This window comes from Microtus pennsylvanicus, chromosome X (assembly GCF_037038515.1).
Source record: "Microtus pennsylvanicus isolate mMicPen1 chromosome X, mMicPen1.hap1, whole genome shotgun sequence".
NCBI lineage: Eukaryota > Metazoa > Chordata > Mammalia > Rodentia > Cricetidae > Microtus > Microtus pennsylvanicus.
Genome location: NC_134601.1, coordinates 126272965 through 126345053, shown reverse-complemented (window position 1 = coordinate 126345053; position 72089 = coordinate 126272965). Strand labels below are relative to the sequence as shown.

Sequence of the window (72089 nt, the reverse complement as noted above, 5' to 3'; positions counted from 1 at the left end):
TCGAAAATGAGGTGATCATAGGTTTGTGGGTTAAAATCCGGGTCTGCTGTACGATTCCATTGGTCGACTTCTCTGTTGTTATGCCAGTACCACACTGTTTTCATTACTGTAGCGCTGTAATAGAGTTTGAAGTCAGGGTTGGTAATGCCTCCAGAAGATCCTTTATTGTATAGGATTGTTTTGGCTATCCTGGGTTTTTTGTTTTTCCATATAAAGTTGATTATTGTCCTCTCAAGATCTGTGAAGAATTCTGATGGGAACTTGATGGGGATTGCATTGAATCTATAAATGCCTTTGGTAGAATTGCCATTTTTACTATGTTGATCCTCCCAATCCAAGAGCAGGGGAGGTCCTTCCATTTTCTGGTATCCTCTTCAATTTCTTTCTTCAATGCCTTAAAGTTCTTGTCAAATAGATCTTTTACTTCCTTGGTTAGAGTTACCCCAAGATATTTTATGCTGTTTGTGGCTATCGTGAAAGGTGAAGCTTCTCTGATTTTCCTCTCTGCTTCCATATCCTTTGTGTATAAGAGGGCGACTGATTTTTTGGAGTTGATCTTGTATCCTGCCACATTACTAAAGCTGTTTATCAGCTTTAGGAGTTCTTTGGTGGAGTTTTGGGGGTCACTTATGTAGACTATCATATCATCTGCAAATAACGAACGTTTCACTCCTTCCTTTCCAATTCGAATCCCCTTGATCCCCTTATGTTGTCTTACTGCTATTGCTAGAACTTCAAGCACTATATTGAATAGGTATGGTGAGAGTGGACAGCCTTGTCATGTTCCTGAGTTTAGTGGGATGGCTTTGAGTTTCTCTCCGTTTAATTTGATGTTAGCTGTCGGCTTGCTGTATATAGCTTTTATTATATTTAGGTATGACCCTTGTATCCCTAATCTCTCCAATACTTTTATCATAAAGGGATGTTGAATTTTGTCAAATGGTTTTTCAGCATCTAATGAAATGATCATATGGTTTTTTTCTTTCAGTTTATTTATATGATGGATTACATTGATAGATTTTCATATGTTGAACCAGCCCTGCATCTCTGGGATGAAGCCTACTTGATCATAATGGATAATTTTCCTAATGTGTTCTTGGATACGGTTTGCAAGTATTTTGTTGAGGATTTTTGTGTCGATATTCATGAGTGAGATTGGCCTGTAATTCTCTTTCTTGATTGAGTCTTTGTGCAGTTTTGGTATCAGAGTGACTCTAGCTTCATAAAAGGAATTTGTCAATGACTCTTCTGTTTCTATATTGTGAAATACATTAAGGAGTATATGTATTAGGTCTTCTTGGAAGTTCTGGGAGAAGTCCGCATTGAAACCATCTGGTCCTGGGCTTTTTTTGGTAGGGTGGTTTTTGATAACAGCTTCTAAATCTTTGCGACTAACAGGTCTATTTAGGTCGTTCACCTGGTCCTGGTTTAACTTTGGTATATGGTATTTATCTAAAAAAGTGTCCATTTCCTTTACATTTTCCAGTTTTGTGGCATACAGGCTTTTGTAGTAAGATCTAACGATTCTCTGAATTTCCTCTGTGTCTGTGGTTATGTCCCCCTTTTCATTTCTGATTTTATTAATTTGCATATTCTCTCTCTGCTGTTTGATTAGTTTGGATAGGGGTTTATCAATCTTGTTGATTTTCTCCAGGAACCAGCTTTTTGTTTCATTGATTGTTTGTATTGTTTTCTGTGTTTCTATTTTGTTGATTTTAGCCCTCAGTTTGATTATTTCCAGTCTTCTTCTCCCCCTAGGTGAGTCTGCTTATTTTTTTTTCTAGAACTTTCAGGTAGGCTGTTAAGTCTCCAATGTGTGCTTTTTCTGTTTTCTTTAAATGGGCACTTAGTGCTATGAACTTTCCTCTCAGGACTGCTTTCATGGTGTCCCATAAATTTGAGTAGGTTGTTTCTTTATTTTCATTGAATTCAAGGAAGACTTTAATTTCTTTCTTTATTTCTTCCTTGATCCAGGTGTGGTTCAGTAGTTGACTGTTCAGTTTCCATTAGTTTGTAGGCTTTCTGGGGGTAGCATTGTTGTTGAATTCTAACTTTAATCCATGGTGATCTGGTAAGACACAGGAGGTTATGAATATTTTTTTGTAACAGTGGAAGTTTGCTTTGTTACCCAGTATGTGATCAATTTTCGAGAAGGTTCCATGAGCTGCAGAGAAGAACGTATATTCTTTCCTATTTGGGTGGAATGTTCTATAGATGTCTGTTAAGTACATTTTATTCATTACCTTCATTAATTCTCGTATTTCTCTGTTAGGTTTCTGTCTGATTGACCTGTCCATTGGTGAGAGAGGAGTGTTGAAGTCTCCTACTATTAGTGTGTGCGGTTTGATGGCAGCCTTGAGTTTTAATAATGTTTCTTTTACGTACGTGGGTGCTTTTATATTAGGGGCATAGATATTCAGGATTGAGACTTCATCCTGATGAATTTTTCCTGTTATGAGTATAAAATGTCCCTCTCCATCTCTTCTAATTGATTTGAGTTTGAAGTCAACTTTGTTAGAAATTAGTATGGCCACACCTGCTTGTTTCTTAGGTCCATTTGCTTGATAAGCCTTTTCCCAGCCCTTTACTCTGAGTAGATGCCTGTCTTTGTGGTTGAGATGAGTTTCTTGCAAACAGCAGAATGTTGGATCCTGTTTTCGTATCCAATCTCTTAGCCTGTGCCGTTTTATAGGTGAATTGAGACCATTAATATTAAGTGTTATTAATGACCAGTGGTTATTAATTCCGGTCACTTTTTTAGTAATAGAGTTTGTGTGTTTCCTTTCTTTGAGTTGTGCTGGTGAAGGGTCTCTAGATGTTTGAGTTATTGTGGTTATTGTTGGAGTCCTTGGTTTGTGATTTTCCTTCTATTACTTTCTGTAAGGCTGGATTTGTGGCTACGTATTGTTTAAATTTGTTTTTATCCTGGAAAATTGTTTTCTACATTTATAGTGAACGAAAGCTTGGCTGGGTATAGTAGTCTGGGCTTGCATCCATGGTCTCTTAGTTTCTGCATTACATCTCTCCAGGACCTTCTGGCTTTCATTGTTTCCACAGAGAAATCAGGTGTAAGTCTGATAGGTTTACCTTTATAAGTAACTTGGCCTATTTCATCTGCAGCTCTTAATATTCTTTATTTATTCTGTATGTTTTGTGTTTTGATTATTATATGGCGAGGAGATTTTTTTTTTGGTCCAGTCTATTCGGTGTTCTGTATGCTTCTTGAACCTTCAAAGGAATATCCTTCTTTAGGTTGGGAAAGTTTTCTTCTATAATTTTATTAAATATATTTTCTGGACCGTTGAGCTGTACTTCTTCTCCTTCTTCTATCTCAATTATTCTTAGGTTTGGTCTTTTTATTGTGTCCCAGATTTCCTGAATGTTTTGTGATGAGAATTTGTTGGCTTTGCTGTTTTCTTTGATCAGTGTGTTTATTTTCTCTATGGTATGTTCAGTGTCTGAAATTCTTTCTTCTATCTCTTGTAATCTGTTGGTAGTACTTGTCTCTGTATTTCCTGTTCATTTACCCAGATTTTCCATCTCCATCCTTCCCTCGGTTTGTGTTTTCTTCATTACTTCCATTTCATTCTTCAAGTCTTGAACCACTTCCCTCACCTGTTTGATTGCTTTTTCTTGTTTCTCTTGGTTTTCTTGGGTATCTTTGAGTGATTTATTCATTTCCTCTACCTTTTTGTTTGTGATCTCTAATTGTTTATGGCAGTTTTTCACCTCCTGTTTAAGGTCTTCTATTATTTTCATATAATTCACTTTTGAGTCGATTTCTTCTAATTCTTCTGGAGTAGGGTGTACAATTCTTCTTATTTTGGGATCTCTGGATTCTGGTGATGTCATGTTGCCTTTCAGGTTGTTGGAGGAATTCTTGCCCTGGCGCCTTCCCATCTCTTCCTTCAAATGGAGCCAGGAGAGGCCTGGTGTCTTGGTCCAGTCTTTGCTGTGACTGACTCTCTGGTTGTAACTCTTCCGTGTAGAAGCAGAAACAGTCCAGTCCAGATGGAACTTCTCAGCACCGAAACATAGACGCCTGGTAGTCCAATGACCCGCAGACAAAAGGGAGAACTTGGGGAGCAGGGCGGGGACGAGTAGAACACAGGACACCCTGCCGCAAAAGCTGAAGGTGCGCGTGCTCCCTTTCGGGGGGGGGGAGATCCTTGAGGCCTGCCCGGTAGGCAGGCACTCACCTCTCTGGGTGTGTAGCCTTACTGTAGGAGCAGAAAACTGTTCCTGAGCAAAGGACCTAGCAGATAAAGCAGGCTTGTGGGGGGGGGGGGGTCGTGTGTAAGAAAGACAGCCCTGCAGAAGGAGCTGGGGGAGGAGGGCCTGTGCTCTCTTCCGGGACAGTCCGCCCCTGGAAAGCACACAGTCACCCATCCATATGGAACTCCTCAGTACCTAAACAGGGCCGCCTGGTAGCCCCATGATCCGGGGACAAAAGGAAAAAACCTGGCAGGCGGGACGAGATCCAGGAGTGCACAGGCACCCCTGGAGCACACACTGAAGGTGCCCGGGCTCCCTTTCGGAAGTCCTTGAAGCACTCACAGCTCTGGGTGGTTTGCCTTAGTGTAGGAGCAGAAAACTGTTCCTGAGCAGAGGACCTAGCAGAAAACGCAGGCTGGGGGGGGGCGGGTGTGTATTTTTTATATAGAGTTGATTATTGTTCTCTCAAGGTCTGTGAAGAATTTTGTGGGGATTTTGATGGGGATGGTGTTGAATCTATAGATTACCTTTGATAGAATTGCCATTTTTACTAAGTTGATCGTACCCATCCAGGATCATGGGAGATCCTTCCATTTTCTGATATCCTCTTCAATTTCTTTCTTCAAAGACTTAAAGTTTTCGGTAGAATTGCCATTTTTACTATGTTGATGGTCCCTATCTAAGAGCATGAGAGTTCGTTCCATTTTCTGGTATCTGGCAATTCTTCCAATTCTCTATATGGAAAAATAAAACAAATGGAATCGAATCAAAGACCTGGGTATTAATTCATAAAAATATGCACACCTGATTTTTGACAAAGGAGTTAAAGTTATACACTGGAAGACAGAAATCATCTTTAACAAATGGTGCTGGCATAACTGGATGTCAACATGTAGAAGAATGAAAATAGATCCATATCTATCACCATGCACAAAACTCAAGTCCTCAAGTGGATTAAAGACCTCAATATAAATCTGAGCACAGTGAAACTGATAGCAGAGAAAGTGGGAAGTAGTCTGTAACACATGGGCACAGGAGACCACTTCCTACATAGAACCTCAGTAGCACAGACAATGAGAACAACAATAAATAGATGGGAACTCCTGAAACTGAGAAGCTTCTGTAATGCAAAGGATACTGTCATTAAGACAAAACGGCAACCTACTGAATGGGAGAAGATCTTCGCTAACCCTGCATCAGACAAAGGCCGGATCTCCAAAATATATAAAGAAATCAAGAAATTAGACCGTAAAAGGCTAATCAGTCCAATTATAAAATGGGGCACTGAGCTGAACAGAGAATTCTCAACAGAAGAACTTCAAGTGGCCAAAAGACACTTAAGGTCATGCTCTACTTCCCTAGCGATCAGGGAAATGCAAATCAAAACAACTTTGAGAGATCATCTTACACCTGTCAGAATAGCTAAAATCAAAAACCCAATGATAACCTATGCTGGAGAGGATGTGGAGTAAGGGGAACACTCATCCATTGTTGGTGGGAATGCAAACTTGTGAAACCACTTAGGAAATCAGTGTGGCGGTTTCTCAGGAAAATGGGAGTCAATGTACCTCAAGATTCAGCAATTCCACTACTGAGAATATACCCAAGAGATGCCCAATCACACTACAAAAGCATTTGTTCAACTACATTCATAGCAGCCCTATTTGTAATAGCCAGAACCTGGAAACAACCTATGTTCCATTCAATAGAAGAATGGATAAAGAAGATGTGGCACATATACACTTTGGATTTCTACTCAGAGGTAAAAAACAATGACATCTTCAATTTTGCCTGCAAAGAGATGGAAATAGAAAACACTTTACTGGGTGAGATAACCCAGACCTTCAAAAAGGAATATGGTATGTAATCACTTATAAGTGGATTCTACCCATAAACAAAGGATTTGGGCCCCCAATTCATGATCCTAGAGAAGCCAGATAAGAAGGTGAACCCAAAGAAAAAGAACATTTATCGTCCTGGTTAATGGAAGTAGACAAGATTGCTGGGCAGGAGTTGGAAGCATAGGGGTCGGGTGGGGGTAGGGGGAGATGGGGAGAGAAAAGAGAAGGGGAAGATGGGGGGAGTTTGAGAAAATGGAATGGTTGGGATGGAGGAGGGGTGGATGTGGGAGCAGGGAAGTAGATATCTTAATTAAGGGAGCCATTGAGACGCACAGAGGCGGAGCAGCGCGCGGCGGCCAGAGGCACAGAGGCAGAGCGGCGTGCTGTGGCCAGAAGCGGCAGAGAGGCGGCCAGACGCGGTGGAGCGACACCACATTCAGGAAGAGGCTTTGGGAGACCAGCACGGCGGCAGACGCAAGCGGCAGGGTCAGGCGTGCAATAAGGAGAGCAGATCACCCTACTACAATCAAATCAAAGAGGTAGGCCTTTGGTTGGCCAGGTCACTGGCAAACGGGGAGCCTGGTCCTGTCCTGAAGACCCTTCGGAGGGGTGAGAGGGTTCTTGGCCTGCGGCAGGAACCAGGAAACAGAGCGAGGGCGTTTTGTAAGCTGAGCCCTGGGCCAGCAGGGAAACCTGATCCGGTTTTTAAAAGACCCATTAGATAGGATTAATAGGAGGAGATGGGCAGACGCCAAGGCAAGAACTCACCCAATAATCTGAAAAACAACATGAAAACACCAGAACCCAAGGATCTTACAACAGAAGTATTTAAACAACCTAACACAGAAGAAGTGGAAAAAATTGACTTGATGAAGGCAATAGAGTCCCTTAAACAACATGTAAAAAATGCCCTTATAGAAATGGATGAGAAGTATAACAAAAAGTTTGAAGAAATGAGTAAATATGTACATGATACCCTGGGAAACCAAGAAAAAACGATCAAACAGGTAATGGAAACAGTTCAAGAATTGAAAACTGAAATGAAGGCAAGGAAGAAAATACAAACTGAGGACCAGCCGGATATGGAAAATCTAGGTCAACGAGCAGAGTCTACAGAAACAAGCATAATCAATAGAATACAAGAGATAGAAGAAAGAATCTCAGATGCTGAGGACACCATAGAGAAAATAAACAAACAGATCAAAGAAAACAGCAAAGCCAACAAATTCTCAACACAAAACATTCAGGAAATATGGGACACAATAAAAAAACCAAACTTAAGAATAATAGGAATAGAAGAAGGAGAAGAGTCACAGCTCAAAGGCCCAGAAAATATATTCAACAAAATTATGGAAAGAAAACTTTCCCAACTTAAAGAAAGATATTCATTTAATTATTCAAGAAGCATACAGAACACCAAACAGACTGGATCAAAGAAAAACATCTCCTCGCCATATAATAATCAAAACACAAAATATACAGGTTAAAGAAAGAATATTAAGAGCTGCAAAGGAAAAAGGGCAAGTAACTTATAAAGGTAAACCGATCAGACTTACACCTGACTTCTCTATGGAAACTATGAAAGCCAGAAGGTCCTGGATAGATGTACTGCTGAAGCTAAGAGACCATGGATGCAAACCCAAACTACTATACCCAGCCAAGCTATCGTTCATTATCAATGGAGAAAACAAGACATTCCAGGATAAGAATAAATTTAAACAATACGTAGCCACAAAGCCAGCCCTACAGAAAGTAATAGAAGGAAAATCGCAACCCAAGGAATCCAATACTGCCAACACTGCCTACAATAACCCAGGCATCTAGTGACCCTTCACCAGCACATCTCAAAGAAGGGAGACACACAATCTCTACTACCAAAAGCAATAAGAATAACCGGAGTAAACAACCACTGGTCATTAATATCACTTAATATTAATGGGCTCAATTCACCTATAAAAAGGCACAGGCTAAGAGATTGGATACGAAAACAGGATCCAACATTCTGCTGTTTGCAAGAAACACATCTCAACCACAAAGACAGGCACCTACTCAGAGTAAAGGGTTGGGAAAAGGTGTTTCAAGCAAATGGTCCTAAGAAACAAGCAGGTGTGGCCATCTTAATTTCTAACAAAACTGACTTCAAACTAAAATCAATCAGAAGAGACCGAGATGGTCACTTTATACTCATAACAGGAACAATTCATCAGGATGACGTCTCAATTCTGAATATCTACGCCCCCAATATAAAAGCACCTACTTATGTAACAGAAATATTACTAGAACTCAAAGCAGACATCAAACCACACACACTAGTAGTAGGAGACTTCAACACACCTCTCTCTCCAAGGGTCAGGTCAATCAGACAGAAACCTAATAGGGAATTAAGAGAATTATTGGAGGTAATGAAGCAAATGGACTTAACAGACATCTATAGAACATTCCACCCAAATAGGAAAGAATATACCTTCTTCTCTGCAGCTCAAGGTACCTTCTCAAAAATTGACCACATACTTGGAAACAAAGGAAACCTCCACAGATACAAAAAAATATCAGTGTCCACCTGTGTCCTATCTGATCACCACGGATTAAAGTTAGAAGGCAACAACAATGCTACCCACAGAAAGCTGACAAACTCATGGAAACTGAACAGTCAACTACTGAACCACACCTGGGTCAAGGAAGAAATTAAGAAAGAAATTAAAGTCTTCCTTGAATTTAATGAAAATAAAGAGACAACATACTCAAACCTATGGGACACTATGAAAGCAGTGCTAAGAGGAAAGTTCATAGCACTAAGTGCCCACTTAAAGAAAACGGAGAATGCATACATTGGGGACTTAACATCACACCTGAAAGCTCTAGAAAAAAAAGAAGCAGACACGCCCAGGAGAAGTAGAAGACTAGAAATAATAAAACTGAGGGCTGAAATCAACAAAATAGAAACACAGAAAACAGTCCAAAGAATCAATGAAACAAAAAGCTGGTTCTTGGAGAAAATCAACAAGATCAACAAACCCCTATCCAAACTAATTAAACGACAGAGAGAGAACACACAAATAAATAAGATCAGAAATGAAAAGGTGGACATAACCACAGACACAGAGGAAATTCAGAGAATCATTAGATCTTACTACAAAAGCCTGTATGCCACAAAACTGGAAAATATAAAAGAAATGGACACTTTTTTAGATAAATACCATATACCAAAGTTAAACCAGGAACAGGTGAACAATCTAAACAGACCTGTTAGTCACGAAGAATTAGAAGCTGTTATCAAAAGCCTCCCTACCAAAAAAAGCCCAGGACCAGATGATTTCAATGCGGAATTCTACCAGAACTTCCAAGAAGAGCTAATACCTATACTCCTTAATGTATTCCACAATATAGAAACAGAAGGGTCATTACCAAACTCCTTTTATGAAGCTACAGTTACTCTCATACCAAAACCACACAAAGATTCAACCAGGAAAGAGAATTACAGGCCAATCTCACTCATGAACATCGACGCAAAAATCCTCAACAAAATACTTGCAAACTGAATCCAAGAACACATTAGGAAAATTATCCATTATGATCAAGTAGGCTTCATCCCAGAGATGCAGGGCTGGTTCAACATATGAAAATCTATCAATGCAATCCACCATATAAATAAACTGAAAGAAAAAAACCATATGATCATTTCATTAGATGCTGAAAAAGCATTTGACAAAATTCAACACCCCTTTATGATAAAGGTCTTGGAGAGAATAGGGATACAAGGATCCTTCCTAAATATAATAAAAGCTATTTACAGCAAGCCAACAGCTAACATTAAATTAAACGGACAAAAACTCAAAGCCATCCCACTAAAATCAGGAACACGACAAGTTTTGGGGACCAACAAGCCCCCGACCAAATATACTGGTCAATCTTCCTCATTCTCTCTGCAAGGACAGCTTGCTGCAAGAGCAGCCCGCTGCTGAAAGCACATTCAGTTGTGACACAGTTTTTGGAATGGCTTAGCCGCAAGATGGTTCAGAAAGATACAAAACAATTACTTCCCCTTTGGCCAAGGGCGCAATAGTTCCATTCCCCTCTAACCTTACCCCTCCCTGCCAGAACCATTCTATAAGAATAAACCCCTACTTGCAATAAACGGAACCTAGACGCATCTCAGACTGACTCTGTCATTCTTTATACGCGCTTGGTTCTCTTTCTCTTTCCCCCCATTCCTACCCAGGTGATCCTGAACTCGAGGCCCACGAATTACGTGGCCTGCTGGACAGGCCCAACGTGGGGCAGCTCGAGGATCGGTGGTCACTGGACAGCCCCCAATTGAAGAAAAAAAGCGTTCCGGAACGTGCTTTGGTAGAGACGTCCTGCATCGCTCGTGCAGCGTCTTGAGGTAAGTTCGGCTGTCTTATTAGGATGGGTAAGTCGGCTTCTAAGGAGGCCCTCTTTATAAGAGAGATAAAGAGTACATTACGGGAGAGAGGAATAAGAGTTAAGAAAAAGGACCTCCTACAATTTTTCTGTTATACCGAGGAGAAATGTCCTTGGCTGATCTTGAATGGCCCGGACATTCACCCCCTCACATGGAATAAAGTAGGCAAGAGCATTAATGAACTTCTGAGAAAGGGTGAGGAGGTCCCTGAAGCATTTTTTAGTTTCTATGGCATAATTAGAGACATTCTTAAAGATTCAGAAAAGGAAGGGAAAGTTTCACATCTCCTAGCGCTGTTTGGGGATTTTCTTAACGAGGACCAGAAATCAAATGAAACCACTCAGTCAGCCTTAATGACTTCCCCCAAAACCGCACTTCCAAAACCAGACCCTAAACAGGATGGGTTTATAGATAAGTCCTCCTCTCCAACACCCTCCCTCTTAGATGAAAAGATCCCTAAGAATCTTAAAAATCTCCATTTGCCCTTGACTGAGAAATCACCCGCAGAGGCTGCATCTTCGCCTTCTCTCTACCCGGTGATTCATAGTACTGATAATGATGGTGGGCTAGACACCACTGAGGAGATAGACTTGGAGGAAGAGGCTGCTGCTTATGAGAGGGAAAAGTATGATCCGCCTCTTGTAGCTCCCATAAAAGCCCAGGAAAGAAACCACAGTCCTCGGAGACTTATATGGTCTCAGCCACCTCCTTATGCACCCGTCCAAGATTATCAGGCTCAGCCATCAGCCCCTCCCTTCTCAATGACTCTACCTTCCCACACCATGGAGACTCCTGGCCTGGATAACCTGTTGGCCACTAAACGGTCCCTTGCCAGTCAGATATCCCAGTTGAGAGGCGTTATTTCCTTACAAAAAGAATTTAAAGATCTAAATACCCAGATTCAGACCCTACAAATTGATCTATTGACACCTCCTTCGCCTCCTGTGTTGTTAAGACCTCCAAATGCTGGAGCCCATCCATCCAAAACTCGTTCCACTTCTGTTAATCATCGCCTTACCTTCCCGGTCATGACTAGATCAAAGGGAACAGCAGCTAATGCCCATGATGAGTCCTGTATTATAGATACAACAGCTAATGCCCACAACGAGTCCTGTATTATAGATATTGGGGATGCTGTGGGGGAGGAAGGATCCCAGTCTGAGGGAGAGGTCAAGAGGGAGAAAGTTCCCGCATCATCAAGACTCTCAAAATAAAACATTTAAAGGAGTTGTATTCTGCAGTTAAGAACTATGGCCCAGCAGCCCCATTCACCTTGTCTATTCTCGAAAACTTGGGGCAAGGAGGAAGCCTCACCCCCATAGAATGGACAAAGGTTGCCCAATCAGTACTATCCCGTGGCCAATACTTAACCTGGAAGGCCGAATTGTTAGAAAAACTTGAGGACCAGGCAAATGTTAACAAACAAAACACGGCAACAGCCTCATGGACTCTAGACAAATTGACAGGTCGAGGGAAATATGCGGTTGAAAAGAAACAGCAGGCACTGCCCGTGGGGTTGCTCAATCAACTAACACAAGCCGCATTGGCCGCCTGGCGAGCCATTCCACCTCCCACTTCAGTGGGCACTTCCCTTTCTAAAATTATCCAAGCGAGCCCTATGCCCAATTTGTAGCCCGGCTCCTAGAAGCTGCAGAAAGGATCCTGGGAGAAAATTGCACTGATGATCCCATCATAAAACAGCTTGCCTTTGAAAATGCCAATTCGGCTTGTAAGGCTGCTTTAAGGGGAAAAATGAAAACCTTAGACCTCCACGGTATGATTAGACTTTGCAATGAGGTTGATTACTTTGAACATAAGCTTTCAAAATCCATCAGCCTAGCTATGGGCGCAGCGCTCCATCCCATGAATACCAGACAGGTTACTTCAAGATCTTGTTTTAGATGCGGAAAGCCCGGACATTTTGCAAAATATTGCACTGAGGGAGCTAATAACCCAGACCCCTCCCAAACACAAACTGTGCTTAGACCTCCCTTGCCTGGACTCTGCCCACGCTGTAAGAAAGGAAATCATTGGGTCAAGGAATGCTGCTCCAAGTATGATGTTAATGGACAGCTCCTCCCTGCGGTTCAGGGAAACAGGCAAGGGGCCCCGCTGAGGGGCCCCAACCCTTTCTCTCAACAAATCCCTCAGAGACAGACGGGTTCCCACAACCCGTTCATCAGCCACCGTCCGACCCAAGCCTTTGCAGAGCCACAGCAGGAAGCGCAGGGTTGGACCTCTGTTCCTCCACCACCCGAATTATAACTCCAGAGGAAGGAACTGTTATTCTGGATACTGGAGTTTGTGGTCCTCCGCCCCCAGGCATGTTTTTTCTAATCATAGGGCGAGCCTCAAGTTCTTTACAAGGACTCTCGATAACACCCACCCTGGTTGATAATGATTATCAGGGCGAAATAAAAGTTTTAGTCTCAGCCCCTAGAGGACCCCTTATGATATCACAGGGACAGCGTATAGCACAGGCACTACCCCTTCCCCTCTGCGGAGATTATCCTTCAGTTGCACAAACTCGAGGCCAGTCTCAACCAGGATCCTCAGATATATACTGGGTTCAAAAATTGACAGAGACTAGACCCACTTTGCAATTATGGCTCGATGGAAAACTCTTCCTTGGTCTGCTGGATACGGGGGCAGACGCTACTGTCCTGTCTAAGACTCATTGGCCACAGAATTGGCCCTTAAGGGCTACAGCCACACACCTTCAGGGTATTGGACAAAGCCAAAACACTCTCCAAAGTTCTAAAGTTCTACAATGGAAAGACAAGGAAGGCAATACAGGCACAGTTACTCCTTTTGTTGTGGAAGGCCTACCCATTAATCTTTGGGGAAGGGACATACTTACCCAGATGGGGGTTATTATGATGAGCCCCAATGAGACTGTTACTAAGATGATGCTAAAAACAGGATTCCTACCAGGAAGGGGACTAGGGAAAGGGGAACAGGGAATGATACACCCCATCATCCCTATACAAAAGATGGATAGACAAGGACTTGGAAAGGATTCAAAAACCAGTACCCCTGTTCATTCTTTTTCTTGAGGGCCATTGCTCCTCCTGCACTTCATGCTGAGAAAATAACTTGGAAGTCCAATGACCCAGTATGGATAGATCAATGGCCCCTATCTCGAGAGAAGGTTCAGGCAGCCCTACTGTTGGTGCAGGAACAGTTAGATCAAAGACACCTTGAACCATCTACCTCTCCCTGGAATACGCCAATATTTGTAATTAAGAAAAAATCAGGAAAATGGAGACTCCTTCAGGATCTCCGAGAGGTTAATAAAACCATGGTCCCTATCGGAGCAGTGCAACCTGGAATGCCCACACCTGTGGCCATTCCTCGGGGCTATAGTAAAATTATTATTGATATCAAAGATTGCTTTTTCTCCATCCCGCTTCATGATGATGATTGCAAGAGATATGCCTTCTCCATTCCCATTACTAATCAAGTAGGGCCAAATCCTAGATATCAATGGAGAGTCCTACCTCAGGGGATGGCAAATTCACCTACCCTCTGCCAGAAATATGTCGCCCAAACCACTGACCCCTTTCGCTTGAGATTTCCTGAAGCGTATATTGTACATTACATGGATGATATTTTGATAGCCACCAAGACCCCTAAAGAATCTCATACATTAGCACTAATGATAGTTCAGGAATTGCAAGAGCGAGGATTTTGCATCGCTCCAGAAAAAATTCAAACGCAGTTTCCATTTCTATTTTTGGGTTTTGAACTGTATCCTGACCTTTTATATACCCAAAAATTTCAAGTTAGAAAAGATTCCTTAAAAACATTACATGATTTTCAAAAGTTATTGGGCGATATTCAATGGTTACGGCCCTATTTACAACTCACAAAAGGTGATATTCGTCCCCTTGAAGATATTCTTGCTGGTGAATCAGATCCCTTGTCCCCTCGGATACTCACCCCAGAAGCCCTCTTAGCCCTTAAAAAGGTGGAAAATGCCATTTTAAAACAACACATAGGATATTTCTGCCCTGGCCAACCCCTACAGTTAATTATTTTCCCTACAGAATTTTCCCCGACTGGCTTACTCTGGCAAAGCTCAGTTCCACTCCTCTGGGTCCATCTTCCCGTCGCCAAACGAAAAGTGCTTCCTATTTATCCCCTTTTGGTTTGTCAATTGATTATGCTGGGTTTAAAGACTGCGACCAGATGTTTTGGCAAGGAACCTGATAAAGTTATACAACCTTATGATAAAACTAATTTAGAATGGCTAGCCCTTCATCATCCTGAATGGGCTGTTCTTGTCTGCTCATACAGAGGAAATTTTGATACGCAATTGCCTAGTGATAAATTGATTCAATTCTTTTCCCATACTCCCTTTATTTTCCTTAAAAATACAAAATCAGAGCCCATCCCAAATGCATTGACAGTTTTCATTGATGGGTCAAAAAATGGACGGGCTGCATATGTTCTTGATGGCATAACAACTGCCATCGACACCCCCTTTTGTTCTGCACAATTGGTGGAATTATATGCGGCGCTAACAGTGTTACAAAAATTTAAACATTGTCCTGTTAATATTTATTCTGACAGTCATTATGTGGTTAGAGCATTACAAAAGTTGGAGATGGTCCCCACTATTCAACCACAAACACCCACTTTTGATATGTTTCATAAGATACAAAAACTCATTAGACAGAGAGACCACCCCTTTTACATTGAACACATCCGTGCGCATACAGGTCTCCCAGGCCCCTTGGCTTCAGGGAATGAGTTAGCGGATGCAGCCACCAAAATGCCACAAACATTTTTCTCAGAAATAAAAGGAATAGCGGCTGCACAAGAGGCCCATCGGCTCCATCATCTCAATGCTCAAACATTGCGCCATAAATTTCTTATTACAAGAGAACAAGCCAGGGAAATTGTCAAATCATGTAAAAATTGTTTGCCCTACTTACCAGACCCACATTTTGGGGTAAATCCACGAGGCCTTATGCCTGGACAACTCTGGCAAATGGATGTGACACATCTCCCTACCTTTGGGAAACTCAAATATGTCCATGTTACCGTGGATACCTTCAGTGGATTCATTGTTGCCTCCGCACATACCGGAGAGGCCACTAAGGATGTTATTAGCCACATGATGCAAGCTCTGGCTACCTTGGGTCAACCGACGTCTGTTAAAACAGATAATGGCCCTGGATACACTAGTTCAAAATTTAAACAGTTCTGCACAGCATTGGGAATTGAGCATGTTACCGGAATCCCTTATAATCCTCAAGGACAAGGTATTGTCGAGAGAACCCACCAAACTTTAAAGAATACCATTAACAAATTAAAAGCACAAGAGATATTGTTCCCTCACAGAGGCAATCAAAAATTGGTACTTGCACAAGCCCTCTTTGTTCTAAATTTCTTGACGCTCGATGAACAAGGAAAATCGGCAGCAGACAGACACTGGCATCCCAAAACTCATCAGGGATATGCCAAAGTATTATGGAAAGACCCTATGACGGGGCTATGGAATGGACCTGACCCGGTTCTAATCTGGGGTAAAGGTTCTGCTGCCATATATGATACAAAAGAAAAAGGAGCTAGATGGCTCCCAGTCAGGCTGGTTAAACCCTTCTCTGACACCAAACAGGCCCAGGGATATACCCCCTGAGGAAATATTTTTCTGTTTATATTTTCAGAAACGCAAGGCTTGAAAATGCAAGATATATTCTCCAAAAATATAGAGCCGCTTTACGGAGCCCTTGCCATAACCTTGATGGTCTTGATTGTTCTTTTCTGCTGTTTTTGCCTTCGCTGTCACAAGCCAGGTCAGGAATGCACTTGGTAAGGTCATACATGGTAAGGATGTTATCTTTAAGAGCGATCTGGCTTGGTTGCCTACTGTTTTTTAGCCTTAAAGCAGGTAAGACTCCCTCAAATCACATCCCTATCCCCCCAAAATGGGTAGTTATTAATCTTTCAAACGGAGAGGTTGCCGCTTCCAATTCCTCCACAAATTATCCCTTTGGAAAATGGTTCCCGGATCTGTTTGTAGACTTATGTGATATAGTAGACAGATGGACTAATCCATCCGAATGGGGATGTAACTCCCCCTGGGGCATGGCAGAGACCAGAAAGACACAGTTCTATGCTTGCCCAAAGCGCACTGGCTCCAGATATAAAGCTGAAACATGTGGAGGAGCCTCGGAGGCTTATTGCAGAGACTGGAGCTGTGCTAGTACAGGTGACATGGGTTCCTGGAAGCCCCCCGTAAAGGATGATTATATCACTGTCAGTCCCCATGATCGCAGTGATCCAGGCACGTCCCGCTGTGAAAGAAATCAACCTTGCAGCGCTTGCTATGATTCCCGCTATTATCCCCAGCGAAAATATGCAAGGCCAGGGGGACGATGTAACATACTCAAAATTTCCTTTACTGAATTGGGCAAACTACGGGGCACGATCTGGACAGGGGGAAGAACTTGGGGAATCGGCCTTCATGTAAAAGGTACAGATCCAGCTGCCACTTTCATGATTCAGCTCCAAAAAAATGGCACCCCCTTCCTCACCTGTGGGTCCCAATCCTGTCCTTCCAGATCAAGAAAAGAGCTATGCAGGAGCCCCAAAACCGCGCCCTGCCACTCCGACACCTCGATCGATGGTTGCTACAAAACCTCGGTCCCCTCCCTTGCCCGGTCAGGATGTAAATTCTTTAGCTCCCCCGCCTGATTTAATCCCCAAAACAGCGGATAGATTGTTCAATCTTATTCAAGGAGCCTATTCTGCAATCAATATGTCCAATCCCAACCTTACAGAAGCTTGTTGGCTATGTCTATCAGCAAAACCCCCCTATTATGAAGGAGTAGCTACTACTGTCACCAAGGTGACCATACATGCTTCACCCCCTCCCCAATGCCGAGAAAATCCACACCAACTCACCTTATCTGCAGTCTCGGGATCAGGATATTGCTTGAGTCAGGTTCCCTCATATTTTTCCCAATATTGTTATGAGACAGTTTTCCCCTCTAAAAGTAACACTTATCTTGTGCCCCCTAATGGAACTTATTGGGCCTGTAACACTGGCCTAACATCATGTATATTTGCTAACAGTTTTACCCCTGAGGAATTTTGCATCTTAGTACAACTTTGGCCCCGTATTAGCTATTATTCAGAAGGCATTTTTTTGGCACAAATGTCACAAAGAATAAAAAGAGAACCCGTGACTATGACCCTTGCCTTACTATTGGGGGTCGGCGGCATTGCTGCCGGAATTGGGACTGGAACAACTGCCTTATTGCAAAATAATCAATTATGGGAATTACAAAAAGCCATGACAACGGATCTCGAGGCCATCGAGAAATCCATTACTGCCTTAGAGAAGTCTTTAACTTTGCTCTCTGAGGTAGTCCTACAGAATAGACGTGGATTAGATCTCCTATTTTTAAAGGAGGGAGGCCTTTGTGCTGCCCTACGGGAAGAATGTTGTTTTTATGCCGACCATACAGGCGTTGTCGGGGAATCTATGGAGATCTTGAGAGACAGGCTGGATAAACGTAAAAGGGACTTTGATAAAGAGGAATCACGGTTCTCTACCTGGCTGCAAGGATCCCCTTGGCTATCCACCTTACTCCCCACTGTTATAGCCCCTTTGGTAGTGTTTCTTATTCTCCTTTCCTTTGGGCCATGGGCTTTTAACCGTTTAACACGTTTTATTAAGTCTCAAATAGATTCTGCATTAAAACCTGCTGAGGTTCATTATCATCGCTTAGCTGTCAATGAAAAAGCTGCCAATGAAGAAGCTGCCAATGAAGAAGCTGCCAATGAAGAAGTTGCAGTGATCGAGCTACAGAAGACTTCCCTTCCCTCCCCTCAACCCTTTTCCCACTCCCCACTTAGATTTCATACCCCAAGTCCAGGCCCAGGATGGAAATTCTGGACAAAGATTTAAAATTTGGCCTTATTTAGATCTGTCCCCATGGTGCTGTAACTCTAAATGTCCCATGAGGAAGAAGACTGGAAAGTCAGTGACGGAAGAGTTGTTTAAGCCTAGGCCCACCTAAGACAGGGCATTCTTAATGGGGAGGATGTCCCAAAGACGGGTAAAGGTCTAGCATCAGTCTTCTAACAGGCTCAGTCTCTCTCATGGCTCTGACCTTGACACCAACTATAGAGTTGCAGAACACCCACCGCCGAGGCCTTGCACGCTGAGGGCTAGTTCCCATTGCACCAGCTTAGGCTCGGATCAATTTTGTGTCTGCTTCAGCTACAGAGTCTTTGGTCTTGAAATTATCAGAGTAGCACCCAGATCCTAAATTCTAATTGGCTCATTTATTTATATAGAGAGGGGGAGATGTTGGGGACCAACAAGCCCCCGACCAAATATACTGGTCAATCTTCCTCATTCTCTCTGCAAGGACAGCTTGCTGCAAGAGCAGCCCGCTGCTGAAAGCACATTCAGTTGTGACACAGTTTTTTGAATGGCTTAGCCGCAAGATGGTTCAGAAAGATACAAAACAATTACTTCCCCTTTGGCCAAGGGCGCAATAGTTCCATTCCCCTCTAACCTTACCCCTCCCTGCCAGAACCATTCTATAAGAATAAACCCCCTACTTGCAATAAACGGAACCTAGACACATCTCAGACTGACTCTGTCATTCTTTATACGCGCTTGGTTCTCTTTCTCTTTCCCCCCATTCCTACCCAGGTGATCCTGAACTCGAGGCCCACGAATTACGTGGCCTGCTGGACAGGTCAGACAAGGATGTCCACTCTCTCCATACCTCTTCAATATAGTGCTTGAAGTTCTAGCAATAGCAATAAGACAACATAAGGAGATCAAGGGGATTTGTATTGGAAAGGAAGAAGTTAAGCTTTCATTATTTGCAGATGATAGGATAGTGTACATAAGTGACCCCAAAAATTCTACCAAAGAACTCCTACAGCTGATAAACACCTTTAGTGATGTGACAGGATACAAGATCAACTCCAAAAAATCAGTTGCCTTCCTTTACACTAAGGATAAGGAAGCAGAGAGGGAAATCAGAGAAGCATCACCTTTCACGATAGCCACAAATAGCATAAACTATCTTGGGGTAACCCTGACCATGGAAGTGAAAGACCTATTTGACAAGAACTTTAAGTCTTTGAAGAAAGAAATTGAAGAAGACACCAGAAAATGGAAGGACCTCCCTTGCTCTTGGATTGGGAGGATCAACATAGTAAAAATGGCAATTCTACAAAAAGCAATCTATAGATTCAATGCAATCCCCATCAAGATCCCATCAAAATTCTTCACAGATCTGGAGAAGACAATAATCAACTTTATATGGAAGAACAAAAAACCCAGGATAGCCAGAAAAATCTTATACAATAAAGGATTGTCTGGAGGCATTACCATCCCTGACTTCAACCTCTATTATAGAGCTACAGTATTGAAAACAGCCTGGTATTGGCATAAAAACAGAGAAGTCGAACAATGGAATCAAATAGAAGACCCTGACTTTAACCCACAAACCTATGAGCACCTGATTTTCGATAAAGGAGCTAAAAGTATATAATGGAAAAAACACAGCATTTTCGACAAATTGTGCTGGCAAAACTGGATGTAAATCTGTAAAAGAATGAAAATAGATCCATATCTATCACCATGCACAAAAATCAAGTCCAAATGGATTAAAGACCTCAATATCAGTCCTAACACACTGAACCTGATAGAAGAGGAAATGGGAAGTACTCTACAGCACATGGGCACAGGAGACCACTTCCTATGTATAACCCAGCAGCTCAGACACTAAGGGCATCATTGAATAAATGGGACCTCCTGAGGCTGAGAAGCTTCTGTAAAGCAAAGGACACTGTCACTAAGACAAAAAGGCAACCCACTTACTGGGAGAAGATTTTCACCAACCCCGCAACTGACAAAGGTCTGATCTCCAAAATATATAAAGAAATCAAGAAACTAGACCGTAAAAGGCTAATTAATCCAATTATAAAATGGGGCACTGAGCTGAACAGAGAATTCTCAACAGAAGAACTTCAAGTGGCCAAAAGACACTTAAGGTCATGCTCTACTTCCCTAGCGATCAGGGAAATGCAAATCAAGACAACTTTAAGATACCATCTTACACCTGTCAGAATGGCTAAAATCAAAAACACCAATGATAGCCTTTGCTGGAGAGGTTGTGGAGAAAGGGGTACACTCACCCATTGCTGGTGGGAATGCAAACTTGTGCAACCACTCTGGAAAGCAGTGTGGCGATTTCTCAGGAAATTCGGAATCAACCTACCCTTGGATCCAGCAATACCACTCTTGGGAATATACCCAAGAGAGGCCCTATCATACAATAAAAGTATATGCTCAACTATGTTCATGGCAGCATTGTTTGTAATAGCCAGAACCTGGAAACAACCTAGATGTCCTTCAACGGAAGAATGGATGAAGAAAGTATGGAATACATACATATTAGAGTATTACTCAGCAGTAAAAAACAAGGACTTCTTGAATTTTGCATACAAATGGATGGAAATAGAAAACACTATCCTGAGTGAGGTAAGCCAGACCCAAAAAGAGGAACATGGGATGTACTCACTCATATTTGGTTTCTAGCCATAAATAAAGGACATTGAAAAGCAATCGGGGTTCCCTGTCCTGTGGGAAGTCCAAGGAACCCCCACCCTGATTGCTTTTCGGGCTGGGGGGAGACTTAATTGGGGGAGGGGGAGGGAAATGGGAGGCGGTGGCGGGGAAGAGACAGAAATCTTTAATAAATAAATAAATTAATAAAAAAAATTAAAAAAAGGAAGCACCATCAAAAGAAAAAAAAAGGACATTGAGCTTATAATGCATGTTCCTAGAGAAGCTAAATAAGAAGGTGAACCCGAAGACAAACACATAGGCATCCTCATGATTATTAACCTTCATCAGGCGATGAAAGGAGACAGAGACAGAGGAGCACGAGACAGAAATCTCAAGGTCCAAATCAGGAGCAGAAGGAGACGAAGCACGAGCAAGGAACTCAGGACCGCGAGGGGTGCACCCACACACTGAGACAATGGGGATGTTCTATCGGGAACTCACCAAGCCCAGCTGGCCTGCGTCTGAAAAACCATGGGATAAATCTGGACTAGATGAACATAGAGGACAATGAGGAATACTGAAAACTCAAGAACAATCACAGTGGGTTTTTGATCCTACTGCACATACTGGCTTTGGGGGAGCCTAGGCAGTTTGGATGCTCACCTTAGGAGACCTGGATAGAGGTGGGCGTTCCTTGGGCTTCCCACAGGTCAGGGAACCCTGATTGCTCTTCGAGCAGATGAGGGAGGGTGACTTGATCGGGGGAGGGAAATGGGAGGCGGTTGCAGGGAGGAGGCAGAAATCCTTAATAAATAAATAAATTTAAAAAAAATTAAGGAAGCCATTTTAGGGTTGGCAAGAGACTTGAATCTGGAGGGGTTCCCAGGTGTCCAAGGAAATGTCCCCAGCTTGTTCCTTGGGCAGCTGAGGAGAGGGTGCCTGAACTGGTCTTATCCTATAGCCACACTGATGAGTATCTTGCATATCACCATAGAACCTTCATCTAGCGATGGATGGAGATAGAGACAGAGACCCACATTGGAGCACTGGACTGAGCTCCCAAGGTCTAAATGAGAAGCAGAAGGAGGGAGAACATGAGCAAGGAAGTCAGGACTGTGAGGGGTGTGTCCACCCACTGAGACGGTGGGACAGATCTAATGGGAGATCACCAAGGCAGGTTGGACTAGAACTGATGGAACATATGATCAAACCGGACTCTCTGAATGTGGCTGACAGTGGAGGCTGACTAAAAGCCAAGGACAATGACACTGGGTTTTGATTTTACTGCATGGACGGACTTTGGGGGAGCCTAGTCTGTTTGGATGTTCACCTTCCTGGACATTGTGTGAGCGGATAGGACCTTGGACTTCCCATAGGGTAGGGAACCCTGACTGCTCTTAGGACTGGAGAGGGAGGGGAGGAGGTGGAAATTTTCAATAAAAAAATAATAAAAAAAACCTGGAAAAAAAAGAATTTGAGAGACAGCAAGGAGGGTGCATGGAAATGATTAGTGGAGGGGAAAAGAAATATGAAAATGTTGAAATTGTATTATAATTTTAAATATAAAAATTAACTAATAAAATTAATTCTCTGAGACAATAAAAAGATCATGAAAATAGAGGGAAAGTGCAAACAAAGGAATTTGAGAAATGGACTGCTAATGTTTACTTCTGCTGTCTTTGCACAAGAGATATTTCAAAGATGCCCTATAGTGTTGTGTGGGAAAACAGAGAATTGAATATTTCCTAAATTTCAATGCACAAATAAATCAACTGAAGACATTACAAAAAATAAAAATAAGATCTTTCCAAGGTGAAAATGAGGTCAACCCTTCCTTCCTTGTATCCCTATTGGTAGATGGGTCCTATGCCAGGGCATTTATGTGATATGAACTTAACCACAAGTCTTAGCAGATGCAGAACACAGCAGAACCACAACCAAACAACAAAACATGGAAGCTGACAGCAGAAGTGCTCCCCAGAGGACCTGCTGGTGTTGTCTCAGCAGAAAAACCACATGATGTAGGAAAGACAACTAAGGTTGCCCTTGTGAGGTGTGCTTGTCGTGTGCCATTCTCGAGGCAATCAATCTATAAGTCAACGCTTGCCCGGTGATGAGCATCGATGAGGTTTAGCGCTTTCTTTCAATGTCTGTCAGATCCTTGCTTGCTCCAAGTGTGTCTTTAGGAAGACCCCCAGAGCATGAACCAGAAACACAGTTCTCTTTGGAGGGAACAGGTGAAGGAGGAGGCAGAGCACACACAGTGTTCTCAGAAGGACTTTGGAAGGTTGGGGAATGACAACAGAGAGCAGAAGAGGAGGGCAGAGACCCATGTCCTGAACTCCACAGTTGTGAGACACTTTCCTGGCATTCCTAATTCCTCTTCTCAGAGAGCCCAGCCCTTCCAAAGGGCAGTTTCCTGCAAAAGGAGTTAGTTAGGCAAACCCACAATCCCAAGCCCTACCCCCATTCCCAGGTTATACCACCCTCTTGCACAAGAGAGGTGCACACATCTGCATCAGGGGTAGCTGTGAGTATAAAAAGGAAGGGGAAGCTAGTTTGGGTAGGAGGTACATAGAAGGTATCAGTTGCTACAGGCTTTTAAGGGAGTCTAACCAGGATAAGATGCCTAAGAAAGGGCAGTTTCCCTTTTCATGGGAACTGAATGGAGCCGGCCAGCTGTGACATCATGGACAACCACATTCTCTCTATATCACGGAGACATGAGGCACAGCCATCACATGCCCCATCTCCCCAGGAAACAAGGACGATACCAGCAAGCAGAAGGACAGTATCAGGACTGCTATTTCTGGATTCACTACGGATCCATTTTCCCAAAGAAAGTACTTTCCCTTTGCCCAGAGCTAGCCATGAATTCTCGTTAGTTGCTTAGGCTTCAGGCTGTGTCAGACTCTCTGAAAACAGACAATCCTGATATGTAGATAGAATCTTGACATTGGTGTCTGCTTTCCCAGTAGGCCCTTAGAAAGGACACTCAGTGATCCTCTAACATGGGGGCTTTGCTTGACAGCTGACCATTGCCACTATGGAGGACCAGACAGTAGAAGGTAGATGTATCAGGCGATTCTTCTTGTAAAGCTCCTTCCAGTTAAGCCTATAGTGTACCATGGCCTATGTGTGGGTCCCCCTGACCTCTGAAGTCCCAGAGGCTCTCCTCAGGGACCTCCCTGCCAAGCAGACCTTTCCTGCCCTTCCTGTGTCCCTCTTCACACTGCTGTGTGTATTCTTCTACAGGAGTTCCTTTGGTTTTCTGAAAGCCAGAAGGTGCCAGAAGGCTTCACTCTGTTACCCCTCTTGCCCTTCCCAATCCACGTTTCTTCCTTCACTCTGTCTCACCCACAGGGATCCTCTCTCACACTTTGGCTCCCCTTCACTTCTCCCTAGGCAGTCCCCCCCTCCACAGCCCAACTCCATTTCCTTCTCCTCCTCCCCCCTCCCCAGCCAGATCTGCTAAGTCCCATTTCATTTTTAGATGACACTAGCTCCCTTCTCTCACAGGCTGAATTGACGGCTGTTTCCTCCTTCCCTGCTCCACCCAGCAATCACACCCAGTGTTTTCCACAAGGCAAGGTGCTTACAGACAGCATGCTATACCCACAGAAATGTGTATTCATCAGGGCAAACATATGCCCATGGTGAGCTCCCAACACACTTAAAAGCAACAGGCACTGAACGTCTAGAAATGACAACTTTATTTCAACAGTTGTGGCATAACTTTGCCAATTAGACATATTTCACTAAGTCATAGACATGGATATGAACATCATCCTCAAATTTCATCAAGTACACTGATGGTTTGGCTTCTACTTCGCCAATCACTTTGCCGGTCCTTTTAGAACCGTCGTCTTGGGTATATTCCACAATCTTGCCTATCAGACCATCCTTAAATTTCAGTCTTAAATCTGGTCTAGGATTCTCAGTGTACTCTGGCAGGATACGAAGGTTGCCCTCTTTATAATCATCCAGAAGCTGGTACATGTATAAGGTGGGATCATTTGCATAGGTAATGTAAAACCAGGCATTAAGTATAGGAGCTTGGGCCAGAACCATCCCCCTCCAAATATCTTTTACACCATGCTCACCCTCAAATAAGTGCTCCACCGCTTTGCCAATTATGGTATCTGCAAAGTTAGGATCAGGGAGTGGGGATGGTTTGACTGTATCAGAGAGCACTTTAAGGGACAACACTCTTTCATCTTGGTGAAGTTCCAACCCATAGACGCAATCAATTCCATCATATTTCACAAGATAGAGAGGGGGATTAAGAGGAACCTGATCGAGAATCGTTCCTCTCCAATGGGTGATGGGCCCATGCCCTTCTTTCCACTTGTGAGAGATTCTGTGGCCCACGATGTTCCTTTGGGCCTGGGATGAAGATCTGTTCCTCTGCCTCTTCTGTGGAGGTGTTTTCTTGGTCAAATCTTCAGTCTCGGTCTTGGCGATCTTGTCACAGAACTCCTGTCCAGCAGCTGCATCTGCGGGTTCCCCTTGGGCCTCAGTGGTGCAGAAATACTGGGTGCTGGTGCCTGGGTCCATGGCTGTGTTGGGGAAACGGGAAGAGATAAAGGGTCAACTTACTCATGGCCCCGCCCCGTTAGATGCCTCCACTCCGGGGATCTGTTCTCTAACCGTCTCCCACCATCACCCCCAGGAACCTGACGGCAAAGCTGGACACCTGGCTGGGTGCCTGTTGATGTGCTGTGCTCTCCTGTGTTCCCTGGTTCTGTCGTGTAGGGCTGGAGACTTTCAGCGGGGCAGCGGATATGGAACAGGATTCGGACCTCTGAGATGCCGAAAATGGCGACGCCTAAGCCCAACCGTCACTGCCGCGCGTTCTGTGCCCCGAGCCATGTGCCCTTTGCCCCGTGCCCCCCGCTCACCGCGCCCTGTGCCTTTTGTGGCCCTTTGGATGCAGAGTGGAGAAGAGGGGCAAAGCTCCTCTCCTTCCTCCAACTTGCCCTTCACGTCAGGGTGCTGAGCATGCAGCCTGAGGCTCACAGCTCTTGCAGACTACAAAGGCTGCTCCCCTGTACCCATCTCTGGGCTTCTCTGAGCTGGTTTCCGAATCTGCACGGGTCTTTAATTGCCCAGTTCCTGCTGTCTGCTGCGGATGTCCTCCCTGTGCCCTCTGTGTGCCCAAGAATTGCTACTCTGTTTCCCCTGCCCGCTCTGTGTGCCCCCCTCCCCCGCTCAGGCCTGGCGCCCACCTAGAAGCTCGCCTAGCCATAGGCGTCCTGTTGTGGGGTCCAGGGCTCCGTATGCCCGTATTGGACACATTGCTGCTGCCTCTGGTTTAAAGCCCGCAGCAAAGGCACCAGCCTTGGCGATGCTCCCAGAAGGCCAAAGGGATGATCCACCTGCCCTCCAGGGCTGCCCCAAAGGGTGGCAGGACAGGTGACTGGAGCACCCGTGGTGTCCTGAGGCTGGTGGGCTCTTGGCATCTTCAGCTTTCCTCACATGGAGGCATCTGCCCTGTCACCTTGGAATTTCAGCAGCTGCTGCTCTTCTCTCATTCTGTATATTAATTTGTCTGACCCTTTTTATGCTTTCTTTTGCAGGGCTTTTTGTTGGTAGTGGTGGGATTTTTTTCTTTTTTGTTCCAAATCTCTCTCTCTCTCTCTCTCTCTCTCTCTCTCTCTCTCTCTCTCTCTCTCTCTCTCTCTCTCTCTCTCATCTGTATCTCCTCTTGCATTTCTTTTCTGTCCAGTGTTCGTTACTGTGGTTCCTTCAAAGTCCTTTCATTTTTGTTGATTTTCTCATACTCTTTAGCTCCACCTTTCTACTTTTTTGCTTCAGATACTTTTTGAAGTTCTTTAAATTATTTTTATATAGTAAGGTCCAAAATATGCTCCTTTCTCCCCTAAAAAGGCAGGGCCACTGCTTTGGTCCAAAATTGCGCCTAAATTAAGTTCAAACTGAACTCAAGATTTCTGGTAGTTAGATAAAAGTCAACATTCTTCAGGAACTAGTGAAACTGGCTTGTCAGCTAAAAGGAGTCATTTTCTTTGCCTCTGCCTGGAGGGTCAAATGGCTCCACAGTGACAGATACCTATGATTGCATTCCACAGTCCTTGCTGGCCTTCAAGCTATGTCAGTCTAGAGTCAGAGATTTGTGAAACACGTTGAAGCACCTGGCTCCTGGCCTTCCTCACTTCCACATCTATCTTAAACTGCCAGGCCTCACCAGATCCCGGGTTCCCTACCCTCAGCTACTCATCTTCCTGGTCCATGCCCTGCTTTCCTAGCCTTGGCTATGTCTGGTCTCTTTCCTTTTTGCACTGCTCTGGATTCTTCCAGATGCCTCTGGATGCTCTCTTACCTACCATCGAAAATTTCCCTCCTACAAAGGAGCAGGCAACTCAGTAGTTTCTTAATTGTGCCCCTCACTGACACTGTCAAATTCACATGCAAACACAAAACTCACTAAGTTTGGTCATAAATAATACATCATATTATATACACTATGTTCACATTTATAAATATTCATTTATTAGTATTCACTACAAATGAGTTTTGCTTATGATGATGTGGATATCCAGTGCCACATAAACCCAGTGTGCGACTCAGTTCAATTACATTAGGCACAGGCTTAATTTCTTAGTATAACATACTGACAAACACACCTCTTGTGTGTTTAGTTTTTTTCTTTTTCCTTCCTTCCTTTTGCTTTTGTTTGTTAAGACAGGGTTTCTCTGTGTAACAGTCCTAGGTGTCCTGGAACTTGCTCTATAGACCAGGCTGGCCTCGAACTCAGAGAGATCTGCCTGTGTCTGCCTCCCCAGTGCAGGTATTTAAGGCACTTGCCACAACCACCAGGCTTCTTGTGTTTCTTTAAAATAGTATATATGTGTACATTAGATCTAAAAACCATTTTTAAAGAAATACAGGCTTGTTTTACCTCTAAATTATTGTCATTGTGATTTCAACTTGTAAACTACTTGGGTTAGGTGCTCAAACATGCTATGGGTATGATTCATTTATCTGTACTTTCAGTTTATGTATATTTTGTGGTACATAGCCTGTAATCTGGAAATAATATTAGATGTTGTATGAGGATTTAAGTAAAATCAAATAAAGTAGGTTTTCTTTTTCAATAAATGGAGTATTTTTGGACGACCTGGCAAATGGAGTGAATATTAATCTAGGAACTCAGTGTTAAGGACTGAATTATGTCTCCATCAACTTATATTTTGATATCTCAGCACTTATCACGTAATAATGTGACTTTTATGGAGATCGGGCCTTTGTAGAGGTAATGAAGGCAAATTCAATCATGTATATCTGTTATAATCCAATATAATTATAGTTCTTATAAGAAATTAGAATACAGAGACACTCAGATAAATAAGGTCATCTGAAGTTGGAAGGGGAGACCAACATGCAGAAGCTGAGAGAAATGCCCTGAATACAGATAAACCCTTTATTTAAACTTAGGAAGTTCACAATTTTGAGAAAATAAGTATTGTTGGTTAAGCCACTGAGTCTGTGCTACTTTGTCAAAAGTGCCCTGCATGGAGATACCCTGTTATGCCACCAACAGCCAAATTTTCCTGTCTTCTATTTTATGTTCTCACTGTCACCCTAAGATCTTAGAACTTTTCTCAAGTTTAGCAAATAAATGCTTTCTCATTCACAAACACTGGGACAAATGTGCTGTAGGAGGTGCTTCTCTATTTGTGTTGCTTTCATTGGTTGAAAGGAGAGCTGCTTTGGCCTTTGGATAGGGCAGCCCTTTGGTGGGTAGAATAGACAGAACAGAGTTCCGGGAGGAAGAAGGCAGGCAGAGAGAGCCACCCGCCATAAAGCCACCAGGTCAGACATGGTGAATATCTCCAGGTAAGCCACAGTCACATGGTGATACACAGATTTAATAGAAATGGGTTAATCTATCTGTGAGAGTTAGCCAATAAGAGTATAGAGTTAATGGGCCTGCCAGTATTTCAATGAATACAGTTTCTGTGTAATTATTTAGGGGATAAGATTGCTGGGCAGCAGGACCCAGCCCACCACTCATCTTACTATAGACAAAGAGTTATTTCATTGTAAAATCATATCGAAAATTTTCTTTCCAAATTATTTTGTGTTACCAAAGGTCATTTGCCTCCCTTTGTAATATAGTCCCCTCAAATGTGGTTCCCAGTTATTTTATATCCATTTTATATTCTAATTTCAGAACTAAGTACATTCAGCTAATAATGTAGATTCATTTAGCTAATATGTTTATCATAATGTCACCCCACACAAATTGTCGGGGTATTATACAACAAAGAAGGATTGATACATTCATTCAGAAGCTATTAAGTTCACCGACAATATTCATAGCATCTGAATAATTATTTTGAAAGATAATTGAAAAATTTCCAATTTTTCTTGCAAAATTTGTTTTTCTGGCACCTTTTCTACCTATTTGAAACCTATTGATGCCTCATTTTCCAGCTATTATTGTACTTATAACATTTATGGTGATGTGTCCTTTAGGGATTTCACTTCTGAAAGTCTTCAAAGAATTGGATCCACTCCATTTATGATTATTCTTATACATTCATAGTTTTGAGTTGTGAAACCTCATGAAGGTAACTACTCGACAGAGACTATCATACTAAATGTTCAGGGCATCAAAATTCACATTGGCTTTAGAAGCTCATTCCGATCTCCTGTGTGGGAAAAAGCTTCTGAATTCTTGCTGAGGGTTATTAGTACAAAGGTATTCTGGAATAACTGATGAGTAGTAGCTTATATGCCTTTTTTGCCAATTACATAAAACCTTTGATTTTAAGTTATAAAGTATTTCTTCTATTACCATCCCAGCTAGAAAACTATTGTTTTCCCAATGATGGTCTCTTAGAAACTAACCACAAAAGGTCCAATTTCCCAAATTCTTTTATTTTATCCCACCTTTTACTTTCACCAAACCATATATGTTTTAAGGTCAATCAGATTATCCTTACATTCACTTTTCTTGCCCTTTTTATCCCTTTCTCAAACTAACTGGCATTATCTTGCCATCACTGTTCTTTGGTTCTCACTGTCCATAATTATATGCTTCTTGTCTTTCTTTGAAACAGTTATTGTACTTCTGCCAGGCCAGAATCCTCAGAATTCTATAATAGTTCCCTCATTTACTTTTTTTAAAATTGGTCATATATCTGTTGATAGATTTTTAGGTACAGTCTACAGACTAAGCATATATGATGGAATTGTGTGGATCTGTAATCCAAACTTATTTGGAAATAAAAACAGAAAGTGTAATATTGAGGACCCAGGCTCCTACAGTTCTGTGATCCATAGCCCTAGCACAATTGCTGAGCACCCTGACTCAGAGCCCAGAGCCAGTGAAAGGAATACACCCAGGATCTGGAACCTGAACCCTGAACCCAGAGTCACAGAAGAAGACCCCGTACCTGAAACCAAAGCCAAAGAAACACATTTGCCCCTAGATTCAGGGCCAGTTAAAGAAATCTGCTCTGACCCTAAAATTGGAGCCGAAAAGCTAAAACACATCAGAAAAGGAAGCACAGTTTGGTCCTGAAATCAGAGCCATCTCTGCCCCTGACAAGAAACCAACCAATCCCTGGTCAGGAAAAAAGACCAATCTCTGAGTAGGGAAGTAGTAACTTCTAGTCTAGTAACATGACTCCCCATTGACGTTAGCCTAGGTAAGTAGTAGCCCTTAACCTAGAGATGTACCATGAACTTTTTGAACCTTAGCCCAGAGGGGGCAGCCCACCGAAACCTGTAGACTTAGAAATTCCCCTCACCCCATGGGTGGAGGCAGCCAATTCCAAGCCTGTAGACTTGGAATTCCCCAAGCTTTCCCTTCTATAATAAAACCGCTACCCCATGCCACTTGGGGTCTCTCCTGCTCTGCTACTGTTGCTGCTATTACTGCTGCTGCTAACACTTCAGACGAACAGAGGGCCCTGAGTTAACTCACGATAATGATCCTTTGCTTTTGCATTGAATTTGGTCTCATGGTGGTATTTTGAAGTTCTGGGCTTTGGGTGTAACAGTATAAACTTAATCTGAACCAAAATCCACCTGTGGTTTTTGGTTACTTGTCTAGCCTTTCCATTCTAAAGCACATTATTAGGAGACACATTTAAGCTGTTTGAAGAATGAGGGAAAGGGAATATTACTGTAAGAATCGCTGGCATTGCCCCATTACATCATACCAAGCCTGTTACATTAGTTCGTTTATTGTACTTTAAAAAAGGACCCATGATCACCATCCTTGGTTCCTGGTGATCTGCCTCAAGAATGATTTGTGCTGTCATCACTGGCCTAGATGCTGCCAGCCCAGAAGCCCAATGACAGAAATTGTAGCTAGCTGATAAACTGGTAATGTGTTTGTGGAACTTCTGTTAGTTCTGGTTTTGTGTTTGTATGGTTTTTGAAGACTGGGTTTCTTTGCAGCTTTGGAGCCTGTCCTGGAACTCACTCTGGTGACCAGACTGACCTTGAACTCACAGAGACCCACCTGCCTCTGCCTCCTGAGTACTGGGATTAAAGGAGTGTACTACTACAACTCATATTGTGGAAGCTCTTACTGGTGTGTATAGCTCCATACAAGGTTACTTCTTTCCATGAGGCTATGTGACAGTCTGTATTAATCAATGTTCTATTACTGAGAAGAGACATGATGACCATGACAACTTTTATTTTTCTTACAAAAGGAAGCATTTAATTGGGGCTTGCTTGCAGTTTCAGAGGATAGTCCATTATCATCATGGCTGGAAGCATGGCAGCATGCAAGCAGACATGGTGCTGGAGAAAGAGCTGAGAGTTCTACATCAGGATTTGCGGACAGCAGGAAAAGAGAGACACTGGGCTTGGCTTGGGTTTTGGAAACCGCAACGTCCACTCCAGTGACGCACTTCTTCCAAGATTATGCTGTTGAAGGGTGATGACACGGGTCAAAGAATCCAAGGCTAACTTTAAAATAATTGAATTATATATTTTTATTAGAAGGGGCAAAATCATGAAACATGTCATATTTGCATACATGGATTTGTGTGTCTTTTTTAAAAATTGTTTTCATTGACCTCTATATTTTTCTCCCCTCCCCTCCCCATCTCTCCTCTCCTCTCCCAAGGTCCCCAAGCTCCCAATTTACTCAGGAGATCTTGGACCATGACATCTCTTATAAAAGAAAGTATTTAATTGGGTCTCAGTTACAGTTTCAGATTCAGTCCATTATCCTCATGATAGGGATCATTTTGGCGTGCAGGCATATATGGTAGCTGAGAGTTCTACATCTGGATGTGAAAGAATCAGGAAGAGAAGGAGTCACTGGACCTGGCTCGTGTTTCTGAAGCCCCAAATGCCACTTCCAGTGACACATTTCCTACAAAAAAGGCCACACCTACCCAATAATACCACACCGACTCTAACAAGACTACATCCCCTAATGTGCTCAAATAGTGCCAGTCCCTAAGCACTCAAATCTATGAGCCTGTTGGGAGTATAGGGCCGACAGCTCTACTCTTCCTCTTGGTGTTCATCTTGAGGACAGTTTCTGGCCAGATATCCTGTTTGTTCCTGTGCTCCATCTGCCCCCTTGTTGGTTAGCTATAGGGCCATTAGTTATTCCATTTGGGCTTGGTAATTTCCACCTGGGTAGCCAAGACTGCTGGGGGTGTGCCACGTTTGAGACATGGAGGCTTCTTTTCAGGTGGAAGAACAGCAACCTTTATTTTGTTCATCAACCTTTTATACCTCTATTCCTTCTGTGGAGACCCAGCGACCAGAAAGAACACAAACATCCTTGTAAATTACAGACCACAAGGAAGCTGTCAGTCAGGGGGAGTGAGGGCAGCTGGATCACAACACAAATGAAGACAAAATATATGAAAATCTATGCCGTTACTAAATAAGGTACTCTGCAAAGGTACTCAGCAGTTAATGTACACTCTGTTGGTGAAGGTGGCCCCATCAAAAGCTGCAATGCTGAAAAGTGTCATTTATCTGAAAAGGGTAACTCTGTAAATAGAGGATCCTCTCCTGTGAAATGTGACCTTAGAGCAAGGTTTCCCTTCAGGAAAAGGTACACTGCAGAGGAGGGCTACTCATGTGAGAGGGCTAACTTGGCAGGGAAAAGACCCTCTGCAAGTGAAGATCACGCTGCAGGGAGAGGTCACCCCATCCAAACCCACCCTGCAGAGGAGGGTCATTCATCTGAAAAGCATAACTCTGAAAAGAGAAGGCTCTCTCCTGGGAACAATTGCCACATAAGGAGGTGACACCTCAGAAAAAGTTACCCTGCAGAGGAGGGTTGCTCATTCAAGGGGGGTAACTCTGAAAACAGAGGACCCTTTCCAAGGAAAGATCACCCCACAGAGAGACGTCAGCCTAGGAAGAAAAGCTGCCCAGTAGAGGAGGGTCACTCAGTTGAAAGGCAAAACTTGGCTGCAGGAGGACACACTACACGCGTTGTTGTTTTAAGAAATAATGTTTCTCAAGAATTGGGATAAATCAATTTTATGCACTGTTCTGCTATTCCATATTTTATTAATTTTCACTCAAATCTCCATTATATTATAATTTTTGTTTGTTTTATGTTTATTTATTCCTTTATACCTGTGTCTTGAGACAAAAACTCAGGTTACTTAGCTGATATATTTCTTTAAAAATGTGTGTATGTGTTTGTGAGTTTGTATTTCTATGTATGAGCATGTTTATATGGATGTTTGAAGAGCCTAGAAATGATCACATCACTTGAAGAATTTCTTCTTTTACACATTGTCATACTATTTAGTTTCAGCAGATTCTAATTTTCTAAATTACATAAATTTCCTTGTTATTGATTTCTACCATCATTTATTGTAGTTAATGTATGTACTTAATTCTACACATTTCTTTTTCTTTGTCCAGTGTATGATCTAACATGGACAGTGTTCTACGTTGTCCTGAGAAGAATGTCTGTGCTGCTACTCTTCAGTGGAACGTAGTGTGGATGTATTTCTAAGATTTTTGCTTCTTAGTGTTGTTCAAATTTTTTTATCTCACTGTTAAATTCTCTCTCGTGTCCTAAATGCTAGTAAATATAGATATTGAAATTTCTAATTAGTATTTTGAATTACCTAGTGTATCTCTGTGACTTTTTTCTTCATGTATTTTTTTCTGATCTTAGGAAATTGTAATAGCATCCTAATACAGTCAACCCTTTGACCAATAGTAAGCTTACTTTAGCCTGTGAGGATTTTATTTATTATTTTATGAGATACTTAAATTCACACTCTACATTTCTTAGGCTTGCAATTTGTTTTTTCTATGGAAACACATTTTATTTTCAGTGATACAGTAGTATTTCACAGCCAAAAGATAATAGTATCTATTATCTTTCTACTACAGATGGACCAAAGGTTATTTATAATCTTCTAAACTATAAACATCCTTGTACAGATGTGCAGGCATTTTAGCATCTCAAAATATTGTATCCAAGTATATTTGCATTTTAAAATTATATATAATGGCCCAAATTATCCAAGAAAATGATTAAATGTATTTATATTCCACCAATAATGTGTAGTAAGTTGGAACACTCTAGTTAACATTGTATGGTATCAGTAAATTTTTAAGGATCTTTATTGAGCTCTACATTTTTCTCTGCTCTCATCCCTGTTAGGCTTACAATTTATATCCTGTATCTTTTCCCAATTTTTTTAAAAGAATTAGTCTATGTGTTTATTTTTTTGTGATACACAGATTAATAGATTAATTTTTCATCCTTACATTCTCAGGGTGAATGGAAATGAACTCATTGCCATGTTCAGAGTTGTACCAAATATGGAGGAAATGTAAAAATGGAGACTGAAAAGAAACCTATTCTTCCCCAGTGACAACAGGCTGGAGATGACACCCTTTTCTCTTTCACCCTCTGAGCTGCAGCACCCTTAAGGTGAGGGCTCCTCCACACCCTTGCACTCAGGATTGAAGAGTAGGGACCAAGTGATTTAGCATAGAAAGAGTCAGAGAAAGGAGGACATATTAATCAAGAGAAATGTTCAGGGCATGCCAGCTTTAGTGCTAGCACTAGAGAAGCATTACCTTGGGGATCTGTGTGTGCCTAAGGAGAACCTGGTCTTTAAAAAACGCCCCCTCCCACTCTGCACATGCAACCACTATTACATCAGATTAGTGGTCCAATCATTTGGCTATGGAGTGTAGGATAATTTGCATAGGACTACCGATTGGCCAGAGGGCATAAGCCTGCCCCCAAGATGATGTTTATGTACAGATGGTTTCCAGAGAAACCTCACTTAGTGCTGGTGGTGGGACATGCAGAGTGGAACTCCTCTAAAGTCCTTAAAAAAGAACTAATTTTGTGAACAATCAGGAGATATGATCCTGGTTGTAGAACTAATTCAGACAACAGACTTCTGGGTTGTGTTCCCAGTTCGTTTTCCTAGATAATACTAGAAAACATGCTTTTCATTAGTTTTAATTAAATGAGTTTCTGAAAGAAAGGACCTCGTGTTCACGACCAACATTTTAGTGAAGGAGATGACTTCGGGCATTGCAGAGGAGGGTTACTCATTCGAGTGGGGTAACTCTGAGGAGGGAACATCTGCTGGTGAAGATGGTTCTGCAAGAACTGACCATCCTATAAAAGCCATGCTGCTAAAAGTGTCATTCATCTGAAGAGGATCCTCTCTTGTGAAATGTCACCATACAGCAAGGCTTCATCTCAGAAATAGGTATGCTGCAGAGGAGTGCTATACAATCAAGTGCAGTAATTCTGAGGAAAGACGAACGTCTGGAGGTGAAGATCACCCTGCAAGGAGTTGTCATCCTATCACAAGTCACGCTGCAGAGGAGGGTCATTTATCTGAGTAGGGTAACTCTGCAAAGAGAGGATGCTCTTCTGTGAAATGTCACCATACTGCGAGGATTTACCTCTGAAAAGATACCCTGCAGAAGAGGGTTACTCAATTAAGAGGGATAACTTGGATGGGAGAAGGCCCTCTGCAAGTGAAGATTGCCCTTCAGGGAGAGGTTGTCCAATCAAAGGCCACTCAGAAGAGGAAGACCATTCATCTAAGAAGTGTAACTGGGCAAAGCGAGTATCCTCACCTGGGAAAGTTCACTCCATACATAGAGGTCCATCTGGGAGGAAATGACGCCCTGCAGAGGAGGGACATTCAAACATCAAAAGCTGCCATCCCTAAAAGGATCATTTATCTGAAAAGGGTAACTCTAGAAAGAGAGGATCATCACCTGTGAAATGTCACCATACAACGAGGTTTTGCTTCAGAACAAGGTACACTCCAGAGGAGGGCACTCATTTGAGAGGGGTAACTTGGCAGGGAGAAGACTCTGTGCAAGTGAAGATCACCCTGCAGGGAGAGGTCACCTCATCCAAACTCACCCTGCAGAAAAGGGTCACTCATCTGAAAGGCATATCTCTGAGAAGAGCATGCCTCTTCTGGGCTAAATCACCACACAAAGAGGCGGTACCTCAGAAAAAGGTACCCTGCCGAGAAGGGTTACTCATTCGAGAGGGGCATCTCAACAAACAGAGAACCCTTTCCTGGGAAAGATTACCCAACAGTGAGAGATCAGCCTAGGAATAAAAGCTGTCCAGCAGTGGAGGGTCGCTCAGTTGAAAGGCAAAACTTGGTTGAAGGAGGACACACTACACCTGTTGTTGTTCTCAAAAATTGTTTCTGACCATTATGGAAAAAAGATAAGTCGATTTTATATACTATTTGTATATTCTACATTTTATTAATTTCCACACAATTTCCATTATTTTATAACTTTTGTTTGTTTTATGTTTACTTATTCTTTAATTCCAATGTATTAAGACAAAAGGCCAGGTTACTGAGCTGATATCTTTCTTAAAAATGTCTTTCTGTGTGTGGGTTGGGTCTGTGTGTGTGTGTTTCTTTCTTTGTGTGAGCATGTGTATATGGAAGTTTGAAGAGCACTGAAGTGATCACATTCCTTGAAGCTTGTGGTAGATATGGTTGTGACTCCTGAATTTGGCTTGCAGGACCCAAACTGGATCCCTTAAGAGAACAGCAAGGGCTTGTAACTGCTGCACCATCTCTCCAGCTTCATTCTCTTTTTTTTCAATAGGCACTCATATTTTAAAATCATCCCTAAGCACTAATTTAGTAATGGCATAGATATTCATATATTTTGTCTTCATTTGCATTTTTCATTTCCAACATCTCTCTCTAGTAGATCTTTCCATTCTCCTGCTCAGCAGTTCAAGTGGATTGGATTGTAGGCCTTCACCACAATTGTTGTGTATTCAATATATATTATAATTTCTCTTTTTAATTTCTTCTTTAACACATTGTCATAGTATTTAGTTACGGCGGATTCTTATTTTTATATATTTCCTTGTTATCAATGTGTAGCTTCATTCCATTGTGGTTAAAATACGTACATAATTCTAAACTTTTCTTTTTCTTCTTTCCAAGGTATGATCTAACATGGAAAAAGTTCTACATTGACCTGAGAAGAATGACTGTTCTACTACTCTTGTTTGGAATGTAGTGAAGATGTATTTCTAAGACTATTTGCTTCTTAGTGTGGTTCAAGTCTTTTATCTCACTGTTATCTACACCAAGTGTCCTAACTGCTACTGAAAGTTGATACTGAAATCTCAAATTAGTATTTTGAATTGTTTATTGTCTCTCTGTGACCTTTTGATCCATGCTTTTTTTTTCTGATCTTAGGTGATTGTAATAGCTTCTTATTACAATTATATGCTTTCATTAATAGTAAGCATTCTTTAGTCTGTAATGTTTTTATTTTAACTGCACATATTTGCTACATATGGCCTTAGCTTTCCTATTTGCCCTTCTGGCCCTATGCATTCAACCCATCTCATGCTTTTTCTTACTCGAGAGAGGGTTCCAATTCCCAGGAACTGAACATCTACCTCCTGAAGAGGCCAATTCGGATGCCAAGATGCTGGGGTAATGATACTTACATCTGCACCTGTGTCCAGTAAGCCAGTAATAAAAATTCCATTTACACACACTCTTAGCTTTGGTCTTTGTTCATTTATAGATCAAATTCTGGCAACACTGATCTATTCCAGAGAGAATGTTGAGCACCAAAGACACTCCACCTATAGCCTTTCATTTTGGCAGAACTGGCCTTTGGGCAAAAAATGCCCATGCCTCAACCACTGACAGGATACAGAGTATCCGTACATGGATAAAACAGGACTGTCATATCCTTCCAAGACAGGGTAAGATAGTTTTGAAAAGTTGCTTGCCTTTGAAAATGGTATGTCAGTTATGTTAGGCCTTAGCCAAAGTTGGTTGCTTCAACGCTGCAAATGTGACCTTGGGTGATTGCCCAGGTAGCCAGTTTTCTCTGTGATTTTTTGCATGTTTTGGAAGTTGTTTGATTGCACTTCCTAATTACTCAGGTAACATTATTTCCCTTCTCAGATCTTCGATGGGGTTGAAGACTATACAAATGTAGTTACTTTCCACTCATGACTTGGCCAAGCTATTTATTATACAAGACCTAAGCTAGTTAGAATAGGATATTTGTACTTATTGCATATAATTTCATAGTATGTTTAGAACTCTCTTACTTAAACAAAAGTGGGAGGGGTGGCGGGTGCTCCTTCCGCTCCTTCAGCCAGTAGCCGCTGAGATACCAGCCCACTGGGGTGTGATCTCTCTCCCTTTAAAAAAGCAGCTACTTCCCTCTGCACTCGTTCTGGCTTGTGGCTCTGCTTCCAGCGATTAGGCTCCATTCCTGATTGTGCAGAGGGCCGTTGTCTGGGACGGTAATCTGTAAGTTTTTCCCCCTTAAAATAAATAACCTCTCTAATAATCTAGTTCCAAACTGGTGTGGGATTGTTTGTGACTTACGCCTTCAGCTTTGTTACTGATAGACCAGGTTTTTAACATCTCTGTAACAAAGGAGGAATGTAGCCCAAAATTCATAACAACTTGTTTAATTTCTTTCAGATCATTCATACGGACGGGCTGGAACCAGTCACCTTCTCTGATGTTATTACTGGAAAGGCAGGTAGAGCTTTATGGAAATTATCCCGGAGAGGTTTACTCACTGAAGGAGTCAAACTTTGCCTTTCTACCATTTGCTCCTGTTCGTCAGAATTTAGAATTTCCTCAATCTTTTTAAATCTGTTTAACATTGTCTTCTGTAAGGCCTGAATGTCCTGTCCAGAATTATGCTCCAAAGCCTTCATTGAGGATTGTAAGGTATAAAGTTTGTTCATTAGAGATAATATCTCATCCTTGGATAGAATATTCGTGGCATGAATTATGACTTCTTGAACTGACAATCTGTCAGCCAATTTGTCACATCCTTTAGACAATATCCGATTGTCACATTCAACAGTTTTAATTCTCTCAGATAATGTATCAGTTCCTACAGACAAGGACTAAAGTTAACGATCCAAATCAGTTGTTCCCTCCTCCACAGTAGTGAATCTCTCCTTAATATCAGACTGTACCTTTTCTAAATGTTGTGCAGTTGACAGAGTCATATTAGACAAAGATCTATTCTCTTCCTTGAGAACTTCAAACTCTTTTTTGAGAAGGTTGTTGTCAGTCTGAATTGTTTTTAAGCTTTCAACCTCTGCCCTAAGAATCCTGGATTTGTCTTGTAAGGACTTTATCATTTTTCTATTGTCTAACCATATTATAAAGCAAAAAACAAAAATGAGAAAAATTCCAAGCCCTATAAATATCCAACCAAGGTAAACCTCATTTGTATCCTGCAACATCTCAGCCATGGTGTAATTAAATAGGCTGTAGAAGCCTTCAATGGTGATATTGTCAGACATTTTCAATCAACTATTTATCCTTATTGATTGATTGATTGATTAAAAGAAATTTTACCTGTAATGACCGTTGCTGCCAGTAGGTGGTGGGGTGCACCTGAATTCAGGTGGCTAGGAAGTCAGAGCTGGAAAAGAATTCTGAAAAATATAAGCTCACAGTTTGCGCTCCGCCTGAGGGGATAGAGTTGTTGCAGGGTGTGCTCAGATTGAGTCTGGCACCTGTGATTGCAGTGGGACAGGAGGGGGAATTGAGCCGGGTGCATGCTGTAAAAGCTGCAGTGGGCTAGTGGGCTAGGCCTGGCGAGTATGGTGCGCAGTTGGGTCATGCAAGGGCCAAGTCCTGCTTCCTGAGCTCCTTTTGCTGACTGCCGGGAAAGATCAAGAATCGCTGCAATCTCAAGGTCCAAATCAGGAGAAGAAGGAGAGAGAGCACAAGCAAGGAGTGGTGGCGGGGAGGAGGCAGAAATCTTTAATAAATAAATAAATAAATAAATAAATATTTAAAAAAAAGAATCGCTGCAGGTGCTCAGTGACCCTGGGAACACCTTGCTGCTGCTTCTGCCACTGTAGTAGGGCAGAGTGGAACAGAAGACCAGCAGGGGAGGGAGCTGTGCTGAGAGGGTGCAATGAGCATGGAGGGGAAAGGCCTCCAGCGAGTGGGGGGAGGCCCCTCCAAGAGAGGTTGCTGACTCCAGCAGTCCGTGCAGCAACCAAAGAGCCAAAAAGCCTCATGATCGGAGCCAACCTGTTGGCGCGTGGTCTATAGAATTAACCAGACTAGCTTTAGTATAAAATATTCAGCTTTAGTAAGGGTAAGAAAACGGGGACTTACAAAGCCAGAGTTTCCTTGAAGCACAGGAAAAACAAAGAGGAAGCGGGAAGCACACCCACAAGATTTTATAAGTAAATATTAGCCCAAGGGGAACACACCCTACCAACAAGGTGATTGGCTTGGCTTCCCCTTCACCTGACCTCAAATACAGCATGCCATTTCTTGCTTAATGTCTATTATGTATATAATACCTATACAACCAATGTGCACATATCTGTTAAGCCTCTGGAAAACTCAAGAGATTATTCTTATCTGAACTATGGTCTACTGAGCAATGTGAAACTTATTTGCACTTGCAGCCGTGCAACATTTTCCTTGGAGTTCAGTTCTAGTAGCAACACTTGCTTGCTGCATGACTTTGCAAAGAATAATCACCTCCTTCATTGGCTTAAACTTATTCATCTTTCAAGCAGGTTAGATAATCTTTCAAAGTTCTCCAATTTTCTATTTTTCTTTATAACTTCAAACTAACTGAAATTATGCAAAGATAGAAATTCAAAAGACCTATGGATTTTCGTATGTTGAACCAGCCCTGCATCTCTGGGATGAAGCCTACTTGATTATAATGGATAATTTTTCTAATGTGTTCTTGGATTCGGTTTGCCAGTATTTTGTTGAGGATTTTTGCGTCGATGTTCATGAGTGAGATTGGCCTGTAATTCTCTTTCCTGGTTGAGTCTTTGTGCGGTTTTGGTATCAGAGTGACTGTAGCTTCATAAAAGGAATTTGGCAATGCCTCTTCTGGTTCTATATTGTGAAATACATTAAGGAGTATAGGTATTAGGTCTTCTTGGAAGTTCTGGTAGAATTCCGCATTGAAACGATCTGATCCCTGGCTTTTTTTGGTAGGGAAGTTTTTGATAACCGCTTCTAATTCTTCGCGACTAACAGGTCTATTTAGATTGTTCACCTGTTCCTGGTTTAACTTTGGTATATGGTATTTATCTAAAAAAGTGTCCATTTCCTTTACATTTTCCAGTTTTGTGGCATAGAGGCTTTTGTAGTAAGATCTAATGATTCTCTGAATTTCCTCTGTGTCTGTGGTTATGTCCCCCTTTTCATTTCTGATCTTATTAATTTGCAAATTCTCTCTCTGCTGGTTGATTAGTTTGGATAGGGGTTTGTCAATCTTGTTGATTTTCTCCAGGAACCAGCTTTTTGTTTCATTGATTCTTTGTATTGTTTTCTGTGTTTCTATTTTGTTGATTTCAGCCCTCAGTTTGATTATTTCCAGTCTTCTACTCCTCCTAGGTGAGTCTGCTTCTTTTTTTCTAGAACTTTCAGGTAGACTGTTAAGTCTTCAATGTGTGCTTTTTCTGTTTTCTTTAAGCGGGCACTTAGTGCTGTGAACTTTCCTCTTAGGACTGCTTTCATAGTGTCCCATAAGTTTGAGTATGTTGTTTCTTTATTTTCATTGAATTCCAGGAAGACATTAATTTCTTTCTTTATTTCTTCCTTAATCCAGGTATGGTTCAGTAGTTGACTGTTCAGTTTCCATGAATTTGTAGGCTTTCTGAGGGTAGCATTGTTGTTGAATTCTAACTTTAATCCATGGTGATCTGATAAGACACAGCTGGTTAATAATCCTATACAATAAAGGATCTTCTGGAGGCATTACCATTCCTGACTTCAAACTCGATTACAGAGCTAGAGTGATGAAAACAGTGTGGTACTGGCATAAAAACAGAGAAGTCGACCAATGGAATCATATAGAAGACCCGAATTTTAACCCACTAACCTATGATCACCTCATTTTCGATAAAGGAGCTAAAAGTATTCAATGGAAGAACGAAAGCATCTTCAACAAATGGTACTGGCACAACTGGATGTCAGCCTGTAGAAGAATGAAAATAGACCCATATATATCACCATGCACAAAACTCAAGTCCAAATGGATTAAAGACCTCAATATCAGTCCGAACACGCTGAATCTGACAGAAGAGAGAGTGGGAAGTACCCTACAACAGATGGGCACAGGAGATCGCTTCCTATGTATAACCCCAGCAGCACAGACATTAAGGGCAACATTGAATAAATGGGACCTACTAAAACTGGGAAGCTTCTGTAAAGCAAAGGACACTGTCACCAAGACAAAAAGGCAACCTTCTGACTGGGAGAACATCTTCACCAGCCCCGCAACAGACCAAGGTCTGATCTCCAAAATATATAGAGAACTCAAGAAACTAGACATTAAAAGGCTAATTAATCCAATTAAAAAAATGGGGCACTGAACTGAACAGAGAATTCTCAACAGAAGATGTTCAAATGGCCAAAAGACACTTAAGGTCATGCTCAACCTCCTTAGCGATCAGGGAAATGCAAATCAATACAACATTGAGATATCATCTTACACCTGTCAGAATGGCTAAAATCAAAAACTCCAATGATAGCCTTTGCTGGAGAGGCTGTGGAGGAAGGGCTACCCTCATCCATTGCTGGTGGCAATGCAATCTTGTGCAAGGACTTTAAAAATCAGTGTTTTGATTTCTCAGCAAATTCGGGATCAACCTACCCCTGGACCCAGCAACACCACTCTTGGGAATATATCCAAGAGATGCCCTATCATATGACAAGAACATTTGTTTAACTATGTTCATAGAAGTATTATTTGTAATAGCCAGAACCTGGAAACAACCTAGATGCCCTTCAATGGAAGAATAGATGAAGAAAGTGTGGAATATATACACATTAGAGTACTACACTGTGGTAAAAAAACAATGACTTCTCGAATTTTGGATGCAAATGGATGGAAATAGAAAACCCTATACTGAGTGAGGTAACCCAGACCCAAAAAGATGAACATGGGATGTACTCACTCATAATTGGTTTCTAGCCATAAATAAGGGTTACAGAGTCTACAATTGATGAACCTAAAGAAGCTAAGTTAGAAGCTGAACCCAAGGAAAATCATATAGTTATCCTTTTGGCTCTGGGAAGTAGACAAAATTGCCGGTGAGAAAATTGGGATCTTGGGGGTGGGGTTGGATGGGGGTAAGGGAAGATGGGGAGAGAAAAGGGAGAAGGGGAGGATAGGGGGAACTTGGGGAAAAAGAATGATTTGGATAAAGGAAGTTTGGATAGGGGAGCACAGAAGCACAATTCTTAGTTAAGGGAGCCACCTTAGGGTTGGCAAGAGACTTGAACCTAGAGTGGCTCCCAGGAGCCCAAGGCGATGTCCCCAGTTAGTTCCTTGGGCAGCTGAGGATAGGGAACCTGAAATGACCCTATCCTAGAGCAATACTGACGAATATCTTGCATATCACCATAGAAACTTCATCTGGCGATGGATGGAGATAGAGACAGAGACCCACACTGGAGCACTGGACTGAGCTCCCAAGGTCCCAATGAGGAGCAGAAGGAGGGAGAGCAAGTGAGCTCAGACTCCACAGCTCTCCTCTCGGGAGCAGACGCCTCAGAGAGACACCATGTTCCCCCTTCCCAGGCAGACGCAAGCAATGAAGCTCCGACCCAGGATGGACATAGGCTAGAATCTTCCCGGTAAGCGCACCTAGGGGCGCTACACAGATGATTAGAAATCGGCTAAATTAATATGTGAGAATTAGCCTAGAAGAGGCTAGATAGGAATTGGCCAAGCAGTGATTAAAAGAAGACAGTGTCCACGTAATTATTTCGGGACATAAGCTAGCCGAGCAGGCAGCCGGGGTTTTGGGAACGCAGCGCCACCGCTCTTATTACTACACAGTGATCCTTCTAAAGTATCCATCTTCCAAAATATCAACATCATCAACTCTCCCCCCCCAAATACACAAATCTATTGTGAAGGACTATATTGATCTTTGCACCAAAATTTGAGAAATTTCTACAACAGAAACATCAGCCTTAAAAACTTGGGCCTGTTTTTAGAATACTTACTACAAAATTACCAGCTAGCTTTTGTCCAATGTCAGGAGCCTTTTTCATGTAGAAGCAAAGGATACGCCAATTATTTGAAAGTCAACATTGTAATAAGAAAGAAAAAAAAAGTTTAGAGAGCCTTCCATATCTCTTTTCAATGGAAAGTCACATTGTAGATTCAACCTCTACTTCTTGAAATGTCCTAATCATTAGAAACTCTGGGTTTTCAAAGAGACCATGGGTGTCTTTATGAGGGTATGCATCTTTTGTAAGCTCTCACTATTGTGATGACAGCTCATGGAAAGATTTCAGGTCTAACACATGACCAGGGCTCGGCCATTTCTAAATTAATACCCTACACTAGTACTTAACAATTCATTCAGAAACTTAAGAAGGAAGCCATTTCCCTTCCTAAAATAAGTATTTAGGTTCTTTACTTTGGCATATGAATTTATAAAGAACAATAGATTTAGATTCAAACATCAATATTTTTCATCACATTGATCTTGCCATTACTCTTTCCTCTTCTTCATTAGTTTCTCTTTCGTGCATTTGTCTTATAGTCCATGTATAAAGAGAAAACATGTGACAGAAGAAAGATACAAATATGTAAGTGCAACATATGAGTTGTGTCATATGTAGGAAGAAAATGGGAAAAAGAATACGTGAACTGAAAATACATTAAAGAATATTGTGTTAGGAAAGTTAAAAATGTGCTTATACACCAACCATTAGTGAGTTAAGTAGTAATTTTAGGATAAACACTCCATTCCTGTTTATCCATAAGGTTGACTCCCAGTACCCATTTTTCATCCAGGAAAACCCACAGAGGCCAACATGTGGGTAAACAGAGCACAGCAATGATATTAGGCCATGTGAGTTGACACTGCTCTCAGACTTCTTGGATTGGAGTTTGGACTGGCATCTCACTTTCTTCACCCTTTGGTGGATATGGCTAGCTTGGCTTCTTTTGAGTCTTTTGTAAGAGACTACTGTCACGTTTAGGGTGAACAGTCATAGAAAAGATAGTTAATTGTTCCTGATTCAAGTTTCAGACATCTGGCTACCACACTCCATGTGACTGAAAATTATCTAGAATCAGAAAGACTATAGTTTACAGTGGTTATTACCTAGAAGATTCAGCTACGATTAATAACATTAAAAAATTAAACAATTCATTGCTGTTGCCTTTCTGCCTCCCATTGCAATTCTACTTAACCTTCCAACCTAATGTCTGTAGTTTTCTTCTGTTTCCACCATTGATTGAGTGAGTTTTGCTGTCATATTATATGATAAGTAGTGAAAAACCTTTTGTTCTATTCTTGGATACATTCATTCTTTAAGTTTGGATAATTGTATTCAAATAAATCTTATAGACTTTAATAATGCATGCCATGTATCTGCATCATCTTTCATTGATAACATGGAGTAGTAATATCTGTCCACATGTTTTGTTGTAATATTAAGAATAATAGAGATAAATTGTCTGAGCTAATACTTTCCCCAAAATATGGCATTCAGTAGATGAATAAATAAAATATGCCATATATTCACAATGTGGTATTATTTATTCATAACAAATGAAATTCTGTCTTTTTCCCACAAAACGAGCATAACTGGAGATAACCATGGTAAGTAGAATAAGATAAGCTTTCCAATCATATACGGATTTTGTTTTTGTTTTGAGAAATAAAAGCAGAAGAATAACTATTAGGAGGCAAGAAGGGGAACAGGAGAAGGGAAATTAAGAGAGTATAGCATGAGGAATAAATATGATCAAAGTACATTGTATATGTATATGAAAAGTTATAATGCTATTTTGTATTATTAGTGCACAATATTATAAAACATAAAAAGAAGCTATCAAAATATTGTGGCTAATGTTATTATTTATAATGCCACCATCTTTTCGATTCTGGGCTGAAGAGATGGCTCAGTGTATAAATGCATTTTATGCTAAAGCTGATGACCTGAATTTGATCCCTTAAGTGTCACATGGTAGAAAAAGAAAACAAACTCCTGAAAGTTATCTTCTCGTCCCCACACATGAACTGTGGCATAGTGCCCCCTTTACATATGAATACACACACAGAAATAAGTAAGAATAATAAAAATTAAAATTTTACTTTGTTAGTCTTAGAATGAGGATTCAGTTTATACCCAGGTATTATTGTGGGATGATCCTTCAAACATAGGAATGCAACAAACACACAGAGAGGAAGAGAAGAATAAAGTTTATTTGACTATTATACTTCAAGTATGTGTCCTGGGATTATCTGATTCTGGAGCATAAACACAGGAAGATCCAATATCCAAAGTCTTTCACGTAACAGTAGTACAATTCTAAGAGAAGTACTTTCTTCAAGTGATATGCTATATGATATTTGTGTGTACATAGCTCACCAAAAATCACAAACTTGCAATATTTTCATTATCTTTTATTCATATTCCAGTTTGTACACTAGAAATGGGGTGAGAAAAATAACTGGCTAGTAACATACTCCAAATTCTCTAGAATATGCTTGGCAATTAACATGACTCTGCAACTTAACATGAGTAACATTGCTTTGTTCTCATGTTCAATGTCCCTAGCTATCATCATCAAAAAAGTTAAAGGGAAGAGCCATTCACACTTCATTACAATTTTGGTTAAAGAACAATAAAGGACAGGTGACAAGCCCAGCTGGAAGGCCTCTTTTTCATTTTCCTGTGTCCACAAATCAGACATCTTGGGCTCACAGCAGGACAGGCTCCACTGGCAGTAATTTGCACCATCTGGAGATGTCAGAGCACTGGCTGGCATTCCAGTATTTCATCTTTCTAGTCAAGGTATTCACCACCAGTCAGAAACTCAGACAGATGACACTGAAAGATGAACTTGCATTGATTTGCATGGCTAAGCTTGCCTGAGCTTCAGTTGGTAATGAGCATGCCTGTTTAACAGTCATTTTCATTCACGATGTTTACAAGGAAGATTGTATACTAAATATTATCTCAATCCTACTCAATGTATTCTCACTCATTAGACTTTTGAAAATGATGAATTAAAACACTCAAAGAAAATATTCTATATGAACTCTGGAGATCTTAGTTGATACCAATTTGGGTGGTACCATCAAAAACATTCTCATTATATCCCCAAATTAGACTAAATGCCTCCCTTGCTAAAGGATTTTTAGGAAGTAGAAGCAATATTCTTACCTTCAAAGTTGTCAAAAATATTATAATGAAAGTCTGCCATCTTTAAGAAAATTCTATGGTAAGAGATTGGTGCACATAAGACATTTTCTACTTTTCAACCAAGAAACATTTATTTTTTATTTAAAAAATACTTTTTTACTTATTTTACATACCAAACAGTTTCTTCTCCCTCCTCTCTTCCCATCCTCTAGTCTTTCCCTTTACCCCTTTCCTATCTACTCCTCCTCTATCTCTACTCAGAAAGGGATTGGCCTCCCATGGGATTGCCAAATCATGACATATCAAGTTAAGGCAGGACCAAGCCCCTCTCCTTAAAAAGAGGCATGACCAGCTAATCTAGAAAGGGGAAGAGATTACCAAAACCAGTTAAGTGCAAGGGAGAGGTTCCAGAACCATTTCTTAGTTTCTCATCCTGGACCAGACTCAGTGCTTAGTATAAGAGGTAGAAAAAAAAGAGGTAGAGGCAGGCACTAACCACTGTCTTTCTCAAGTGTTTATAATGTCATGAGTGGAAAATCAATTTAATTGATGATAATGCTCTTCTATGATACATAACAGACAAATGATTAATTGATACTTTATTCTCATGAGGAAATAAAGTATGAGTCTTTGTATCAGGAAAGAAGGTGCATCAGGAAAGCCTTCATGAAGGAGGTGAATTTATAAAATTGGGCCAATAAGAAGGTTAAAAGGTGAGAGGAGGAGGTGATGTCAAGTTGAGAACAAGGGCATGTGATATCACTGAGACGTGATACAGTACAAGGTGGTTAAAGTGCCACAGATGCTCATTATGCAGGATGGTACAGACACTAGCCCATAGTGAAAGACTGCCCAGTAGAGACAGCATGAAAAGTGGAAGTATATTGGTCTCTGCACTAACAGAAAGGACCTTAAATATTATTTTGTCACTAATAGGCACTTTTTGATGAATATTGATAGAGGATTACCATGTCCAGATTTGTAGCAGTATAGAGGATTAAAAATACCACTCAGAATCTGTGCCATGTTCTAGACAGCAAACATTCAGGGAGACTATGGTTTGACAATTCACATTATTTGATCAAAGTAACTAGTCAGTTGTTAAATAAAGAGGACATCTATTTTTTTATTTTTAATGTATTTACATTTTTAAATTTCAGTTTACATTTCAGCCACAGTTCTTCTCCCACCCCTTCTCCTGCTCCTCCTTGCCTCCTCATGCATCCACTCCTCCCATGGGAAGTCAACAAAGCATGGCATATCAAGTTAAAGCATTACCAAGCCACCTGCCTCCCCAGATTAAGGCTGAGCATGGCATCCCACCATAGGGAATGGGCCCCAACAAGCTTATTCATGCACTAGGGGTTTTCCTGGTCCCACTGCTAGGGGCCCCTCAGATAGATCAAACCAAACAACTGTCCTCCACATACAGAGGGCCTCGTTGGGTCCCATGGAAGCTCTATAGCTGCCTGCCTAGGGTTCATGAGTTCCCATGAGCTTGGTTCAGCTGTCTCTGTAGATTTTTCCTTCGTGATATTGATCTCCCTTGCTCATACATTCCCTCATCCCTTTCTTCAACTGGATTCCCAGATCTCGCCCTGCAGTTTGGTTGCCAGTCTGTGCACCCTTTTCCATCAATTATTGGCTGAAGGCTCTGTGATGAATGTTAGGGTATTCACAAATCTGATTACAGGAGTAGATCAGTTCAGGCACCCTAAAGAGGCCATCTTGAAGTTGAATAGAGGTATGGATTCTATAAAGTCTCAGGTTCTTAATAGGGTGAATGGTGGGAATAGTCAGCGTATTAGAAAAATAAGGAAAAAATCAAAGCAAACAGGAGGACTGCATACATATTACATAGTTAACATTTCCAGCAACTTCTACTACCATGCTCATCAGGACAACCCAACACTTTTAAGCAATATTTTCTTATTCACTGCATACATTATTTTCCCAACTAAATCTCAATTTCCATGATCTTACTGCCTTAATAGACCTATTTACTCTTTTCATATTAATTCTAGATCAAGATGAGCATATCACTTTTTGGAGGACATTAAAAGATAATTTTTGTGCCAGGATTAACTTTGTCCTCCAAGGAAATGATGATGTTCTAATCTGTAGTACTTGTAGACAAGACCTTATGTGGAAATGTCATAAAAAGTGATGCTAAGTTGACATATAAAGACTTTCTATAGTATCAAGAATTAACTAATAAGAAGAAACATGGAGAAAGGCATACTGGGGTAGGATGGTCTCTGAATTCAATATGATTAAGAAGAGCAGAATCTGGATCCAACTATGCAGAGGTGATGAAAGAAATTGGGACTGGCATGCCTTAACTGCAAGCTAAGGAAGACCTTGGGCTACAAATATCTGCAGGAAGGAAAAGCATTCTTCTAAGGCTTTCAGCGGACTATGGCTCTTTCATCACACAAAAATTTTGAGCTCAATCGTTGAAAACTGTGATGTGATAATTTTCTGTTCATTAAGGTATTTTTATGGTGTTTTTATATTTTAGGACTAAAACATAAATTAAGACCTAAAAATAAACCTACATACTTTTTGAAGCTTCGTTAGTTTCTTTAAGTCTCAGAGTATTAATCTTGACAAGTCAGAAATCAAGCACTATACCATAATCTTTTATTACCCTCAATTGGTGTTCTTACATGGATGGTTATGACTAATAGGGCAATACTAATAACCACTGCCAATTATCAAGAGATTTAATCTCCTAAAGAGTATGAAGATATTATTTTGGACACTCACAAACGATTTTAAATATATTTGTTTTATTTGGCACTCAAAAATGACAGCAAATCAGTGCTTAGTATTATCTCTACTATATAGATGAGGAAGCTAAATCCCAGACAAGAGTTTTTCCTAATACCACATGCAAAATAAATATTAAAGTCAGTGTTTCCAACTCCAAAACATGCGCTCTTCATGACTATGGTCAAGATTCTATTTGTTATTTTGCCAGGGGTTTCTGTCCCACTGGGTCCTGCAGCCGTTCAGTCCCAAAGAAATACATAGAGATCTACATTAACTATAAACTGGTTGGTCTATTAGCTCAGGCTCCTTATTAACTCTTATAACTTATATTAGCCCATAATTCTTGTCTGTGTTAGCCACGTGGCTTGGTACCTTTATCACTGAGGCATTCTCATCTTGCTTTCCCTGTATCTGGATGACAACTGCAGACTGAGCTTTCCTCTTCCCAGTATTCTCCTATTTTCTTGACCTACCTCTACTTCCTGCCTGGTCACACTGCCTATACTTCCTGCCTGGCTACTTGCTAATCAGCATTTTATTAAAATAATACAAGTGACAGGATAAATGATCATTGTCCGACAGCATGTTTACACTATTTTTTTCTTGACAGTTGTCCAATTTTGTTCAGATTTATGTTACCTCTTTTGTATAGTTTGGTTCAGAATCTGAAATTTGTTGATCTCATTGAGAAATATACTCCCAGAAGGAAATTGTCTTCTAAAATTCATATGCATAAAAATTCATATGCATATATTTTAAGTTGCAATGTTAAGAGGTCAGACATGCATATGCTCTATTGGGTTGAAATCATTTCAGCTTCTGAAAGCAAAGAAAGAATTTCTTAATACAGAATGAAATGAACAATATATTGTAAGTAGGTAAGTAATAGATACCTCTTTCTTTTTCAGCATATTTGAAAACATAAATTTAAAATTGATACTAGACACAGTCAAAAATGAAGCTCCTAGGATTTGCCTTGGAAAGCAAAGCAAGTAATAAATAATATGTCTCACTTAAATTTTTACCCTCTTACTTGATCATACAAATAAAATGTTCTTTTGTGAATGAAGATGTGGGTATCAGAATAGCAGGAAAATATCTATTTACATAGTTTTTATCAATATGTTACTAACAAATAGTTTCCAACATCTTTTAGGGAGTAATTGATGATAATATTAATATTTAATTTTATACACGAGATAAAAATCATGGGGAAAATAAATAAGCAGCTTTATCTACTACCGATATCATTGGTACTCATAAAACATACAAAAATAATAACCATAAATATGTATAATCAAAAGGGTAAAAATCAAGAAATATCTGACAAGATTTACAGATAGAAGATCAAATACATGTATGTGGTTATAGATTGGTAGATAATTAAGGAACAGAGGAAAGGGATACAGAAAGTAAAAGATAATGAGAAATAAAGAGAGAAAGAAGTGGAGGGGGAAAGAGAAGAAAAAAGGAGAAAGGGAACGAGAGCAGAGAAGCTAAAGGGGAAAAAGCCTGTGTATGTGGGTGGGGGGTGCTTAAACACTCCCTAGAAACCAGTGCTATACTTTCCTAATTTTTTGAGCAACAACCTCCTTCCATTCAAAATTGGAAAATGAAATTCCTTCAAAGGAGAATTCAGCAGCCACTGCAGCTAAGAGTGTTTATTGTATTTGCCTTGTCTTGTGTCCATATATATAGTCTCCTGCATACTTGTAGGCAATCATCGCTTATTGTGGCTGATCTGTATTTCTCCTGTCTCAGTAAGCTAAATATTGATAATAAGCCTTATCTTACTGAGTGTTTTTTGGGAGTCAAAGCAAAATCAAAAATTCCCAAGCAAGCAAACAAATAAAAGCACTACCATCAGGACATACCCACGTATCTACTATTTAACTATTCATAGGCTTATAAATTGAGTGAACCAGCTGCATTGGGCTGGGTTTAATGTGATACATAGCTTTCCTATTTTCACCTGTATTTGATACTGTACAAACAGTACTGTTGGTGGCAACTAAGCACAACATATGCAAGAGCTTAGCAGGATTTCTAGAACATAGTAACGGCTCAGCAAGAATCACATACTGGGGGCATGCCCTGAAAAGATACTTTGTTTCCCTGGAACTTCCCATTACCTTTACACTTCTAACTACAGCATTAAAAATAATAAAGAAACGTTGTTTCACTATGCCCTTCTGCCATGAAGCTCTAATTCACTTGAGTCCCAGTGGACCAAAGAATGAGACTTCTGAAACAGCAAGCCAATATAAATCTTTAGGTTGACAGTTTTTAAGGTATTTGTCATAGTAGTACAAAGAGATAGCATATTGAAATTTTAACTGTTTTTTTAAATCATGTTCTTTGATTAGAGAAGAAACAGTTCACCAATTTTATATATCTGGAACTGAATTTAGAGCAGTGGTTAAGATATCTTTAATGAAATAAACACTTTAATGAAATAAACACTAGGACCATTTAATCATTACTTTCAATGTAAGACAAAAAATCTGTTTTCAGGGCTCTGGCTAATTGATGACCTCCTGTAGCTTGCTTACATGTCCATGAAAATGACTAGTATACTTAGAGGAATTTTCAAAACTTCATCAACAAAAATGATGGCAAGAAAAAGCAGATATTAGACTGCTGAAACTTTCCTCTCTATCCCTACAATTAGAGTGCACTCTCATGCCCAAGATGCCAATACTTGTGGCTTCTTAGATCTGCTGTAGTCTTACTGTACGCTTCCTTGCAGTGTCTATTAAAGAAGCAACATTTGATATCACCTTAACTTCCACATGATTTTATTAGCTTTCTCCACAATTTTCTAACACATAAGCATTCAGTCTTAATCTTCTACTATCTAAAAGCAATCCTAGGCACTGCAAATGATTAACGGATAAAAGTTCTTGACAGTACAGGTAGTACCAGGTATGGTTTTACATGCCTATTAGCAAGTACCCATGCGGTTAAGGCAGAAAAAACAGTGAGTTCCAGGCCAGCCCAAGGCACATAGTGAGACCATATGTCCACAACTGCAAAACAAAATAAAAGAAAACAAACAACAGCAACAAAACAACCTTACTTGCATTATTTACACATACATTCTACCACGTCTGGCCAGACGTTTCCGGTTTGCAGAGTTTCACTCAGTGACAAAGACACAATGCCTAAGAAAACAGGAAAATTGTATAAATATGAACAAAATCACATTGGTTTCATATTGAGAAAGGAGAGTGGGTTTTAGATTTAACAACAGCTGTTATCATAGAAGAATAATAGTAATACTTGTTTTTTATATGAGCAAATTGTACTTTTCAAAGTATAGTCACATTGCTGAGTGATGGGGGCCTGTGAAATAGGAGGTGAGGTAATGTCAACAACCTGCAGCTCTGAGGGGGAAGTACCTTGGCCAAACTTACCCATATGGCAAGTGCATCTGTGGTCTTAAATCCATGCTTCTGTTCTAGCACCACCTTTCTTCCCTTTCTACCAACTGCAAAATTTCATTTTCACTTCTGTATGGAGAACAATGACCCTAAGTCCATTTCATGTTGAAGAATTTACCTACGAAGACACCAGTAGATGGCTACTCATAATTCCTTCATTGAAAAGAATCAGAATCATGCTTCAAAAATCTATCATTGTTGCCATATAAATGTTTCTTTAGAAAAATGAATCAGAAAGTTGGTTATGATCTTTCTCAAAATACACTTTTATCAGTATGCTTGTTCCTAAATTATATTATACTGTAGAAACTTATTAAAATATTATTTCACTTAAATAAGTAGAAAATATATCCCATTTCATTGAGTGGAGAAGGGCCACATCATTTAAAGGAATCCTCTAAGCAAAAGAGAAAAGGGTAACCTATGAACCAATTATTGGGCTTCAGGAGTATAGGAAACATCTGCATTTATTTTCCTCACCACAGCCTGTGTGTCACCACTGTCAGTCTTGGTAGGTAGGGCAATCATTTGAATCAACTATAGTAAACAACCACCAAATTAACAGATGAGGTAGACAAAGGCTGCCATATCTTCCCATAGCCCTATCTTCAATCATTTCCATGCACACTGCTTCCTTATTTTCTTCTGAAGCTGCTGAACAAGTCTCCATTCAAAGGGTAGGGTGTTTGAAAGGAGAACATGTCTTTAGAGGACATATCTTGCGGGCTCAGCTCAGGTAGCAAATTTCTCAGTAATATCCTTCTTCCAATTCACCTCCACTGCATACTTACAATTTCCCTAGTTTTCTATAGTTTTTCTAATTGAGGTAATATTACAAAGCATAAGTTTAAACATGAATCATTTTAGAGTATATAATTTAGTATTAGGAGGCACGTTCACAGTATTGTGTGGCCATCAGTACTGTCTAATCCTAGAACTTTCTCATCATCCCAAAAAGAGACTCTAACCTATCAAGAAGTTAATCCTTATTTCTGTCCTACTAGCCCTTAGCAAGTACTAGTCTCTTCTGATTCTTTGTACATGCCAGGTTTTGAATATATCATATCAGTGCAATTCTACATGTTTTCTTCATTGTGATCTTACACCTAGCCTTCAATGGGCAGGTGAATATATCCTTTAGTATGTATTAATATGTCATTCAGATTTTGTGGCTAAATAACCCACTTTATATATAGGACATATTTTATGCACTATTTATTCATTGGTGAATATTAGAGGTGTTGCCACTTTTTGGATTTTATGAATAATGCTTTCAAAAGTATGGAGACTTGGCTCAGCAGATAAGAGCACTTATTTTGTTTTTTATTTTTCAAGACTAGGCTTCTCTGTAGCTTTAGAGCTTGTCCTGGAACTCACTCTGTAGAACAGGCTGACCTCAAACTCACAGAGGTCTGCCTGTCTCTCCTCCCAAGTGCTCGGATTAAAGGCGTGTGCCACCACCGCTTGGCAAAAGCACTTATTTTTACAGAGGGCCCAGGTTCAATTCTGACACCCACATGGTAGCTCACAACTCTCCATAACTATAGTTTTAGAGAACCCAACACCCTCATCTGAATTCTACAGGTAACAAGAATTCATGTGGTATACAGACATGAGCAAATAAATTACATACACATAAAATAGTGAATATAAATATATTTAAAAAGTAAATGAGGGAGAGAAAAGGTAGAAGGGAAGGAGGGGGGACTTGGGGAAATAGGAGGATCGGGATAAAGGAAGGTTGGATAGGGGAGCACGGAACCACAATCCTTAGTTAAGGGACCCACTTTAGGGTGGGCAGGAGAATTGACCCTAGAGGGGCTCCCAGGTGCCCAAGCTGAGGTCCCCAGTTAGTTCCTTGGGCAGCTGAGGATAGGGAACCTGAAATGACCCCATCCTAGCGCAATACTGACGAATATCTTGCATATCATCTTAGAACTTTCATCTGGCGAGGGATGGAGATAGAGACAGAGACCCACACTGGAGCACTGGACTGAGCTCCCAAGGTCCCAATGAGGACCAGAAGGAGGGAGAACATGAGCAAAGAAGTCGGGACCACGAGGGGTGCACCCACCCACTGAGACAGTGGAGCTGATCTACTGGGAGCTCACCAAGGCCAGCTGGACTATTACCAAAAAAAGCATGGGATAAAACTGAACTCTCTGATCATGACGAACAATGAGGGCTGATGAGACGCCAAGGACAATGGCACGCAGTTTTGATCCTACGCAATCTGCTGGCTTGGTGGGAGCCTAGCCAGTTTGGATGTTCACCTTCCTAGATATGGACGGAGGGGGGAGGACCTAGGACTTACCACAGGGCAGAGAACCATGACTGCTCTTTGGACTGGAGAGAGAGGGGGAGAGGAGTGGGGGGAAGGGGAGAGGGGTGGGAGGAGGGGGAGAAGAGTGGGAGGAGGGGGAGAAGAGTGGGAGGAGGGGGAGGGAAAGGGGAGGCTGGGAGGAGGTGGAAATTTGTTTTTTTTCTTCTTTATTCTTCTTTTATCAATAAAAAAAATGTTAAAAAAAAGTAAATGAAATACAAAGTAAAGGAGACGATCACCATTAACATAGTTGCCCCAGCCCCTGGTAGCATGAGTACTAATTCTAGGACCCCAGAACCTTGAGGTTCTGCTTTCTTGCAAACTGCCTCTTTTCTAGAGAGTTCTATATTCTGAATTTCTGGGCCCTTTCTTTGTGGAGCTACTCCTTTAAGTTATGCTAACTGGCCCTTTGCAAAATAGAATATTCTGGATGGAAACTCCGGAGAGGAAGGAGTATGCCAAGATGGGCCCCAAGTTCATAGGAAGGACACCTGAAGTAGTTGGAGTTAACTATTGCCTACCTGGGCAGTTTTCTCTATCTCACTGGTAGGGTTGGAATAGTACAGTAGATTTGGTCCCCATTCTTCTGAGAAGACTTCCCCATCATTTTCCTTACTACAGATTGAGTGCCATCTATGGGGGAACATATATGCTGAACAAACCTGTGGATAACATCATCGTGGAAAATGGCAAGGTGGTGGATGTGAAATCTGAGGGAGAGGTAATTATGCCATGTGCATTTGTTACTGTGGCTCAGTTAAGGTTTAGTCTTTTTTAGGGCTATGTTCATAGGGAGCCTTATTGCTGATAAGTTTGCTGTTGGTTAACCCTGAGAGACTTATAGCTAGGAACTGGGAGATCAATAAAAGTCTTCAAAGCTATTCCTGTTGGCAGAAAGTATCCTTCAAATTGCTAGGTAAGGTGGTACATGCCTGTAATTCCAGTACTAGGGAGGCAGAGTCAGATGGATTTAAGTCAAGACGTAATCTTCAGAAGCCACATGCTGTGTCTGTTGTCCTTAAAGTATTCTTTTGGAAAGGGTATCATGTATCCCAGGCTGGCTTCAAATAGTCTATATAGCTGAGGATGAACTCTTAATCCTTGCACTTCCACCTTCTTCATGCTGGGATTACAGGTGTGTTCCAACATTCCTGGTTTATGCAGTGCTAGAAATCTAACCTAGACATTATGCATGATAGGCAAGCATTCTACCAACTGAGACATATGCCCCTGTCCAAAAAGGCATCCTTCAGCCTGATACCGTAGTACATGAGCACTGAGATGTGTAAGGGAGGAAGATCCTGAGTTTGAGACGAGTATAGGCCAGATAGACTCAAATAAAACCCCATTAACAGCAAAAAAAGGTATTTGTGATCATTGTGTTTCAGTAATAGGGTCACCACCTAGCCCTGTATGTGAGGGCTCACCTCTATGAGCTTCAAGAAAGGGGTTATATGCATAGGAGGGGTGGTGATGACAACTCAGCTGCCTGGCTTGACTTTTGACTTGGCTTACTACTACACAAGGTAAGGTATAATCTGACAGGCATAAAGTCTGCTGGTGCCTTCACAGGTGGCCCACTGCAAGCAGCTGATCTGTGACCCTAGCAACATCCCAGACCATGTACGGAAGGCTGGCCACCTTATTCGCATCATCGTTATCCTCAGCCACCCCATCAAGAACATCAATGATTCCAATTCCTGTCAAATTATCATCCCTCAGACCCAGGTCAACAGGAAGTCATGTAGGCCAAACCATGAGGAACTACCTTCTGTTCCTATGCCTCTATTCTCACCAGAAGTCTTGGGGATTTGTGTGACATTTTGTTATGCAATATACCTGGGATTGAATGGCCTTCCCTTCTTTATGAGAGCAACAGTTTGAATGCTGTCTGTATGTTGGGCTGGGGAGGGGCAGGTGGGCCAGATTCCTGTCCATTTCCTAAGAACTACCTTTTTGTGTGGTCATTTCCCCCGGCATATGTTAACTGTGTGCTTCCTGTGGTCAGACATATATGTGTGCATGATCTCCTATGCCCACAACGTGGCAGCACAGGGCAAGTACATTGGCATTGCCAACACCACCATGGAGACTGCAGAACCGGAAAAGGAGGTTGAGCCTGCATTGGAGCTCTTGGAACCCACTGACCAGAAAAGTGAGGGGCTGAGCCAAACTGGGAAGGCTGGGTTGAAGACCAGGAATGGACAAGGCCTATTGTGAAACTTTAATCTACCTCTGTCTTCTACTTGCTTTTAAGGTTTGTGGCTATAAGTGATTCGTAAGAACCCATTGATGATGGTTCCTAGAGTCAGGTAAGAAACCTGTCTCAGTCAGCCCTGCATCTTGATGCTCACGCAAGATCCTCTGTCTGACTTCTCTGAGCCCTGGGTATTTGCCTATTTACAGGTGTTTTGTTCCTGCTCCTATGATACCACCACACACTTGGAGACCACCTGAAATGACATCAAAGATATCTACAAATGCAAGGCTGGGTCTGCCTTTGATTTTGAGAGCATGAAGCACAAACAGAATGATGTCTTTGGAGAGGCTGATCAGGGATTTCTTACTCCCCTCCTCCAGCCCATACTACCCTCTCCCTAACCTGTATGTCCTTCTCTGGGGCAGGGAAGATGTTATGGCTGGGCACATCTTCTGCTTCCCCCACCACATTCCGATTATCCACCTCATTGATTTGATTCACCAACCAAATCCTTAACTTAGCGATAGTATCCTCTTTCTTGGCCTATCCTTGTTCTAGGAAAAGAGGATTCCTCTGTGTGTGTGTGTGTGTGTGTGTGTGTGTGTGTGTGTGTGTGTGTACGTGTACATCCTAATTCTGCTGATTGGGAAGGAGTAGAGGAAAAACTGACTCTGCCCCAAATGTTTTTACTCCCAATGTAGTGACCTTTGTCTCCTCCCCCAACTCTTATGTGTTGGAGAGAAGGGACCCCTCCCAGCACAAAATTGCATTCCTTCTCCCCCTTATAATTTATTCTAATTTATTAACTATAGCCTACCCTTCTGTCCCTCAGCCTTTCTGTGCAGTCTGGGCTGCAGAGTGAGCTTCCCTGGCCTCTCCCAGTTCTGGCAAAGTCTGGGCTGGGTGAAGGTTTAGGTGTGGCCTCCTCTGGGGGTTGATCTATTTTTAATTTCTTGTCTTTGTGTTGTGTTCTCTGATAAAAAGCAAATGTGAACAAAGCAGAAGGAGGTGGGAAAGTGGATCCAAACCCCAGTATGCCCTGCCCCATGTCTTTTCCCTTAGTGGTGGGAAACCCTTATCTTGCAAAGTGAATGCGCCCCCTTCCTCAGTCACTAGTGTACTTCACAGAAAACAAAAACCTCCCAATAAAACTGTTGAAACCTGAATCTGGATCTTTAGGTTCTTTGCTCAAAGTTTGTTGGGTTGTTTTGCAGGAATGCAGCAGTTTAGCTTCTGGAATTAGAACTGTATCCTCAAGGGTGAAGTAGGTCAATCAGCAACTGGTGTTGTGTCATCTTGGCACTTGTGGCTTCGTTTTTATCTTTTTGATATTTTCAGACAGGTTTTCTCTGTATAAGAGCTCTGGCTGTCCTGGAACTCACTATGTAAACCAGGTTGGCCTTGAACTCTGCCTACCTCTGCCTTCTGAGTACCCGGATTAAAGGTGTGCGCCACCACTGCCCAGCTGCAGTAGTGGTTTTTAAGTCATAGAGAAGGTATCCAGGTGTGGAGACTTTGAGTTCAAGGCTATTCTGGGCTCTGAGGCAGGGAAGCACAGGTGAGATGACTCAATGGATAAAGGCCCTTTCCAGGCAACCTTGAACTTGATCTTTGGAGCCCAGCTCCATAATATGATTTCTGCACGTGTTCCATGACTTACACACACACACACACACACACACACACACACACACACACATATACAAATTTAACATTTTATGTGTATTGGTGTTTTCCTTAGACAAATGTGCACCACTTGCATGTCTGCTGTCTGCAAAGGCCGGTAGAGGGAGTTGGATATCCAAGAACTGGAGTTACAATCTGTTGTGAGCTACTATGTGGTTGCTGGGAATTGAACCTGGGTCCTCTGGAAGTACCTCTCCTCTAGTAGCCATTACTGCCTGAGCCATCTCTTCAGTCTCACACACAAATTTTCAAGAGGGAATTAGGAGCCAGCTTCAGTCCTAGGGAAGCAAAGGGACCTATACTTAGTCTTGGATGATAACAAAAAATCCAAGCCATCAAGATGTGGTGGTTCATGCCTTTAATGCCAGCATTTGCAGGCAGAGCTCTGTGAATCTGAGGCCAGCCTGGTCTATAGAGTAAGTTCCAGGGCAGCTAAGGTTACACAGAGAAATTTTGTTTCAGGAAAAAAAATCTAAGCAGCCAAATAAGTAGGGGAAATAGTCTCAGAGTTATGAGGACACCTGACCATGAGACATAACTCAAAGAGTTCTTAGGAAACAACTCAGAGGAGCATTGCGCTCAGTCTTGGGGCCAACAGGAGACTGTAAGGGGACTGGAGGTCTAGCTTAAGACAGCAGTTAACTTTGAGAATGTGCAAGAAACTAGGGGACACAGCTCTGTCACGAAAGAGCCAACAGAATATGTAGTTTATCAAAGCACAGTGAGTGAAGGAGCTCAGCCTACTGTGGGGCAGGGCAAGGTGTGATCACGTGCCAGAGTCACTGGGGCATACGGCAGGGCCGGTGTCCATACGTTCCCTGGTGTGTGGCATCATAGTCAGCTGACTAAACTCCTGTTGCCAGGACTCCTTGAAGCAGAAGTCTCCACCACCCACGGTCGTCGTTGCTGCTCGTCGCCATGGCTACTGCCGCCATAGCCATAGCCACTATGGCTCAGTATAAGGGCGCCACAAGCGAGGCAGCGCCATGCACCTGCTGAAGAAAAGGGAGAAACAGCGTGAGCAAATGGAGCACACGAAGCATAGGATCGCAGAGGTGTGGGCCAGGCTGGGGCGCCTCAGAGCATGTGCTTCGTGTGGGCCCTGGCAGTTTCAGGCAGGCTAAGAGAGCCCAGAGGGCAGGCCCCACACCTGGGGCGGGACTTGCTTGTGCATCTCTGACTGGTATTGGAAGCCAGCTGAGACAGTGTAATCTGTAAAGTGGGCTCAGTGTTGGGCCCTGTCAGAGATTGAGACCACTAGCTTGTGAAAACTTCAGCAGGAGGGATCCACAGTGGTGGCATTGTTGTTGGGTGAATCTTGAGCACAGAGTTTCCTAATTCATGTTCCCAGCCTTCCAATACATACAGGGAAGAGCTCATTTCCTGTGGAGAGGCACAGAAGTATGCCCCTGAAGCTCATTCCAGAGCTTTTAGCATCCCAGAGTACTAGTGCGTCCCTCAGGGCTTCTTCAGTGAGTGGCTGCTGGATTTAGGGACATGATTTTGAGCAGACCTTGGCTTAATTCTTTGGGCAAGACTCCTGACAAGAGCAGGGCCTCAGCTCTCCAGGTGAGAACAGGCCATATCTAGGGAAGTGAGAAGCCAAACCCAAGAACCAGCCATCAGATGGAGGTATCATCAGCCCTCAGTCATGCTTGGATTGACACATAGTTCTCTAGTTCTGACCTTTGGCTACTTTAGCCTTCCTAGCTTCATGGACCCTTCCACCCAGAAAAGAAAGGGTGTGTGTCTGTGTTTTCTAAGATTATATCACAGTGTGTCTGGGTACCGATCTGGGATCCACAGCCAGTCTTTCACTTCCACAGTGGAGTGGTGGATGGCCTTCACTGATATGTCCCTCCCCTTCAGGAGAATATAATGAAACCCAACATTGATAAGAAGTTTTCCACCCACTATGACACTGTGGAAGCAGAGCTCAAGTCCAGCATCGTGGGTAAACAAGACACTTGTACCACCTTCTTCCAGAGCCGGGAGCTACTCCTTCACTGGACCTGGATGACCAGCCTTTCCTCCCCTATCTCCTTGCCTCACAGGTCTCGTGACCCTGAATGACATGAAGGCCCAACAGGAGGCACTGGTGAAGAAGAGAGAGAAGCAGCTAGCAAAAAAGGAACAGTCAAAGGAGTTAGAGATGTGGGTCCCCCATCCTCTCTAAGCCGTCCTCCCTTTATAGTACAGCTAGTGCTTGGGAATTCCTGGGGTGGGTAAGGCTGTTCCCATCCCCATTCCACAGGGAGACCCCATTTTCTGCTTTGGAAGCAGATGTGGTATCTATTGAGCTCCAAACTGGTTCTCACTTTCCAGGTTTATCTTTCTTTCTGTTCCTTTGTAAAGATGGTGAGTCCTTTCTGAGCCCTTTCTTTTTACTGGGTGCCTGAACAGCCTGCATTGTCCCCATTCCTCTCTGTCCCATGACCCCTGTGTCCTTTATGCTTGGTGTGTCATAATCAGAGCCATGTCCTTGAACTTGAAGTAAACTGGGGCAAATAGAATCCCTCTTGGGTGCTGGGGAGACCCAGCCTGTGCAATGTGGACCCCTTGTTAGGAACACAGTGGCTCTATGTCAGAGAAGGGGCTTCAGGGCAGGAACATGGTGTGTGTGTGTGTGTGTGTGTTTTCTAAGATTATATCAGTGTGTGTGTGTGTGTGTGTGTGTGTGTGTGTCTGTGTTTTCTAAGATTATATTATAGTGTGTCTGGGTACCAATCTAGGACCCACAGCCAGTCTTTCACTTCCACAGTGGAGTGAGTAGTGGATGGTCTGCACTGATATGCCCCTCCCCTTCAGGAGAATATAATGAAATCCAACATGGATAAGTTTTCTACTCACTATGACGCTGTGGAAGCAGAGCTCTAGTCCAGTACTGTGAGTAAACCAGACACTTGTACCACCTTCTTCCAGACCCAGGAGCTACTCCTTCACTGGTCCATGCCTTGGTAAGAAGCTAGAGAAGCTGCGAGAGAAGGAGCGCAAGAAGGAGGCCAAGCAGAAGATCTCTTGCCTGTCCTTCACCTTGGAGGAAGAAGAGGAGGGAGGTGAAGAGGAGGAAGAGGTGGCCATGTATGAGGAGGAACTGGAGAGGGAATGTTAGGGCACTGCCAGCCAGAGCTCTGTCCTGACATTTGGGCTAACATTTGGGCCGGCAAAGGAAGAAGCACACTCATTCTTTAGCGCTGGTTACCTACTGGGCTTTGGTCCCCAGTTTCACACAGTGTAAGGAAAAACGGAAGTGAGGCAGCACCATTGTTTTAACGCTAAAGTACAGAAGTACTGGCAACAGGAGACTGAGTCAGAGCTAGACCAGAGGTTTCTGTACAGGACCCACCAGTGTGGGAAGTTACCAGAGGACTAGTGCCTGGTCTAAAGGGATCCAGAAGCTGTCCTTTGGGGCACACAGGATAAACTGAGGGGAGTGGATAGCCTGCTGAAAATTTCTGAAATAATGGGAATGTTTGTGACTACTCTGTCAGGTACTTTGAGGTTTCTTTTTGTTTGGTTGGTTTGGTATGGTTTTGGTTTTGCCAAAATAGACTTTATCTGTGTAATAGTCCTGGCTGTCTGGAACTGACTTTCTAGAGAAGACTGGCCTTGAACTCACAGCAATCCACCTGCCTCTGCCTCCCGGAATACTGACATTAAAGTGTGTGCCATGCCTGGCCACTGCCAGATATTGTAACTGCTCACCACAGGTGGCCACTGGGCACTGGTAGTGATTGGTGAATTTCATCTTATACCTTCTGAAATCCAGTGCCTCTAATGTACAGCCCTATGTATGCATATCTGTTCTGTGCCTGGCCAGGCTACACAATCAGTATGGACTCCGGATATTGAGGAATGCTGCTTTCCTTAGAGCCCAGGGGAAATTACTAGATCCATGTGAGAGAAAGAGTCATATGGGGAATAGTTGTGTTGGGTATGAAGGATGAGTATTTCGTTAGTTGCAGAGATGGGAGGAGGTAGGACGAGTAGATAATGAAGTGAAACAGTTGGACAGAAATAACAGGACAAAGGATGCATTTGAGGACTTGGAATAAGTTAGGCAATAGCTGTTATCTTATTCATGTAGGCCCCCCTTCCTGTGGTTGTTTCCTGTCATTGTAATTTTTAATTTTCTTTTTTTTTATTGAGTCAGGGTCCCATGTAGCTAAGGTTGGCCTTGAACTTCCAATCCTCTTGATTTTCCTCAATGCTAAGATTAATATAAGTGTGTAATACCACACTGGGCCCTTCCACTTTAATTTAGCAGTACATTTAACCCAACTGTATCTGAAACAATATCATTAGATAGCTTGTTGAGCTAGATATACATTCAGTAGTACTCAGGGCTCTAGGTGGCAAGTAGTGTTGATTTGAGACAGGGTCTTACATAGCTCAGTCTGGCCTTGATAGTCATCTTGCGTCTACCTTAAGAGCAATTCTAGATTGCACAGGATAGTGGAAAGGTTCTCAAGCTCACTGTGCATTAGTGGGATCTTTTTCTTTCAGATAGTCTTACTGTATATCCTAGGCTGGGCTCTAAATTTCAGTGCTGTTGCCTCAGCCTGCGTGCTAGGATTACAGGTGTGTGCCACTACTCCAAGTTCACTGGGACTTTTGAAAAGCACTGGTGGTGAGTTTTCCCTTGCCATCATTTTGAGGTCTTAGCAATAGGAACTAGACACCCAGCTCCCTGGCATCTATGATTATTTCTTTTAGTTTATGTTTGTTATTTATTTCGGTTAGTAGTTCTGTTTTTCCCTTTATTTTTTATTTTATTTATTTTAGGGTTTTCGGAAACAAGGTTTTTCTGTGTAATAGCCCTAGCAGCTCTAGAACTTGCTTTGTAGACCAGGCTGGCGTCAAACTCCCAAATATCTGCCTGCCTTTGCCTCCCGAGTGCTGGGAATAAAGGTGTGTGCCACCATCACATTAATGATTATTTTTAAGACAAGGTTTAACTGTGGTTGTGGTATGTCTGGCACTCACTGTGCACACCAAGCTGGGCTTAAACTCTGATCCACATGCTTCTCCCCTTGAGACTGCTGGGATTAAAGGTGTGTGCCACCAAGGCTGGCTAAGTCAGTAGTTCTTAAAACATGTTCCAGTGGCCTGAGAGAGCATACAGACAGGTCCCTGGAGATCAAAACCATTTTTAGTACAGTCATAGTGCCACATGCCTTTAATCCCAGCACTCAGGAGACAGAAGTAGGTAGATCTCTGAGTTTGAGCCCAATCTGCTCTACATAAGTGAGTTCCAGGAGGTCACTCAGGGTTACATAAATGTTACTGTCTAAAAACAAAACCACAGAATCATTTTCTGAAAAATGGTGAGATATTGTTTGTCTCATTGCTCTAGAGATCACCACAAAGAAAAGGAAACTGGGGAAGAACCCTGTTGTAGACACGAGCTTCTTGCCTGACTAGGACAGGGAGGTAAAAACTGCCTGGATCTGGTGTTGACTTTGGTATTTATTGATCATGAAGTTGACCTTGGTGGAGACTATTTCCCAGGAAGCAGCCCTGAACCTCATCCTTTGTCTATTTCCTCTCAGGAGGAGGAAAATCAGCTTCAAGAAGAGCTGCGTCAGGAATGGGAAGCCAAGCAGAAAAAAATCAAGAGTGAGTACTATATACCTAGATGATACAGTTGCTTAGGCCTGTTATCTTAACACTCAAGAGCTTAAGGCAAGAGGATCTGAAGTTTAAGATCATCTTTAGCTACATAGCTAGTTTGAAGCCAGTCTTGGCTACATGAGACCCAATCTCGAAAAGTCAAAAACAAAACAGACACAAAAACAATAAGTTCTAGTAGAGCTGAACATGTGTGATCCAGAGTTGGGGCAGTGAAAAAGCAGGGCTAAGACCCAAGAAGTTCATTCACCTTGGGTATGTAGGCCAAGGAAACTCTGGGCACTTGGGTCTCTAGACCAAGAGGCAACTCTTCTTTGTAGGTGAAGAGATTGAAATCACTTTTAGTTACTGGAATGGCTCTGTACACTGGCGTACAGTTAAGGTAGGCAATGGAAGCGTTTCTTTGTCTTGAGTTCAATAGAAAGCAGCTGACACTCTTGGCTTGGGAAACCTCTGTGGATAGCAGGGTGGATCTTTGTCTTCTTGGAGGTATTTCTTTGGGCTATTGTCTTTCCTTCCCAACTCACTGGTATACCTGCTTCTGCAGATGAAAAAGGGCAACACCATGCAGCAGTTCCTGCAGAAAGCACTCGAGATCTTGTGCAAAGACTTGAGTGAGCTCAGGTGAGCAAGCTATGCATTGTGTGTGTCTTTGTTATGCACCTGAAGAGCCTGCTTCCCCAGCCAGCATATCAAACAAGCATGCTGACTGCTCCACTGCTGGGAAGATGTGCTGAGAGCACTGTGCTCCTCAAAGAGGAGAGTTGTGCTCTTTTTTCTTAACTTCCTGCTGTAGAAAGCTTAGGTGAGAGAGCCCTGCTTTGGTGATATGGTCCAGAAGTGGAGGACACTGGGATTCCTATCCCATGTTCACTAAACTACACAGCTTCCCTTAATCATTAAGGCTTAAAGTATTGTGCCAACTCATTGACTTTCAGGTATTCATCCCCTCCGATCTCTCTCAGGTCAGCAGGGGTGAAGCAGCTCATGTATATCAAGGAGGACCTAACCATCCCCCACGTGAGTCCCTTCAACCCTGAGTCATGCACACTGTTTCATAGGAGAGTCACTATACTGTTGTGCACTCTTCCAGGGCTAGTAGGCACAGTGGTGCCTGCTCCCACCCTGCAAGTAGGAGTGTGGGGAGTAGTGGGTGATAGAGACCTAGAAGGATCAACAAACTTGCCTTTCCCATCCTCTGCTCCTAGCAATGCAGCTTCTACGATGTCATCGTCATCAAAGCACGAGGAAAGAGTGGTGAGTGATTCTAGCTTAACTTGTTCTAATATGTTGGGAAAGGCAGTAGTATGGCCTTGGGATTACTGCTTCTCCCCTCCAGGGCCACTCTTCCACTTCCATGTTCATGATGATGTACGACTGCTCAGTGATGCCACTGTAGAGAAAGATGAGGTATGATAGTGCCAGGGTACTGGGCAAGCAAAGACACCCTGAGCCTGACATTGGGGTTATCCTTGGGGAGAAATCACAGGAAGGTAAGGTCAGGTAGGATGGCCCTGAATCACAGCCTTCATTCCCCAGTCACATGCTGGCAAATTGGTGCTGCGGAGCTGGTATGAGAAGAACAAGCACATCTTTCCTGCCAGTCACTGGGAGCCCTATGACCCAGAGAAAAAATGGGACAAGTACACGGGGAGGAGGCAGGGAAGGCAGGGAGGAAGGTTAGGTCCTGGGAAGCCACTTCTCAGTGTCCCACTGATGGTTCTTGGCAGTTCAAAGTCAGGTGATGGGAGTCATCTCAGCTTTTCGTAATCTGCAACCATCCTGACGGTAAACCAGAGATAACTAATGTGACACGGTGGAACATACCTGTAATCCCCTCCGGCCCCGGGGAAATTGAGGCAAGAGGAGCACCAAGCTTTCAGATACTCTAGGCTACATAGTAAGACCATCATAACACACAAAGAGAGAGAGAGAGAGAGAGAGAGAGAGAGAGAGAGAGAGAGAGAGAGAGAGAAGAAGAAGGAGGAGGAGGAGGAGGAGGAGGAGGAGGAGGAGGAGGAGGAGGAGGAGGAGGAGGAGGAGGAGGAGGAGGAGGAGGAGGAGGAGGAGATTCAGAAGTGACATGCTAGCCTGCCCCTATTTATTTCCTGGCTTCCATTTCTTGTTTCATGTGTCCCCATTTTTTCACACCACATCCGGTGAGCATCCAGAAGTGGGCATGACCTTCACTTTTCCTAGAGTGTCCCTCATGTCTTCAGGACTCCAGGTGCCTAGATTCCCTGGGATCATACCAGAGTACTCTGGGAGGATGTTGGTTGCTTTTCTCTGGCCCTAGTATTGTCATTACTGTTTTTCTCTTTTAAAATAAAAAAGTACACTTTGGAGCTGGAGTACCTACATTATAAGAACCTGTGCTTTATTTTTAGAGTGTGAGTGTGAGTGTATGTGTGTGTGTCTGTGCGTGCATGTGCACACATGCCAGACAGCAACCCTGGGTATCATTCTGTTCCCATCTTTTTATTTTATTTATTTGTTTATTTATTTATTTAATTATTTATTTTGGAGATGGCATCTCTCACTGGCTTGGAACTTGCCAAGTACACTAGGCTAGAAGGTTGGTGAGCCCCAGAGACCTACCTGTCTATCTCTCCAGGGTTCAAATTGCACATGAATACCATCAGTGTTGTCCGGCACCATGGCCGCCCAGCTAGCTCAGTCAGTAGAGCATGAGACTCTTAATCTCAGGGTCGTGGGTTCAAGCCCCACGTTGGGCGACAAAATGTAATGGCGTAAACGAATGCAGACAGATTGTAAAAATATATATATATATAGCTTGAATGGAGAAATAGACTTACATAACCACCGTTCCTGCAGAGACCAGGAAAGCGGAAGCAAGCTCTGTGAGCACGCTCACCAGATTTATAGGTAAACATTAGCCTGAGGCGAACATGCCCCCTAAGGGGTGGGACTTATCCCTACAGTGTTGGGCTTTTAAAAGTACGGATTCTGGGTATTAAACTTGTAATCTTATGATTGCAAGGCAAACTTAACCAACTGAGCTATCTCTCTAGCCCTAAAACATTTTTTTTGAGATAACATGTAATATTTTGGTCATTTTACCATTTGTGTGGTTCGCACCTATAATCCTAGCACTGGGGAAGTAGAAGTAGAGGAATAATGAGTTTTGAGACCAGCCTGGGTTGCACAGCAAGTTCCAGGCCACCTGAGCTACAGAGTAAGATCCTGTGTCAGTCTCTTTTACATACCATGGCAAAAGATGCTTTCTTTTCACCCATTCTTTATTTTTTTTATTTCTTTAGACAGATTCTCTCTACATAGCCATAGCTATCCTAAGAACTCACTATACAGACCAGGCTGGCATCAAATTTAGAGATCCATCTGTCTCTGCCTCTCAAGTGCTAAGATTAAAAGCATGTGCAACCATATCACCCATTTTAAACCATATAATTGAGTGAATAATTTAGTTTATTCACAATGCATGCAACCATTCCCTCCATATACTTCAAGATCATTTGCATCACTCCAAGACTTCCTGGGTTTTTAGCAGTCATTCCTCATACCTCCAGGCCTAGACCTTAACAACCTTTAAGGTTTCTGTAGATTGGCCTCTTTGGACCTTTCCTTTCCTGGAAACAGAAAGGGATATCATGGGAACAAACCTGAAAGGAAAAGAAGGGCTTTCAAATGGAAGGCCCAGCTGTTGCCATGGCCCAGTTTTCCTTTGCCAAGGACACTTGGCTGTTGTCTTTGAATGTGGGGACATATCCTCAGGCTTGACCAGGGCTTTGAAGGGAAAAGGGAGTACTTCCTTAAGCCTTCCAAGGTCCTTGAGTCCTCTTAGCTGTTATGGGTGCTTTGAAGTCACTGTTCACTTGCCACATCTGTGCCTACCCTGCTCAGACTGCATGGCGACTGGTCACTATTACAGCAGTGGGACAGGATCCATCTGGGGGTGGGCAGTGCTTCAACCTCCAGTACCAGTGGCTCTGCCATCTCAATGGCCAGCTCTCTCAGTTTCTCTTGGGTAAGCTGAGACATAGTGAGTGGTCTGACGTGGAGGCTGAGATTTCCTTTGTTTAGGGCCAGATGTTTGTCTGCACCATGGAGAGCACCTTGCCTCTCTGGCAAGCATGATGGTAGTTTGTAGTGAACTTTGCTATGATTGACTCTGTTCCTATAGTAGAGTCATCTGAGATCACATTGGGGAGGGAAGAGAGTAGAGCAGGTCAGGATATCTTGGGAGTACATTGTAGTAGGTAGTTAGACAAGATCTCATCTACTCTTGATGTATGCTGCTGGGAGCCGCTCTGAATTTCAATTGTCTAGTCCTCTATGACAACCCCAGTCTGCCTTTTGAAAAGCCATCAGAAGAGGTACTGTGGAGAAAAAGAGTTTGCTCTCAGTTGTCTCATCCACATATTAGTGCTTCAAATCCCTTCCTTAGCTCCCAAGCCCCCTGAACTCTACATTCATATGGATGAAGCCTAAGGGACTCTGAGCCTGATTCCTAGAAAGGAGCTATCTCCAGTTCTGCATCGTCTGGAAAGGAAACTCCTTGAAGCTGAATCCTGAGTCTTCATGGGGGAAAGATCTATATTGTTGGTTGTTTTTATTCTTGACATTTTTGGGGACCTGTCACCCAGCTCCCAAATAAATACACATGGAGCCTTATTACTTATAATTACCCAGCCTTAGCTTGGCTTATTTCTAGCTAGCTTTCCTTAAATTATATTATTCCAGCTACCCTTTGTTTCTGGGCTTCTTTCTTATCTCACTTCTTTATGTCTTACTTTCATTCTTACTAAGTGGCAGGCTGTGTGACCGGATGGCTGGCCCCTAGAGTCCTACGCTCCTTGTTCTCTTGTACCTTGATATCTATTGCTCCCTTCTTTGCCTTCCAGCCCGCCTATCCTTTCTCCTGCCTTGCTATTGGCTGTTCATCTCTTTATTAGATCAATAAGGTGTTTTAGATAAGCACAGAAACACAGCTTTACAAATGCAACAGATCTGTTTTCTGGAAACAGCTACAAGTGCCTGATTAAGTCGTTAGGGTCAATACTGAGAGGACATAGGTCTGTCATGGAAAGAGAGGCCAGTTTTTTGTTTGTTTATTTTTTGAGACAGTCTTTTTGTGTACCCCTGGCTATCCTGGAACTCCTTATGTAGACCATGCGGGCCTCAAAGTCATAGAGATCCACCTGTCTTTTCCTACTGAGTGCTGAGTTTAAAGACATATCAAAATGCCTGGCTAGAGACGTCATATACTTTTTTTTAATATATAAAACTGTATTTTATACTTAGGCACAGTGTTGTGGGAAACAAACACTAGAATTTATTTATTTATTTTGGCAGACTTCCTGTTTTATTATTACATAATTTTACATATCTATTTTAGTCATGAAGATGGAACTTTGAATTGTTTTTATTTTTTATTGACATTTATTGAGCTCTACATTTTTCTCTGCCCCCTCCCTGCCTCTCCCCTTCCCCTTCAACCCTCCCCCAAGGGCCCCATGCTCCCAATTTACTTGGGAGATCTTGTGTTTTTCTACTTTCTGCTTCCCATGTAGATTAGATATATGTAAGTCTCTCTTAGTGTCCTCATTGTTCTCTGGGATAGTGGTTTGTAGGCTAGCTTACTTTGCTTTATGTTTAAAAACAACCTGTGAGTGAGTAATATGATAATTGTCTTTTTGTGTCTGGGTTACCTCACTCAAAATAATGTTTTCTAGCTCCATCCATATTCCTGCAAAATTCAAGATGTCGTTATTTTTTTCTGATGTATAGTACTCCATTGTGTAAATGTACCACATTTTCCTCATCCACTCTTCGGTCGAGGGGCATTTTGGTTGTTTCCAGGTTCTAGCTATGATAAACAAAGCTGCTATGAACATAGCTGAGCTCATGACCTTGTGGCATGATTGAGCATCCTTTGGATACATATCCAAAAGTGGTTTTGCTGGGTCTTGAGGAAGGTTGTTTGCTAATTTTCTGAGAAATTGCTACACTGACTTCCAAAGCGGTTGTACCAGCTTGCATTCCCACCAGCAACGCAGAAGTGTGGCTGGCTTTATTTTGAGGTATTTCATCCCTTTACCTCACATCCTCTCCAGCATACGGTATCTTCAGTGTTTTTGATCTTGGCCATTCTTACAAGTGTAAGATGAAATCTCAGAGTTGTTTTTATTTGCATTTCTCTGATGACTAAGGATGTTGAACATTTCCTTAAGTGTTTTTCAGCCATTTTAGATTCCTCTGTTGACAGTTTTCTGTTTAGGTCTGTACTCAATTTTTTTTATTGTATTATGTGTTCTTTTGTTGTCCAGTTTCTTGAGTTTTTTGTATA

General features: G+C 42.1%; 1 protein-coding gene and 2 pseudogenes across 1 annotated transcript; 2 read left to right on the top strand and 1 right to left on the bottom strand.

Moving 5' to 3' along the window:
• Positions 1-24775: 24775 nt before the first annotated feature.
• Positions 24776-25588, bottom strand: LOC142840524 (spindlin-2-like). Its single transcript, XM_075957002.1, has one exon. It carries the CDS (start codon positions 25586-25588, stop codon positions 24776-24778), a length of 813 nt encoding a protein of 270 aa, XP_075813117.1.
• Positions 25589-25849: 261 nt separating this feature from the next.
• On the top strand, positions 25850-58865 carry LOC142840523 (rab GDP dissociation inhibitor alpha-like; annotated as a pseudogene).
• Positions 58866-61078: 2213 nt separating this feature from the next.
• LOC142840521 (protein FAM50A-like) lies at positions 61079-67531 on the top strand (annotated as a pseudogene).
• The last annotated feature ends 4558 nt before the right edge of the window (positions 67532-72089 follow it).

Excerpts from the sequence above, each read along its gene's own strand:
- LOC142840524 (XM_075957002.1), bottom strand. The coding sequence starts at position 25,588 with ATGGACCCAGGCACCAGCACCCAGTATTTCTGCACCACTGAGGCCCAA.